The sequence below is a fragment of the Glycine max genome, chromosome 8 (assembly GCF_000004515.6).
Source record: "Glycine max cultivar Williams 82 chromosome 8, Glycine_max_v4.0, whole genome shotgun sequence".
Taxonomy (NCBI): Eukaryota; Viridiplantae; Streptophyta; class Magnoliopsida; order Fabales; family Fabaceae; genus Glycine; species Glycine max.
In genome coordinates, this window is record NC_038244.2 from 8274776 (window position 1) to 8345781 (window position 71006).

The 71006-nt window shown below is 33.0% G+C and overlaps 10 protein-coding genes and 1 pseudogene across 14 annotated transcripts; 7 read left to right on the top strand and 4 right to left on the bottom strand.

The window, feature by feature from the left end:
* The first annotated feature begins 1989 nt into the window (after positions 1-1989).
* LOC100775910 (phloretin 4'-O-glucosyltransferase) lies at positions 1990-3706 on the top strand. Its single transcript, XM_014778869.3, has one exon. It carries the CDS (start codon positions 1990-1992, stop codon positions 3424-3426), a length of 1437 nt encoding a protein of 478 aa, XP_014634355.1. The 3' UTR covers positions 3427-3706.
* A 6374-nt stretch (positions 3707-10080) lies between these two features.
* RHG4 (receptor-like kinase RHG4) lies at positions 10081-14002 on the top strand. Its single transcript, NM_001249781.3, has 2 exons — positions 10081-12359; positions 13075-14002. The coding sequence occupies exons 1-2, from the start codon at positions 10118-10120 to the stop codon at positions 13593-13595; spliced, it is 2763 nt and encodes a 920-aa protein (NP_001236710.3). The 5' UTR covers positions 10081-10117; the 3' UTR covers positions 13596-14002.
* A 7436-nt stretch (positions 14003-21438) lies between these two features.
* Positions 21439-32464, bottom strand: AK-HSDH (aspartokinase-homoserine dehydrogenase). The gene is given in 18 exon segments (NM_001250544.1): positions 21439-22058; positions 22663-22755; positions 22844-22927; positions 23646-23781; positions 24001-24146; positions 25326-25551; positions 26066-26148; positions 27344-27538; positions 27639-27737; positions 28892-29005; positions 29091-29178; positions 29329-29543; positions 29626-29678; positions 29857-30160; positions 30248-30336; positions 31028-31402; positions 31630-31694; positions 32297-32464. Coding segments are annotated over 18 exon segments (2751 nt in total). The 5' UTR covers positions 32437-32464; the 3' UTR covers positions 21439-21812.
* An 847-nt stretch (positions 32465-33311) lies between these two features.
* LOC100776456 (histone H3.2) lies at positions 33312-33685 on the bottom strand. Its single transcript, XM_003532689.3, is given in 2 exon segments — positions 33312-33343; positions 33346-33685. Coding segments are annotated over 2 exon segments (372 nt in total).
* A 3039-nt stretch (positions 33686-36724) lies between these two features.
* LOC606297 (selenium-binding protein 1) lies at positions 36725-40085 on the top strand. The gene is made up of 7 exons (XM_003531165.5): positions 36725-36987; positions 37272-37467; positions 37626-37853; positions 38204-38435; positions 38618-38725; positions 39061-39333; positions 39581-40085. The coding sequence occupies exons 1-7, from the start codon at positions 36852-36854 to the stop codon at positions 39860-39862; spliced, it is 1455 nt and encodes a 484-aa protein (XP_003531213.1). The 5' UTR covers positions 36725-36851; the 3' UTR covers positions 39863-40085.
* A 2600-nt stretch (positions 40086-42685) lies between these two features.
* On the top strand, positions 42686-43045 carry LOC100784825 (protein RALF-like 32). Its single transcript, XM_003531166.3, has one exon. The coding sequence runs from the start codon at positions 42686-42688 to the stop codon at positions 43043-43045; it is 360 nt and encodes a 119-aa protein (XP_003531214.1).
* Positions 43046-46752: 3707 nt separating this feature from the next.
* LOC100785354 (microfibrillar-associated protein 1) lies at positions 46753-51123 on the bottom strand. The gene is made up of 3 exons (XM_003531167.5): positions 50983-51123; positions 49531-50756; positions 46753-47252 (listed from the first exon to the last, which is right to left on the bottom strand). Exons 2-3 carry the CDS (start codon positions 50727-50729, stop codon positions 47129-47131), a joined length of 1323 nt encoding a protein of 440 aa, XP_003531215.1. The 5' UTR covers positions 50730-50756; positions 50983-51123; the 3' UTR covers positions 46753-47128.
* A 393-nt stretch (positions 51124-51516) lies between these two features.
* LOC100777512 (putative pentatricopeptide repeat-containing protein At1g12700, mitochondrial) lies at positions 51517-55333 on the top strand. 2 transcript variants are annotated; one of them, XM_006585084.4, is made up of 3 exons: positions 51517-53881; positions 54757-54838; positions 54998-55333. In XM_006585084.4, the coding sequence occupies exon 1, from the start codon at positions 51635-51637 to the stop codon at positions 53468-53470; it is 1836 nt and encodes a 611-aa protein (XP_006585147.1). In that variant the 5' UTR covers positions 51517-51634; the 3' UTR covers positions 53471-53881; positions 54757-54838; positions 54998-55333. The 2 variants fall into 2 exon arrangements, with proteins under 2 accessions (XP_006585147.1, XP_040874028.1); XM_041018094.1 differs by having other exon boundaries at positions 51517-53667.
* A 1369-nt stretch (positions 55334-56702) lies between these two features.
* LOC100305597 (uncharacterized) lies at positions 56703-60008 on the bottom strand. 2 transcript variants are annotated; one of them, NM_001250747.2, is made up of 5 exons: positions 59914-59978; positions 59785-59820; positions 58557-58658; positions 58279-58466; positions 56703-57023 (listed from the first exon to the last, which is right to left on the bottom strand). In NM_001250747.2, exons 3-5 carry the CDS (start codon positions 58648-58650, stop codon positions 56868-56870), a joined length of 438 nt encoding a protein of 145 aa, NP_001237676.1. In that variant the 5' UTR covers positions 58651-58658; positions 59785-59820; positions 59914-59978; the 3' UTR covers positions 56703-56867. The 2 variants fall into 2 exon arrangements, with proteins under 2 accessions (NP_001237676.1, XP_014633798.1); XM_014778312.3 differs by lacking the exon at positions 59785-59820 and having other exon boundaries at positions 59914-60008.
* A 3183-nt stretch (positions 60009-63191) lies between these two features.
* Positions 63192-68086, top strand: HSF-15 (heat stress transcription factor 15). 3 transcript variants are annotated; one of them, NM_001353430.1, is made up of 2 exons: positions 63192-63568; positions 66534-68086. In NM_001353430.1, exons 1-2 carry the CDS (start codon positions 63353-63355, stop codon positions 67749-67751), a joined length of 1434 nt encoding a protein of 477 aa, NP_001340359.1. In that variant the 5' UTR covers positions 63192-63352; the 3' UTR covers positions 67752-68086. The 3 variants fall into 3 exon arrangements, with proteins under 3 accessions (NP_001340359.1, XP_006585149.1, XP_025985161.1); XM_006585086.4 differs by having other exon boundaries at positions 63272-64213; positions 66534-68007; XM_026129376.2 differs by having other exon boundaries at positions 63275-64054; positions 66534-68007.
* Positions 68087-69215: 1129 nt separating this feature from the next.
* On the top strand, positions 69216-69939 carry LOC100787479 (protein RALF-like 24; annotated as a pseudogene).
* Positions 69940-71006: the final 1067 nt, after the last annotated feature.

Below are 71006 nucleotides of genomic sequence, written 5' to 3' on the forward strand. Positions count from 1 at the left end.
TATTTATTAACAAGACATTTTTCTATTTTTAAGAAAAAAATACATAAAAAATAATTATTTTATTAAAAAATGATCCAAACCCTTCATCATTAATGTTAATGATTAATCTATTAATTCATGTTTAATTTATTATATTATAATTATAATAGATTATACAAAAAGCAATTATACGATTTAATGTTTTATATATTTAATTTTATATTTAAAATGTGGAAGATGCGTTAGCAAGTATTAAGATATTGACTAAAAAAGAAAATTAAAAAATATATAATTAAAACTAAAGCATTTTCTATAAATAAAAAATATAAGACTTTTTTTTTACATGACATATAAAACTTACTCTATTCAATATTAAAATTGTTAAAGATTTAACTGGTATATACTAATAGTGTAAATATATTTTACACAGCCCATCAATTACAAAATATCACATATTTAAAAAGTTCGGATTAAAAATTACATATACCATTAATTGTGATTTATTTTATCATAGTATTATTACAAAATAATCCAACAGGAACTAAGTAGTGATAAATTTTCGTATATTTTTCTCCTAATTTTGTTTTATTTCACGTGCCAACGTACTTGATTGTTCGTGTAAAAAATGTTACACTAATAATATGTGCTAGTATCAATTAACCTCGTTTTTAAATAGTTAGAAGAATTTGCTAATTTATTATTAAATATTCATTAAAAGTATTGTACCGGCCACTTTAATTTATTTTCAAATGCCATTAAAATAAAACAATGAGTTAATGAAATATTAATTAAGAAATGCATTTAAAAATTTATTAATATTAAGGATCTTATTAATTAATGTTTTTTTCCCCACAAGTCTGCGGGTAATCCTGAAGGTACACTAGGACGCTAAATGTCACCACTTCAAAAGAACATTCAAATATTGATTCATCATGTAGTGAAAAACTAATCTCTTTTACTCAACCTAACCTGTATCGATGTTAATCATTGCTCTTAGTACATTGATTATAAAAAAAATACTAGAAAGATAAAGTTTTTGTTAGAAATCATTTGCGAGTATATTTTAAAATAATTGAAGAATACATTTTTATGCATTATATAGTTAAAGTGTTTTTTTTTTCCTTTTTTCACTTCCTCTATTTTAACCACTATTTTCTTTCTACACACAAAAAAAAATCCATCATTTTTCTTTTATCCTTTTAACAAATTTTGGTTTTGGACAGTAAACACACACAAAATATATATTTTTCTTCTAATATGATTTGTTTTATTTTTGATGCCAATATGTTATGATTGTTTGATAATGTAAAAAATATTAGACTAATAATGCGTAGTACTAGCAATTAACCTCATTTTTAAAATAGTTAAAAGAACTTGCTCATTCATTATTAATTTTTCATTAAAAATATTGTACCGGCCACTTTAATTTATTTTCAAATGCTATTAAAATAAAGCAATGAGTTAATGACATTAATTAAGAAATGCATTTAAAATTTTATTAATATTAAGGATCTTGTTAATTAATGTTTTTCCCCCACAAGTCTTCTCTTTCAAAGGCCTAATGTACATTAGGACACTAAATGTCACCCCTTTAAATGAATATTCAAACATTGATTCATCACTTAGTGAAAAATTAATCTCTTCCACTTGACTCAACCGGTGCTGATGTTAACCATTGCTCTTAATATTGGTTATAAAAAATAATAAAAAGATAAAGTTTTTGTTAGAAATCATTTGAGAGTATATTTCAAAATAATTGAAGAACACATTTTTATGCATTATATAGTTAAAGGTTTTTTTTCCTCTTTTTCACCTTCCTTTATTTGAACCACTATTTTCTTTCCACACACACAAAAAAAATCCCACCATTTTTCTTTCATCCCTTTTAAACTCATATTTTCCTAATTAAATCAAATTATTTCTAAATCTCAATTACTTTAAAATTATTATAAGAAGCCAACCCCTACTAAAGAGTGAAGAGTGCATTTGAATCCATTGTTTAAGTAGCTCATGGTTCTCCAACGCTTCCTCCTCGTGACCTACCCTGCCCAGAGTCACATAAACCCTGCCCTCCAACTCGCCAAGCGTCTCATCGCCATGGGCGCGCACGTCACCATTCTCCTCACTCTCCACGTTTACCGCCGCATCTCCAACAAACCCACCATCCCCGGCCTCTCCTTCCTCCCCTTCTCCGACGGCTACGACGCCGGCTTCGACGCCCTCCACGCCACCGACTCGGACTTCTTTCTCTACGAGTCCCAACTCAAACACCGCACCTCCGACTTACTCTCCAATCTCATCCTCTCCAGCGCCAGCGAGGGCCGCCCTTTCACTTGCCTGCTCTACACCCTCCTCCTTCCCTGGGTTGCTGACGTGGCGCGCCAATTCTACCTCCCCACGGCGTTGCTCTGGATCGAACCCGCCACGGTTTTGGATATTCTTTATCACTTCTTTCACGGCTACGCCGATTTCATCAACGACGAAACCAAAGAGAACATTGTGCTTCCGGGATTGTCGTTTTCGCTTTCGCCACGCGACGTTCCGTCGTTTTTGTTGCTGTGGAAACCGAGTGTGTTTTCTTTTACTCTCCCGTCGTTTGAGAATCAGATTAAACAACTTGACCTAGAAACCAACCCAACGGTGCTTGTGAACACCTTTGAAGCTTTGGAAGAAGAAGCGTTGAGGGCCATTGATAAGATCAACATGATCCCCATCGGGCCGTTGATTCCTTCTGCGTTCTTGGACGGGAATGACCCAACTGATACTTCGTTTGGTGGGGACATTTTTCAAGTCTCAAATGATTACGTTGAATGGCTTGACTCAAAGGAAGAGGATTCGGTGGTTTACGTTTCATTTGGTAGCTACTTTGAGCTTTCTAAGAGACAAATGGAGGAAATTGCACGTGGGTTATTAGATTGTGGACGTCCATTTTTGTGGGTCGTTAGAGAAAAGGTAATTAATGGAAAAAAAGAAGAGGAGGAGGAGCTTTGTTGTTTCAGAGAGGAATTGGAGAAGTGGGGGAAGATAGTGACATGGTGTTCTCAGGTGGAGGTTCTTTCGCATTCTTCTGTGGGTTGTTTTTTAACACACTGTGGGTGGAATTCGACCATGGAAAGCCTTGTTTCTGGGGTTCCAATGGTGGCGTTTCCTCAGTGGACTGATCAGATGACCAATGCGAAGCTCATAGAAGATGTGTGGAAGATAGGGGTGAGAGTGGATCATCACGTGAACGCAAATGGGATAGTTGAAGGAAAGGAAATTGAGGCATGTTTGGATGTGGTGATGGGGAGTGGTGACAGAGCAAGTGAATTTAGAAAGAATGCTAAGAAATGGAAGGTTTTGGCTAGGGATGCTGCGAAAGAAGGTGGCTCTTCAGAGAAGAATCTGAGGGCATTTGTGGATGATGTTAGACAAAAATTTATGCATACACATGTGGGTGAATATTAATTAAGTTCGTCTCTAACTAGCTAGTAGTAAGCTGTAATGTGTTATTGTATGCTTATGATGCATGGCTTCAAACATTGAAAGATGAACTGAAAAAATTAAGAAATTATAAGTCAGTTAATAAAAATGTGCGAAAATGGAATATCTTCAATAATAACATGTGCGTGTTGCTAAAAAATGAGTTGTTGTCACGTTAGATGGTGGATGCCATATAACTGTCCAATATGTTGCCCAATTCGTCAGGAAAAGATAAATATTTTGATAAAGATTATTATTACATTGTTGCTTTATACTCCCTTCCTTTCTTTTTATTTGTATTTTAAAAAAATTTATATAAAAATCAAGAAATATAATCATTTTTTCTTGATCCTCAAAAGATAATTAATTATGAAATTTCTCATTTTACTCATTTTCATTTCTACACTTTCCATCACATGTAAATTAAATAAAAATTAGGTGAAATGTAAGCATGTATTTGACAAAAAAATAGTTAATGCCATTTGATAAATAACTAAAAATATTTTTTTAAAAAAAGTTCCACAATTAAAAAGGAAGGAAAAGAGTATATTTTTATATAGTATTTAATCTATTTTTTTTTCGGTTTCTGAATTTTTCTTCTTCTTAGAAATGGGAACTTAGATGAAACATATTTTGTAAAAAGAAATCTCTTAATTGAAAACCTACTAATTACCTTAATTTTAATAACAAAAAATGATAATTTAAAACAAAAAATCGAGTAATTTTTTTTAAAAATGATTTTCTTTTCTCTCTTCCCCATTTATCTCCTCGCTCTCTATTGAGTAATCTTTTTTAAGATACAAGAAACAAAAGTTGTCAAACAATTTATATTTCTTGTTTAAAAAAATCTTAGCTTGATGAACTAAATACAACTTAATTCATTTTATAATCGTAGATTTGCATTAAAATTACTAAAATTATTTAAGAATTATACAGGTCGGATTAGTTGGAGTTTTAAAAACCAAAAATATGAACCAATCATTTGATGCATGACTCAACAGTTGAAAGATGCGCAGGAAAGAAGATCGATATATCAATCAATGAATCCCTACCCTTAATGGCCTATTGGAGTAAAGCGTACGTGTGAGTGCGCGGCGCCTAACAATTACGTTGGAGCTTTGTGGTACATATATGTACGAGTTTTTCTCGCATGTTTTTTTTTTTTTTCCAAGGAATTCTCGCATGTTTTTTATGCCTATGATTGGTCCGCAATTTTTAAGGCAAGGCAATATATGTGTTGTTCACACCGCCCGTACATTATCACAATTATGATCAATCACAAATCACAAATTCATAAATTATGATCTATGAACATATATAAACATTAATAAATTAAGTTTGAGACACGTGAATTCAAAGTATTCTTAAAGATTTATTTACGTAATAAATAAGCAAGTCCTCAATAGTATATTAATAAACCCATCCTAATAAATTTTTAGTGAGACTAATTCAGAAACTCACACAAAGAAAAATGAGAGGATCTGGAGAGATTAATATTTAAAAACCTTTTGAAAAGTTATATTTATAATGAAAGTCACTTGAGACTAAGTTAAGAATTAGATGAGACTCCGTCTAAAAGTCAACAAGATTAAGTCTAAGATAATTATTTCTTTTTATGAGCAATAAATTATTTTTAAAAAATATTTTCTAAATTATTTAATCACAGGTATTAAACCTGTTGAAATGTCAATCAAAATATACAACAGTATGTGCATGGATTCTTGATGACAATAATTCCAAAACCACAAATATGTATTTATAATCATCTTAAAAGCTCTAGTGAGACACTTAGCGGTACAAATTAAATTTTTTAAATCGTTGGGCAAAGAATCATCAGCAAATGTAGTTTTTTTTTTTTTTTGAGAAATCACCCAATGTATTCAATTGCGGAAGCAGGAGCTTGTCATTCCAGTAGTCCAATTTTTCAGTTATACTTTTGATTTTTATAGGGTAAGTACTAAGTAACCTAGCTAGTTTCTTAATCTCATGATCTCTTGGCTTATCTTTTTTTTTTTTTAATTTGTGCTTGAGTCACTATACATATTTACTTGGTTGTCGAACAAAATTAAAATTTCTTCGTACCTAAACAAAACCTAACTTAAAGTCCCAGACTAATTCAACAATAATCAACTCAATTTTTTTTTTTTTGCATGTTACATTTCATACATTAACTGTTGAGCTACTTTATGGGTTCCCTCCCGTGTAGGGTTTGTTTAATGATATTAGCTTGAAGTTTTCACTCTTTTGATCTTCAAGAAGAGTTAAAGGTGGACATGTCTGTAGGATTGTCAGCAATCTTTTCAAAAAGTATCCATTCTCTATGTCAAGCAATTTTTTCAGAAAGTTTCCCTACTTGATTGAGGGTAGTTTTTTCTTAATACTAGCTGAGTGAAAGAAGGATATATATATAATCCACCGGCAGATTTGGGTTCTGTTAAGTGATCAGTTATTTCTAAATCAAACCAGAAATTGATCGAAGGACATGGAAGCTTTAGTGGAAACAAGAGGAGAAAATGAGAGAATTTGCTAGCTAGGTGGAAAGCTCAACATCGCATTAATCCTTGTAATGAAGGAAGCACAAAACTGCTTTCATTGAGCTGGTGTCAAACTAAAGGCAACTTGAGGCTGAACTCGGTCGTGCGGTCAAGCAAGACATTTCTGTGTACGTAGCTGTACAATAATATACAATGAATTAGAATAATAACAGATTATGTGGCATTAATTATTACAGCAGCAACTCATTCCTTGATTCTGGGAATTAGCAATTTCTTCCAGCTTATATATATACCAGCATCTCAATCCTTGATTGTACGATATAATTTTGCAATTTGATCCAAATTTATTACAGCTAGTTAGGATACTACTCGTCTTACAATTTTTGACAAGGTTTTGTCAGCAATGTTGAGGATGTTTAAGCTGAACACCGTCCGAGAAGTAAAATACTATTAAAGGAGGCTAAAGGAATATATTGGATTAGAATTTTAAAAGATTATTTTAATATAAAAGGTTATATGAATTTTAAAAATTATGTAGAAGTATTATGACTTATTATATTTTTTTACAAAATTTTTATAATAGTTTTAATTTTAATAAATTTATATGATAAGAATTTAAAAGACTTAAATTTTTTTAAAAAAATTTATAAAATTTAAAAGAATTATATGAATTTTTAAAATCACATTCAAAATTACAATAATTAATGAAGAAAATAACAAAAAATAATGAGATTTGGATAAAAAAAGTAAAATCAAAACAATTTTTTTAATCTTTCAATAACATATTGATTCTAACTTTATATTCTCCTATATTAACCTTTCATGCAATAATATCTTCTCATTCTTACTTTTGAATTTGAACAATAAATTTAAAATTATACATTGATTTTCTGATTTTTTTAATTAGTCTAATTATTTCATAATAAATATAATGACATGTTATGGAATGCAATAATAAATATATACTAAAAAAGAGTAATAAGAGTGTGAAATTGGTACGACAGTTATTAAGTCATGTGGATAATGAAATTAAGAGTAACATTTATGAAAATATTATATTGAGCAAGTTATAAACATAATCACTAAAACTCATCATAAGAAAAAAAACATGATTAGTCTTGACACATAAGATAAACATTAATTTAATTTAAAAAACAAAGAAAAAAGTGTAGAGGGGAGACATATATTTGACATTTTTTATTTCAAAAGAATAAGAGAAATATATATGGTGCTTGCATCTTGATGAACATTAAATAGATAAAAAGATATGTGTGATAAAAGAAAAAAAAAAGTGTGGTAATCAATAGAAAAAAAAAAGAGAAAAATCATTCAAATCATTCAATAGAAAAGTGTGGGGTTGTTTAATTGATGTTTTATATTAAAAAATTAGATGAAATTCATCCAAATCATTCTTAAAAAATAATGCATCAAAATTTGTATATTTTTAAATATTAAAAGACTTTTTTATAAGTTATAAAAAATTATAATTGAATACCACCAAATTTTATTATTTTTCTTAAAAAATCTTAAATGTTTTAATTGAATACCATAAGACTTTTTTATATAAAAATTATTTTAAAATCTTTTCAAATCTTAATCCAATATATCCACTAAGTTATTAAAGGCTAGGAGGAAACAAGTGGACCATGAGACAATACATATATAGGGGGGAATATATGGAAATTGAAAAAAAAAAGATGTGAAAAATAATAAATCTCAATAGAAAATGAAGGAAGCATAAATGAAATAAAAGTGAAATCAGGTGATGAGATAAAAAACAATTGTCTAAAAAAATTGACGATAAGTCTATAATAAATAAAAAGTGAGGTCATATACATATTCCCGATTTCTATAAAAAAAAATGAATATTTGAAAATCAATTCATTTTCAATCTTTAAAAAATAAATAAAAAAGAATTGAAGTTGTATATCAATCTATGGAGAATTAATTCAAAAAATGATTTATAGAAGTTAGCAATAGAAAAATACGTACTAACATTATAAGAAAGAGAAAATATTTTAAGAGATAAATAGCAAAATAATATTTATTTAACTGAATGAGTATCTTAAACCATATATCAAAATTTACAACACATTAAAATGAAAAATCTTAAAAAGAAGGAACAACAAAACTTTTTATGAAAATTATAACCAAAAAAAAATAAAAATTAATATAAAGCTTAACATTTCTTTTGTTGAAGTACTAATATAAAGCTTAACATGATAGCTAGGATAAGCACTATCCTATGGCCACAATAAATAATAAATTATATCAAAATATGATAATTATCATATTCTATCAATGCATGATTCTCATCTGGTCCATTTCTTACCACCAAACAAACTTTAAGAGTTTTGTTTGATTCGCAAAAAACTATAATACATATGGAACATATTAGGATATGGTAAAATTTTTTTTTATTATTCAAAAAATCACGGATAACTTTTTGTTTCAAATATAAAATATTAAAATAGTATATATATCAATATTGATATTTCTTTAATAACCAAAAATATTAACTTAACAATGTAATTCTTTTAAAAAGGAAACATCAAATTTTTAATTCTAATTTCTCTCGTTTTATTTTGGTAAACAGATTTAATTTGATGTAAATCATATTAACATAATTAATATTAGGTATTTTAATAATTTTTTATTATTTTATTTGTATTGTTCATTATTTGTTGAATAATATATAAGATAAAAAACATTTTGTCATTTATCTTTATCCTATCTTATTTTTTATCTTGTCTAATATCATATTTTTAACAAATCAAATAGGGTGTAAGTGTTTGATAAATTTTTTCAAACAAATTACAAATGTTAATATATTTTATTTTTTCAACAATTAATATGTTAATCTTAATAAACAAATTCACATTTTATTTTTCATTTACCAAAATAGATATATTATTTTTAAATATTGTTTGAAATAAATAATTTATAATTAATTAAAAAAAATAATAATTTCATTTCGTAACATATTTTTCACATTGAAATAAACATGTACGACACACATATATACATACATATATATATATATATATATATATATATATATATATATATATATATATATATATATATATATATATATTTTGGCAGCACACATAAATATTATATCCAGCGAAAAACCAAAGAAAGACTCTTTCTTGTATCAAAAGATCAATTTTCTTTTTTGTCCATAGCTCACCTATTTTTCACCCAATCAGTTTTTTTTTTATCACTACAAAGGGGAGACTCTTTCTTGCATTAAAAGTTCACTTTTTTTTAAAAATAATTCATATTAATATACCAACTTAAGAAAGCTGTTAAATATATTAAAAAAAGGAAATATGTTATTATTAAATCAAATTTTCATCAGTTAACAACCAACATTTTAATCTAATTTAGTTGTTTAAACAAAATTTGTATGTATTATAAATTTTTAATATTATTTTTATTTTTAAAAATAAAAAACAGTGAAAACAATAAACCTTGCATTATCATATATAGTCAATTAAAAAAAAGGAATGAGTGAAGGGGAAAAAGTGGAGGAAAAGGTAATGGATTCAATTCCTTCCATTAATATTTTAAACAAAAATTAATAAATTAACATATTGGTAAAAAATATAATATTAATTTCTTGAAAATTTGTATCCAGTAGTACAACATTATAAATTATTTTTTAGGTTTAAATATGTTTTTGATTTCTTTAAATCAGTATTTTTTATTTTTATCTTTGTAATTTTTTTATTGTTTAAATTATTATTTATCCTGTCTTATGAATGAAGAATAAAATAATTATATTTTATATTTTTTTTAAAAACAAAATAAAAAAACAAAATTGTAGAAAAAAATATATTTGAGTTTTTATTTTATCATACGCCACTGTAAACCAATCTAATAAAGTCAGTAACCAAAACTTGGCTAGCACGCAGGCTGTTTTGTGTTTAGCCCATGTAATTATTTGATTTTTTATAGGTTAAAGTAGATTTCAAAGTATGACACGACAGCGTCTTCTCAGCAAAAACAAAAAACACTGCCTCATCCATCTCTTCGTGTTCCGTTCTTTTACTACAGCTTTGCTACTACTGTCTTCTACAAACCTTCTTCCCTCTCTTCTCCATAACACTTCCCACCAACCCAAGTTCAACACCTCTCTCTCTCTCTCTCTCACACAAACACTTCTCCCAACCCTAATGTCTCTCCCCAAAACCCTACTTTCTCTCTTCCTTCTCCTCACGATCCCCCTAGTAACCGCCGATGACGCCGCGGTGATGTCGAATTTTCTCAAATCCCTCACTCCACCGCCCTCGGGCTGGTCTGAAACAACCCCATTCTGCCAATGGAAGGGTATCCAATGCGATTCATCCAGCCACGTGACCAGCATAAGCCTCGCTTCGCATTCCCTCACCGGAACACTCCCCTCGGATCTCAATTCCCTCTCTCAACTCCGCACTCTCTCCCTCCAAGACAATTCCCTCACCGGCACCCTCCCTTCTCTCTCCAACCTTTCTTTCCTCCAAACCGTCTACTTAAACCGCAACAACTTCTCCTCCGTGTCCCCCACCGCTTTCGCCTCCCTAACCTCCCTCCAAACCCTCAGCCTCGGCTCCAACCCTGCTCTCCAACCCTGGTCCTTCCCCACCGACCTCACTTCCTCCTCTAACCTAATCGACCTCGACCTCGCCACCGTATCCCTCACCGGTCCCTTGCCGGACATTTTCGACAAATTCCCTTCCCTTCAACACCTTCGCCTCTCTTACAACAACCTCACCGGCAATTTACCCTCCTCTTTCTCCGCCGCCAACAATCTCGAAACGCTCTGGCTCAACAACCAGGCCGCCGGCTTGTCCGGTACCCTCCTCGTCCTCTCCAACATGTCTGCATTAAACCAGTCCTGGCTCAATAAGAACCAGTTCACCGGTTCCATACCGGATTTATCGCAATGCACGGCTTTGTCTGACTTGCAGCTCAGGGATAACCAGTTAACTGGTGTGGTTCCCGCTTCATTGACAAGTCTTCCTAGTTTGAAGAAAGTTTCTCTGGATAATAATGAGCTTCAGGGGCCTGTGCCCGTGTTTGGGAAAGGTGTGAATGTTACTCTCGATGGGATTAATAGTTTTTGTCTTGATACTCCTGGGAATTGTGATCCCAGGGTGATGGTTTTGCTGCAGATTGCCGAGGCATTCGGGTATCCAATTCGGTTGGCAGAGTCGTGGAAGGGGAATGATCCGTGTGATGGTTGGAACTATGTTGTGTGTGCTGCCGGAAAGATTATTACTGTCAATTTCGAGAAACAGGGTTTGCAGGGTACCATCTCCCCTGCATTTGCCAATTTGACTGACTTGAGGACTTTGTTTCTCAATGGCAATAATTTGATCGGTTCTATACCTGATAGTTTGATCACTTTGCCTCAGCTTCAGACTCTTGATGTGTCTGACAACAACCTCTCTGGATTGGTTCCTAAGTTCCCACCAAAGGTGAAGTTGGTGACTGCGGGAAATGCTTTGCTTGGGAAACCCCTTAGTCCTGGAGGTGGACCAAGTGGAACTACTCCTTCTGGGTCTTCGACCGGTGGAAGTGGTGGTGAATCCTCAAAGGGTAATTCTTCGGTGTCGCCAGGTTGGATTGCTGGTATAGTTGTTATTGTGTTGTTTTTTATTGCAGTGGTGTTGTTTGTGTCTTGGAAGTGTTTTGTCAACAAGCTGCAGGGGAAGTTCAGTAGGGTTAAAGGTCATGAAAATGGGAAAGGAGGCTTTAAACTTGATGCTGTCCATGTTTCTAATGGATATGGTGGTGTTCCAGTTGAGTTGCAAAGCCAGAGCAGTGGTGATCGCAGTGACCTTCATGCTTTAGATGGTCCAACATTTTCTATCCAAGTTCTTCGACAAGTGACGAATAATTTCAGCGAGGAGAACATTTTAGGCAGGGGAGGGTTTGGAGTAGTTTATAAGGGGGTGTTGCATGATGGAACAAAAATTGCTGTTAAGAGGATGGAATCTGTTGCAATGGGGAACAAAGGTCAGAAAGAGTTCGAAGCAGAGATTGCACTTCTTAGTAAAGTTAGGCATAGACATTTGGTTGCTCTTCTAGGGTATTGCATCAATGGCAATGAAAGGCTTTTGGTGTATGAGTATATGCCTCAAGGTACATTAACACAGCACCTGTTTGAGTGGCAGGAGCATGGGTATGCTCCTTTGACTTGGAAGCAAAGGGTAGTAATAGCTTTGGATGTAGCGCGGGGGGTGGAATACTTGCACAGTTTAGCTCAGCAAAGCTTCATTCATAGAGACTTAAAACCCTCAAACATACTACTAGGCGATGACATGAGAGCAAAGGTTGCTGATTTTGGGTTGGTTAAAAATGCACCAGATGGGAAGTATTCTGTTGAGACACGGTTGGCTGGAACATTTGGATATCTTGCACCTGAGTATGCAGGTACAGAAAGCCTTTGATTTTAGTTTTGTACAATTGTGCCTTAATTTTGAAGTTCATATTTTATATGCTCGTATTTGGTGGTTATAGCTGTTGGTTATTACTTCAATATCATGCTTCGGTGTTCAGCAAATTTAAGTAGTTCACCAGAGTAATCGCTCACATACAAAAAAAAAGTAGAAAGAGTTGAAGGGAAAATAATTGATACTCAATTCCTAGATACATGGCTACTTCAAAATTCTTTGTGGCTATTTCTTTGCAATGTTATATTTTGCTCTTTTCACGTGTTTTGTTGAGTTGGGTGGGGGTTTTGCTGCATAGTTCTTGGTGGTTGATGCCTCAAAAGATATGTCGAGCCATTTTTAGACAGTTTACCAGAGTCTGACTCTCAATTATCCTTTACGATGTGATGAATACTCTGGTTGCATTAAATCTTTGATTGCTGTATATTGTCATGGGCTTAGGTGGTAGTTCTCTGTCGCAACTAATCACTGTTGTGGAATTTATCATTCTATCCCATTTCCTTGTTGGATCGGTGCATTGAAACATCTTTTGTTAAAACTGTTATTTTGATCGGTGTTGTTTTTATCCATTTAGCATCAAGACTTTTGCAAGCATAAAACTTCCTAAAATGTTGCATTGAATGTGATTAGATGGCATTTGATTAGTGCTAGTCTATTTGTTTGATTATATTTAATGTTACTCTGTTTCTTACCAGCTACTGGAAGAGTGACAACCAAAGTGGATGTTTATGCATTTGGAGTAGTTCTGATGGAACTTATCACCGGTAGAAAGGCATTGGATGATACTGTGCCAGATGAAAGGTCTCACTTGGTGACATGGTTCCGTAGGGTACTAATTAACAAGGAAAACATTCCAAAGGCAATTGATCAAATTCTCAATCCAGATGAGGAAACCATGGGAAGCATATATACAGTGGCCGAGCTGGCAGGCCATTGCACTGCTCGCGAACCATACCAAAGGCCGGATATGGGTCATGCAGTGAACGTCTTGGTTCCTCTTGTGGAGCAATGGAAACCTACTAGCCATGATGAAGAAGAGGAAGACGGCTCTGGCGGTGACCTTCATATGAGCCTTCCTCAAGCTCTACGAAGGTGGCAAGCCAACGAAGGCACTTCCTCAATATTTAATGACATTTCCATCTCACAAACCCAATCAAGCATCTCCTCTAAACCTGCAGGGTTTGCAGACTCCTTTGATTCAATGGATTGCCGTTAACCGAATTGATAAACGAGACAACTATCCAAGGGCATCTTAGTCCATATGATAGTGGAAGGTTTAGTTGAGAATACCCAAGAAAACCAGAGGTTGTAAAGCTGTTTTGATCTATTAGCATCGCCAATTTCTTTGTAATTATTTATTATTGTTCAAAATGTCATTTTTATGGTGTTCTTAAAATCTCCTCATCTGAACTAAACCTGGATCTTTTAGTTTGGCGTTCTTTATTGATTCTTTAAGACGATGGATGGGTTTTAAAGGATGGTTATTGGTCGGTGTACCTGATCGTGAGGATGATTATTTTATTTTATTTTTGGGAAGGGAAGGACTATACATTTATTAATTGTATTATATTCTTTTTTATCCCTTTTTGAATCAGAAGTATATTTATCGCATGTGCCATAAACTTTCTTCTGTGCCCGTTATGCATCTGTGTCAACTCTCCATCCACCTATAAGGTCTAGTGTGTGTATAAATCATTTCCACTCGACACCTTACAAATAAATGGAGCAATATGTTCGCTGTTCAAATGAATAATGAGACCACCTGCCCGGAATTTATGATGTGTAGTTAGGAAACTTTGAAACACACTTTGTTGGATATACGAAACGAAATCTACAAATTTTTTTAAGCAATTGAGTTGGATGAGGTGGTTAGATAGTCTTTATGTAAATACTAGTAGTTCCAATATTTAAATCCTTAACATGGTTGGTAAAGTCTAGATAAGGTTTTATACCTCCATTTTGGAACTAAAATCAAGCCTTTTATCCTTACCTTACCTTTCGGGGAGGAAGCACCACTTGAACAATCATCTAATTGGTGGCGATAGAAAGAGATATGGAAATATACTGAATAAAAAGAATTTTTTTAAAAATACATAAATACATTGTGGTGATTCAAAGTTCTGAATAAATTTAATTTTTTGAAAATGGATACATAATCTTAAAATTTGGGTTGGTGATGGGATGGTTTTAATTTCACACGATGAGCCTATACAATACGTGACCGCACATATGGGGATTCAAAGCTCAGCAGATGGATATATAACTTTCGCAACAAAGCACATGCTAATGGTTATGGGTACTGATTCATGTTTTCTTTATTGTGGTTACGTATGCCGTATCCATGTTAAGTTGCCCACCACATTCTAGATGCGTTTTATACCTATTGCCAAAAATATAGGGCAGATTGAGCAGTTGAAAATAATTGAATTGGCAATGATAATAGAGATTCAATTATATGAAAGAGAATTCGTAAGTAGGAAAATTCCAATTGTTAGATTAGTTGGTTACCTTTTAATTTATTGTGCCTGCTGGTTTTTTATAAGAACGTGAACATCAGGTTACACAACAAGTGTGGAATGTCATGTGCTTAGGGTCAGTGGAGGATCGATGGATCCTCCAAATTTCAATTGCAATTAGTACTTAGTAGGCAACAAGATGGCTCACTCAGGAAGATATTATTGGATGGACTATGCTCCCTGTTTCACCATATAAAATAGAGTTTGACTCTTTTAATATCACCGCTTAGTGTATTGTTATCATAGCATAAGTTAATTGGTATACTATTAACGACCGCTAATGATATCAATCAAGGAATAATACGATGGTGGGTAAAAATTTCAGCTGCTTCATCTCTGCCAGACACAAGCAAGAGCCATACAATAACTACATCTAGAGAGTGAATAGAACAAAGCTCTTAAACGTGAACGACACGTTGTTGCTGGCTAGAGCTTATATTGCAGATGCCATATTCATTTTCCCGGCAATAATTTTTAGAGTTGTTCAAATTTTGATTTAGAAGTCATTAATTTTTTTACTAATGACCATAAATTATATATTTTCAATGATTCACTTGTTTTTTCCTTCTTTTTTCTTTTTAGAAGCAATAATTCCATTATTTGATCGAGAGCATTTTCGATGCGAATGCTCATATGAGTTATTTAATTTTAAATAAAGTCATGTGTTTTGATGGGAGAATTTAAAATTCTGAGAAATTTTAAATTCTAAAAATTTTAAATACTTCAATTGAAATTCTTTTATTTTCAAAATTTTGTGTTTAGATAAAAAATAAATAAATTATGAGGGTGAAAAAAATGAATGAAAAAAAAGAAGATATGATTGGTGTGTTAGTTATACGTACTTTCCTCGATTAAAATTCTCTATCCAAACACACTTTAAGTTTTTTTTTTTCCATATGAATATGAAGTGAAGTTATTTATATAAACATTGTTGCTTATACAAACAATTGTTTAATAATATTATACCATAAATAACATTTTTATGTATAATAAAATTTATAAAATTAATTTAAATGCGCGCTTTAACAATATTATTATTTAAATAAATTTTTGTTTAAAATGCTTAAATCTATACGAAATTATAAGATCCACAAAATTATAATAAACAACTATACATCATACACACTCTAATGAGCTTAGTTTATTTTTCGTTTGAGAGGCCTTATTATTGATTTCAAACTAAAGCTATCAACGCAAGTTATTGTATTGGAAGTAGGAAAAAAAATGACAAAAAGGAATTGACAAAACAAATTCAACATACCAAGAATCGATGTTTCATTCTGCATTTATAATGCCTACAAATCAAGCTATGGTAAATGGCATCAAGATTTGTAAGAGAAAACTTCTTGGCTCTATATTTAAGAACAAAAAATCTAAGAGAAAATGGGATTGAATGGAAATGATCGGTCGCAAGCATATCTAAATTTGACAGGAAATCCATAAATGACTTGACCACCATTAACAAGATAAATATTGTGTGAGATCTTTAAAAGTGAAGATTTTACGGGTTTAACAGATTAAAAACTTTTACAATTTAATATCACATTCTTTTGAACACATGAACACTTATTGATGATAGTTACATTCCATGCTTGCTTTCCTTGCACTTTATTTTTTGTTGGAAATTGATCTACGGAGAGATCTTTCAAGGAACATTGGCTATAGCTGACATGATGATAGAAGGAAAAATTACAAACAATAATTTATACAAATTTTATGTTTCATACAATAGAAGAAACCAGTATCTTGACTTCTTGAGAAATGAGGACAAGGAGCAAAACTATGCTAAGAATCTTGATGGCTGAACCAGCCATTTCAGAAAATGTAAATACAAGCTTCGATTCTCGAATTGCATAGCTCTTATATGTCGCGTTATTTATAAATGAATTGTTGTAATTTGTAAAACAATATGTTTTACGTTTCGTGTGAAGAATATCACATTTATGAATGACTGAATTTTTAAGACAATGAAACTGAAGTTAAAGAAACATAAATTACTCTAAAAAAAATTAAATACAGTGAAATTGTATAGATTTGATAAATATTTTTTTAATAGTTGATATGATTTTGTTTTGTTAGGAGAAAGCTATCATTTTGTTCTCCTATAGTTATGTTTAGTAAGTTATTTTAATTAAATTTTTTTATTAATTAAAAGATTTATTTGACTATTTGATAAATAATTTTTTTAAGTAATTTTTAATGTTTCTCTAGTATCTTTTAGTATTTTTTTAAAATATTATTTAAAATAACATTTTTTAAACACTAATTTTTAATTTTTAACCTTTTAATTTTATTCTCTTTATATCTTAAAATATTTATTCAATTTATTTATTACATTTTTTAAATGTTACTTATATCATTTTATCTTTTCTAATTAATTCAACAAATATTTTCAATGAACACTTATAATTTAATAAAACTCAAAAGTTTTTAAATATTCACTTTCAACTTTTGATTATAATTACTAACTAATTTTTTAACTATTTGAGCCAACTTTTTAACTTTTCAGTTTACTTTTGCAAATAACATATTTCTTTCCTGGCATATGACAAAGCTAAACAATATTTCTTGAGTGTTTAATTGTTTTAAATTGAAATAGGAAGTGAGCATTTACTAATATCTTAGCTCGAAACATCTCTTTCATCTTTGTTGAAGTAAACCTCTGTATGGTAAAATTAAGAGGAGAAAGAAAAATGAAGTGGAGTAAGGTCTTGTTTGAAATTATTTTTTAATTTCAAAACTTGTTTTCAATATAATTTTTAGCTTTGTTATATTTTAAAAATAAAATAAAAAGAAAAAATATTTGTTAAAATTCAAAAATAGATTTTTTTTAAAAAAATGTTCATAAAATATCAGCATCTGTCAATTGCATGTTTATGAGGTAAAAAATTGCTTTATTTATGAAAATATTTAGGATCCAAAACAAGAGTAGGAAAGTAATTTTTAAAAGACATTTTTTTCCAGCACTGCAATTGTAGGAACAAGTTTTAAAATACAAATGCCTTGAAAATCTTTCTAATACTTAATGGAAAATATTAAATAAAAATAAAAATAAAAATAAAAATATTTAATGTTTTAAAAACTTTAAAAACATTCAAATACTTTCTTTATTTAATAAGAGGAGGATGAAGGGATTAGAATTATTCAATTTTTTTATATTAAAATATAACGAATCCATAACAAATTTACAGTAGTACTTTGTTTCATAAAAAAATACTGATTGGATGAAGCAGAGAGGAGAGAGGAAGATGTCAGTAAGTCATAAATGTGCCATTAATACATTTAATAACTTTTTTTTTTTACAAAAGGGAGAAAGGCTTACATTTAAATTGCTATTACTTTTTTTAAACGAAAAAGGGGTGAAACGCCCAAAATAAATCATCATAAATAAGATAATAAGATAAGGAAGGAGAAAATAAATTTAAATATTGATCACAAATAAATTTTGCATAAATACAAATAAAATATAAGATAATAAATATCGATCAATTCGTGAAACAATTTGCGGAAGAGCAAAATTTGAGAAAAAAAATCGAAGAAACAAAATTCGCGATATTATAAAACTTTAGAGATAAAAAAAAATTCATGATAAATAATACAGTATATTATAATTTTAATCTTTAGTTTTTAATACAACTGTAAAAAAAATTCATGATAAATAATATATTATAATTATAATCTTTAGTTTTAATTGAACCAAATGACATCATATAAGCTAGTGATATTTGATCAAACTAGTTTATAAACTCTCCTAGTCTTTCCAAAAAACACTTTGTTGAAGTTGTACTTTCCATGAAGAGCATCCTTACCAAGTTATTATACATTACTAACATTAGAGAATTTGTTGCAAGAACTTTTTGTTAGTAACAGAAAGTGTAAACTGGTTTGGAGAAAATGTGAGAGATGGCAGGATACTATGAGTAACTAGTTGGATTGGAAAATGTTGTATCCAGCTGTAAATTACCCATTCCATTATTGGAAGGAAATATTCCGCATGAGCCAAACTATGCGAAAATGACATGGTGAAAATTGATAAAGGTAAAGAAAAAGTGGAGCTCAGAAAGGTGTTATTCTTCATCAAGAAGAGCTATTTCCAAAGCAACTATATTACTTGTGCAACTCTTTATTTTTTGTACATATACTACTATTATTATTACTTGTGCTACTCTGATAAATAGAAAGTAGAAAACAAAGAAGTGGTATTGATTGATGTTACGTAAGTTACATAAAAGTTTGATGCGTATTGATTGATGCATTAATAAAATAAAAAAAAGTTTGATGCATATTGTAATTTACTACCATAGTCATAAACTGTGATAGGCAAGCATGGCTTATATGATTGCAGCCTCTGCATTCATTCCAATGGCTCAAATTTTATAAGCTTATAGTATTTTATTAACTTTTTAACGTGGGAAAAAAACGGCATAGATTCTCCTTTTTGCATTCGCTATGTGATTCTAAGGAATCCAATTTCAAGGAAAATGTAGTGCATGAAAATAACAAAGAATTATGTTATTCATGTGCCATTTTGAGATGTACAAGATGAAAAGAGAAAGAGAATGAAATATTTATCCTCTGAATTTTTTGGTTGAAAATGAAAACAATTCATTTGGAGTGTAGGTTGTGGCCGATCCATTTACAGATCATGCAAAACTGTAACCGTAAATTTCAAAATTGTCATACTCATGTACTTTTTTTTTTCTCTTTTGAGGGCGGTCCAAATAGGGACCAGATTCTCTGCAGCACCCTGCAATCCTTATCCAACTGTTCAAAATTTTTTAAGCTGTATTTCTATTTATTATTAAATATAAATTATTTTACATGGACAGGATCCAAATCAGACAACTTTCTTGAGATTACACAACCTCTCATTTTCTTATTTTCTATGCTTAGAATTTTCTCACCGGCAATTTTCTCACTCGGTGCCTTGGGCTATTAGACAGTAATTATTTGTGATTGTGGGTGATTTTAAAAGTAGTTGAAGGTTAAATTAGGAATAATAAATGTGTACACGAAATTAAATGGGATAATTGTCTTTATTAATAGTTATAAATAATAATCAGTATCCATAGTAACTAATTGTTGCAATTAAAAATGTAGCATCTCAAACCGGAACTGATGGAAGCCTTGTATCTGAAGAGGGTTCCACACACAAAGCATCAGACCCTTTTGATATTGGAGGTGGACACGTGGACCCCAACAAAGCAATGGATCCAGGACTCATATATGATATCACCACTGAGGATTATGTCCAATTCCTATGTTCCATGGATCACAGTAGTGCATCCATTAGCAAAGTGACTAAGACCACCACAAGTTGTAAGAAAGGAAATCACCAAGCACTGAACCTCAACCTTCCTTCCATATCAGTGCCAAACCTGAAGAGGGCTGCAACAGTAATGAGAACAGTGACAAACGTGGGAAATATTACTGCAGTCTACAAAGCTCTAGTGAAAGTTCCACATGGCATAAAAGTTAGAGTTGAACCTCAAACTTTGAGTTTCAATTCAGATGTACGAATCCTTAACTTTAGTGTCAGTTTTCTGTCAACTCAAAAATTTCATGGAGATTACAAATTTGGGAGCCTAACATGGACAGATGGCAAGTATTTTGTGAGGACCCCAATAGCTGTGAGGACCATACTGTTTGAATGAATAATAAGCGGATTTTATATGAAGAAATGAGCTTGATTGGTCAACAAACTATGTAAGTTCTTGTTTGGAGTCATACTAAACATAGCATATTCTTTGGTGAGAACATGCAGCGTATATTCTTTGAGGAAAGAAAACTTTTTCTTTTTCTTTTTTTTACTGAGGAAAGAAAACTTTTTTTTTTCTTTTTTACTGCTTGAGGAAAGAAAATTAATTACTAATGAAATATACTGTTCATTTTTAAGATTAAAAACGTTTCTTGATTGCAACTAACAATAACTTAATCTATTATTTTCAAAGGAGAAAGTATTGTACTGCATTTTTCAATATTCTTTTCAACTTTGTTTAGTTGAAATTTATATGAATTATACTAATTTTGGAACGAATCTCATTAAATGAAGAAAGAAACCCACATATTTAACAAGACTTAAATCAATTATGCTCGATAAAAAAAGAATATATGAAACAAGAATATCAAAGACTGTTGTGTTAATATTTTTTCTTTTTAAAATACAGATGGAAGTACAAGAATAAAAAGTGGTTCAACTTCCATGAATAAAAATGGTCTTTACATGATTTGCACTTAATCTAAATAACCAAGCACAAAATATATCAAACTTGTGTATATTTTCAGTTTAGTATTAATTATTAATGACTAGCAATAGAATTTAGATTTATAGAGACAATACAGTTAGTAAATTTTATTTTAGAAATTATTTTAAAATATTCTAATAATTAAATTACTCTTTTGTTTTTACATTGCAAGTGCAAGCATCTACGTGCAAAAGGAGGGTACGATACTCAACAATAGATAAATTTGCACAACATCATCAGTCTTTGTTCTTCTTTTTCTTTTTTACTTTAGATACGTAAGGCAGTAACAACATACGAATTATTAAAAAGACAGTTAGCGAAGTTAAAAATTATAATAAATTCTGTTTACTTCCGTTCCTTTACAATGTAACTCACAATCAAGGTTAATGGAGTTCTGTTCCATTCCCTTATTATTCTTCCAGACAAAAGATAAGAGAAACAAGCTTACATTACTACAACGTTATAAGAAGCAAATAACCTACGAAGAAAATCAAGATAAATAAATAGATGGTACAAATTTGCATGTGTTCGGATATCCATCGACATCATTCATTTCGATCAAAATTCACGTTTTGGACATAAAAGCAATTCTTCGTCGCTTCAGATAATGCGTGTCGTGGAGCAGAGGATGCAAAACCATACATGCAGAAAATTATGCTTGCAGAATGACACTTACGATGGAGCACCAAGATATGAGGCAAGTCGTAAAATATCACTAAATATTCCACCAGCGGTGACTTGAGCACCAGCTCCTGGCCCACGAACTATCAGAGGCTGATCCTTATACCTTCGTGTTGTAAATGCAATAATGTTATCTGACCCAGACAATTGCGCAAAGGGATGATCCTTCTTGTATCTTCGCAGCTCTACCACTCCTTTTTTATTAGTCACGTCCACCACTCCAACGTATCTCAAGACCTTCAGAGTGCAAATATAACAATCTCAGAGTTGTGTGGAAGACATGAAAAATATACGTATTTAATGGACATGATAATATACATATATGAGACGTCATCATGAAAAATATACGTTTATATAGTCCAGGACACAAACAGGAGACCACAAGGCAAACCCAACATAAATCAATTGTCATACTTTTACTTGAAATCAAGGTTTATATGGAAATTTAGGTAACTTGAAATATATAATAACCAACTGAAGATTTGATATGCAAAACTTTGATGTTTTGGTATGTCATCAGTCTAATCAGAAAATTCCTAGCCCACCTGCTGCGTCTCAAAATAAGTACGCTATATGTTTGTGTCATGCACTATGCAGAATTAAAATAAATATATAACAAACTAAGGGTGCCTAATTTGTAAGGAATTTTTTTATTTTCCTTTTCTGTTTTCACTAAAAATTATAAAATGCCCCCTTTTCAACATTACATGTACATATGAAAATAAAGTAGCAGTTTTTTTAATTTGTATGGAAACAAAACAAACCCTAAGATATTCTATGCATGAATTATGCATGTATGAAGCAGTTGGTAGAACTATTTTATTAGATAGAGTTCACTCACTTCCCCAGCATTCTCAGCATCTTCTTGTTTCTTTGTGAACTCCTGATCAAATTTTGGTAGCTCTTGCATAAACTCCTGAGCTGATGCACAAGCCTGCACAGAATCATCAAAACATCTATGTCAATCAAAATACTGCATACTAAAACTAAAAACTGCATAATCAATGGAAGTTGGTTCTTACTCGTAGTGGTTCTGGCACAAGGCTTTCAACTGGAATATTAGACAGTTCTAGCTTTAAACCCGACTCCCTAGCAAGAATTATAACCTGTAGAGGCAAAGCAGCTTCAGGATGTCAAATATAAACCAGATTACATGAAGCATGAATATGATAACATGAACGAAGATTGACATTGTGATTAGCCTACACGTTCCAATTAGTTGCAGAAACAAGCAAGCCTTCCAATTAGTTACAACAACAACCAAACATTTTCCTACTAAGTGGGGTCAACTGCATATGTATTTCACAATAAATAAATAAAAAATACTTACCAATATATTTATTTATTTCTACATTTTAAATTTAAAATTAGGACATTTGCTCAACACAAATTGTGTATTGGCACCAAAGAGGACTATTGATAATATTAATAATATTTCAATTGTGTATAGGCACAAAAGAGAAATATTAATAATATTATCAACTTTTGATTTGTGTTTTTAAATAATTAAAATGCTTTCAGCATCCCAACCATTAAAAATATCAAATTTGAGCATGAATCAAAATACTCGATAACCGGATAGGTAGATGTAGATCAAATTTAAATTCTAGCCAGAAACCAAATTCAAGCTTCAAAATGTTTGATCAAATCAATCTCAAACATCTAAATATTTAATTTGGATATAGTCTTTTAGATCATTTAAATTACAGCCTACTCATAAATCCTAAACGAAATTGAAATTCAAAATATGTATGCAGCATAAAGGAACTTTATTAACATTTGACAATAAAATTTGGTAAACATATACCATATTATAAATTCTACCTTTCTGGCAACATCTGTTCCAGACAGATCATCTCTTGGATCTGGCTCAGTATAACCTGCTTCCTTTGCTTCAGAAACTACCTCACTAAAAGCCCGGCCATCTTTAAAGTTATTAAATATGTAACTCAAAGTCCCACTGCAGAGTCAGAGGCAATGCTCATGGTGAATGGTTGAGATTAATGAATAATCCCTATATAATCATTAATAATCCTCAAAATAACATTCTAATTATTTTGTCTTTAGAATGGGAAAATTGCTAGAGGGTGGACAAATGAGACTGAACGCAAGATCTGAGAATTGACAGTGTCAAAACACAAATTAAGACAAAAAAGAGAAATAACACATCAAAGCAAACCTAAAGATGCCTTCGATTTGTAATATTTTGTCTCCAGTTTCAAGGAGGCCACGTAAAGTGCTAACAATTGGAAGACCAGCTCCGACAGTTGCTTCATAGAAGTAATGTGTATAGGATTGCCTTTGAAGAGCTCTTAACTTCAAATACTGGATATAGAGAGCATAGATGGGAAAAAGCTCCAACATTAGTAGTAAGTAGACTAGAGAGTAACCAACATAGCATGAGTACTAGCAAGCAACAACTGCTGAAGCTTAAATAAAACAGTTTCAAAATTATGAAAAATATTATTAAAACATGTCTTCAAAGTACTTGTTCTATCAGAAAGCATGAACCCAAAGCCAACACCTACTGTTGTTCAGCGTTCCAGTTTATGCTAACCATAAAGTTTGATCGTAGATGTTAATAACTAAACTATGAAACATCACTTGGTGTAAAAGCAATAAATTTCCAAATTGCTAAATATAATGGAAGATGACAAGAGAACAAGTAGCAGACTGGTTGACATCAAGTGACAAGCTTATACTTATAAATCATTCCTTTTTATTCTCAGATTAATTATTTGAATTCCTCATTCCTCAGCATGAGATCCTGTTAGAACAATTGTGCCACTAGTCAACAGAGTTCAGTGAACCTCGGTTTAGAGAGAGAGTAACAGAGAAAAGAGTGAGAAAATTGTTTAAAACTGAAATGATGCATTGAGTCATTAATTTTATTGGTTCCATAGTCTTGTATAGTGAACTTTAGCTTGCGCTTCAATAACCAGCCGATCACTTTGAAATTTAGCCTAACTGAATACCACGCTGAGTCTGACTCAGCTAACTACAGGTTAGTGACAGCTGTATAACTGCTGGACGATAAAATTACAGTTACAGTTACTCTTGCTGATAAAAAAAAAATTACAGTTACTCTAGTACTAGCAAATATGATAGCTGCAAAACAGACAAAGAAATTCAAAAGATGATATTTTGATTTTAAAAAAGAAAAGAGAAAAAAAAATAGACAGCTGCCAGTGGATGGTGGTATGAAGTAAATGATAGAAATAAGAGTAAAAGCTGACTATCCAAACTCCCTAATATTGATAATGTGATGATGTGTATTCTCCTTTCCTTTAAATGAATTATTCTTTAATTTATAAAAAAACAAAACAAATAAAAAATTAGAAAATAAATCAATCCAAATTAATGTCTTGGAATTTCCATTTTCAACCGAGTACTTGCAGAAAAAAACAGGTTTGTAGTATCAAAATCCTACAGCATTGATAATACGAGATAAGTCAACAAACACGAACATGTTATCCATCAAAAGAACAGTATGGATTACTTTACCTGATCAAGTGGTCCTGAATTTGCCTTCTTGTTAGGAGTAACTACATGTATTCCTTTGCGCAACCAATCATAGTAATAGCCAGCAATGACAGAGTCAGCTGTGCAGTCCACTAATGCCGTGTTTGGTATAAAATGATTTCCATGTACATGTTGAACAAATTTTTCCATATTAGCCACTTCTCCTCTTTCCTCTCGAAGTTCTCTCCATCTAGCTAAGTCAATGCCCCTGCAAGGAGAAATAATATTATATAATGATTGAACAAAAACCAACTTCAATAATGCACATATAACCAAGCTCATAAAACCAACAAATCATAGGATGAATTTTGTTGATGTATCTTCATGACCACTGTATTAACCAATGAATTCCTCTTGCCAACAGATGAACTTCAAAATTGTAAGCAAGAGAGAGTTGTCAAACCAAAGTAGGAAGTCCAAAAATCACCCATATCAAGAAACACGGCTCCCAAAAGCAATCAGGTATTGCCTACATTTTGAGTCCATTCTATCTAGGAGACCCAATCACGTTACTATGGCTTACTTAAAAATATAATCTTCTTTCATCCAAATAACAATACATAAATGATATATAATAAACAATAAAGCTTTCCAAAAAGGTAAAAAGACTGAAGTGTAAAATGAAGTCTGCTTTCTCACATAAAAGGGCTCTAATAGTTATACAAGCAAGAAAGCCTAATTATCATTCGAAGAGATATTTCAGTCAGAGTGATTCAACTTACACATCACTAAGAAGCATTGACTTTGAACCAAGTATGCCCATTACACGCAAATCGATGTTGAATTCTTCTTTTAGGGTTGAGGCCTGCATTAAAAGAATTGTCATGTGAATTTGCCACATATTTCAATTCCAGTATGTTAACATGATAAAATGAAGTTACCCTACTATAGCATAACAGGAACATATTTAAACACGGAAATGTAAAATGCTTGCCAGGGATCAAATCATAAAGAAATATTTACCAGTCAAAAAAGTCAGAAATGGAGATGCATAACAATGTTAAAGTTAGACAAGTAAATACCCCATATAAAATATTTACTAGAATTCTAGAGAGAGAGAGGCTGAATCTGTTTTCTGTTATTGATTGATGAATCACTTATTACTATCTGATGGAAGATGAGTTTTATATAATAGAGTTACCTTGTCCTGCAAGCTTACAATAGAAACTTCAGCTGCCTACAGCTATTAAGACTAACTAAACTTCAGTTAAGCCAATATTAATTGTGTTTTACTATTTAAGTCCTAGTTTACAATTTCTCCTATATTTTTATTTCCATTACTTGTTTCGAAAGCAATCATCTGAATTTTCTCTATCTTCTTGTATAATGATAAGAACCTTGGGAGATCTACACCACAAAAACTAGTCATTGTAGTTTGGAGAGCCAAGGACCTTATACATCCTAAACTTCAAATGTGAGACTCAAGTCTCATACCTTGCAATTGGATCCTAACATTCCATCTTGCTTTGCAGCCACGGGCCCACACGAGCAGGCTGTGCACTAACCCTTTAACTAGTCCCAAGCAAAAACTACAATGCCAGCATCACCACCCATGCCGCTCATTTGTAGTTGAGAAACACAGTGGAAATATCTGATATCAATTAGATAAGAACCTTGGAAGAACCACACAACAAAAAGTAGTCATGGTAGTTGGAGACCCCAAAGTCGTATATATAAACACTACACTAGAATGTCACACTTCCAATGTGGTGGCACCTTTTTTACTTACATTGACAAACAAATAAATTCTTTTGAAAATGTATTTTAATCAGTAAAACAGTTACAAATGGTGCAGCTTCAACATAAAGAAAATTATCTGTTATTAAAATAAACTTTATTCTTCAATTATAGGCATTATTTCCTTGAAGAGGAATTTTAAATTAGAAAAATAGTTAATTTCACACCAAGGATGATGACAGGCAAAATACACACCAAAACATAAAAAAGGTAAAACCAAAATAATTATTCAGGCATACAAAAAGTGTCTACAGAAACTGCACCTGATCCCTTAGCTGCTCAAGTAGTGTGCTCCCAATTAATCCAGGTCCAATAATGCCCATTGCTATGGTGGTTCTTGAGAGATAAAATCTGGAATGGACAGCTCGTAAAGCCTTTATACAATCCTCTCGCTTAACAACAACAGTAATATTGTACTCAGAACAACCTTGGGCTATAGCACGGACATTTATATTGGCCTGTTTATGAAAACAAGTTTGAACATAAAACAAGCAAAAGAATATACAAAATACGCAAAAATCTCTAACCTAAGCAATATCTTAAACATAATTTCCTAACCTTAGCCAATGCATTGAAAAGGGAGGCACTAACACCAGGAGTGCTTGCCATTTTCTGGCCAACTGCAGCCAGAATGCTACAATTTGGAATGACTGCAACCTGAGAGATGATTCATAACTTAGAATCCAAAAAAGGTAATAAAATAACAAGCTTTAAATTTTAACATCATTCAGTCACATACTAATTTAAACAGAAGAAATGAAATTATTCGGCTCTCAAGTTTCTACTTCATGATAATAAACAAACAAAAGAAATAAGCACATAAACTGATGGGAAAAAAAGAAGAGGAAGAAGCACTCCATTTAACACAACTTTCACGTCCAACTATCTTATGAGGAAGAGACTATGCATTTCCTTTTGATTATCAAATACATTATTGCCACATTCACAGAACAAAAAAGTGGCATATCCCTAGTTAATATTTTATTGAATTATATCATGAACATCCTTACATTCAAGAATCAAATACAACAATTGGTGAACAAATTCAAAGGTAACACCCAAATTTTTGTGATAAGCGAGCAAACATAACTCAATACAATTCAACCATGACTTCTACAGGCATAATGCACTATTGTTCCAGGAAGACTCAAGGCTCGAGCCTTAATGTTATTGGATGACTTCATCTTTGGAACTTTAAAGAAGTTCCCAATGGATCCTTGTGCTTGACATTTTATAGTAATCCTTGATTTTTATATTAATCTAGTGCAAGAAATAATAGTCTTAGTCCCAACTGTTGATATCTGCATCACTGATGTTTGCTTCCACTGTTCTAGATCATAATAATTATTAAGTGGACTGTAGCTTGCATATTTCTTTTAACCCTAATATGCACTTATTATTAATTAAAATTAAGAGGAAAATTAAAACACTTTCACAATGAAGACAAATTGTATAGAAAAGATAATACAACACTTCAGTCTTTATACTCTTAAAAAAATTAAGAGCATGGAACCATGGTTTTGAATTGAGGTCTGCAACCACAATTGCAGCCGCAACATAAAAGTTTTTTGACTCATGACAGCCACATCGTGACCACAATTGCAGCAGCCACATCAGCCCGCAACATAAAAAATCACAACGAAACTGCAACTGCAATTTACAACCATGCATGGCACTCAAATATTTCATCCAGTTTTCAAATCCACAAAATGTAGAATGATAAATCTTCAGTCTGATATCACTAAAGAGAGTCAAGTCTTAACAATTGAACAGAAACATGCATTTGGTTTTAGAAGAATTGGATTTAGCACCTGAGAAAGACGCCCATTATCCAAAGCTTGACGAAATCTAGATTGCAATGCCTCAGCAACAGCTTTTACTTCTTTCTCGGGCACAGCAAAGCATACAGAATGCTCACTACTAGCCTACATAAATACTGTTAATGATTAATGCCATTTCTTATATATCAGCGTGGACAACTAGAAAAATTGAAAAAAGTTATAAGTGCACCTGAGATATCATGATAACATTAGCTCCAACATCTTTTACTGCACCAAAAATAGCACTGGCAGTACCTGGAACACCAGCCATTCCAGTTCTGCAAAAAAGCATCAAAGAAAAATTTATTGGAATCTACAACTTGGACAATTAATATTGGTTAAAGAAAACCTTAAATTAAATAGAAATCCTCGTGCAGCAAAAAATGCCAACTATTCATCATGTAACACAACTGCAATTCATGACTCACCCCTCGACGTTTACAAGTGCCAAGTTGTCTATGGTTGCAAATCCTTTGACAAAATTTTGCAGGTTCTGGCTATCTTCATGATCATTAACAGAAGGATGGCAGATCTTTGTTCCAGGAGCAGAAAGGTTGAAAATGTTCCTTATCATAATGGGTATGCCATATCGCATCACAGGAATAATTGTGCGGGGATGCAAGACATTGGCACCAAAATAAGACTGTACAACAGACAATTTGCAAGTTAATCTCCTTAATTTTACAAGCAGAAGGAGCATTGAGGCTTTCCAGCATCTAACTCACCATTTCCCAAGCCTCTTGATAAGACAGTGTCTTCAAAATCACAGCCTCACTAACTGCATAAGATATTATTGTTTATATTTAATCAAAACATCATGTTATGGCAGTCAAACACAACACAAAAGAATCATCAATATGTCAGAGCTAGAACTCCCTCTGGTTACTAAAAACCAATTCTCATGATCCAGTCCACTCATTGTTTAACTCAGAGACAGAGTACGAAGCATAACAAACCTTTTCTAGGATCTGCACTATACACACCATCAACATCTGTCCAAATTGTGACCTGACGAGCCTTAAATAGAGCACCCATAATTGCTGCCGAGAAGTCACTTCCATCTCTCTTCAGTGTGGTAGGAATGTTTTGAGGTGTGCTTGCAATGAATCCAGTGGCAATGATTACCTTACATGGATTCAAAGAGTACCATTTTTCAAGTCTTTGCTCAGATTCCAAATAGTCAGGATCAACTTGATTAGAACCAGTAGGATTTACGATAAGGACATCCCTTGTATCCATCCATTTGCAATCAGTCCCATTCTGTAGAACCGGAACAGAAGCATGATGCAATGAGCTAAATTCAGATAAAGGGGGAAAAAGCATATCTTTCTAAATAAAACAGCATACCTTCCTAATAACTAGAGACAACATCTGAGCAGACCATAATTCTCCATGTCCCACAACAAAATCTGTAAAGGACTCTGTTGCATGACCAGCTGCAAGATATTAAGAGTGTTAGTTAGGCTTAAAATGCAATTCCTTAACTCATTCATTTTAAGCAACAACATTTACGGAAAACTAAATATCATTCATTGTGGAAAAGGTGTTTACAGAGATCATACTATGAAATTATGGGAAAAGGTGATTAAGCATAGATTAAGAGAAGTGACTGGAATTGTTTGATTTTTGAGACATGAAGAAACATGCATAATACAGGTCATGTGACCAATTTCATGTGTGCTACAGGTCATCTAACCAATTGCATGTATACTACGGTTATGCGATCAGTTACATGTATACTACAGATCATGTGACATTAATGACCAAAAAGTACCATATATTATTATTATTATTATTATTGTCATACAATGGTGTCCAAGACATAAGCAACGATCAATATTACAAAATAGCAACCAAGAAATAGATAATGCAATATACATCAACATCAATACTATTACAATGTGAAAACAACACCAGAAAGTGAAAGCCATAAATGCCAACTTATGTCTAAACAAGGACGACGTGAAAATAACATCCTAGGTTCAAATGAGGATTTATAAAAGAAATAGATATAACTGAACAAGAGAAAACAAAATAATAAATTAATACATAAATTAAATAGGTTTTTAGTACCAAAAAAAAGGAACAGAGTATCAAAGAGAAAGCGAGGGTTGACGAGCTTATAACCTATGTATATTGCACGAAGCATCGCCTTAAGGTTACTAATATCATGATGCAATTTAGACAAGAAAGTAGCAAGATTATCTCCATCAAGTATGTCATGTGCAGTTGCACTGTGCTTCTCCAAAACAGCATTTAATGCAGCTGTATAAGACTCATCGCGTGATTGAGCCTTGTGGATAAGGTCATACATCATATCTGTCACCTTTGACATTGCAGAAACAACCACCAATTTCCTCTCCGAATCATCCTTAAGAATTATGTCCGCAACATTTTTTATTCTCTGAGAGGTTCCCACACAGGTTCCACCAAATTTGTGAACAGACCAAGTTTCTCCTTTGGGTAGTTGTTTTTCCTCCAAGGACACATTCGGTGAAACATCTGCTAGCAAATATAGAAAGGACAAAAAAACATAAGTTACTGTATTTGTCTATTAGAGTTCTAAGGTTGACTTGATGGTAAAAGGAGAAGGGAGAGAGGGAAAGGTCGTGGGTGGGTTCAATTTTCTCCGCTAACAAAAAACTAACAATTAACAACTAATATTTGCTGATAATAAAAAAAACTGTATTCGTCTATTTCAAAACATAACCATAAGAGTAAGTCGTAACCTGTAAATGAAGCACGTACAGATGTACTCGGTGCCTCTCTTCCCCGTGGTAAAGTAAGACCCTTCCTGAGACAGAAACCATTGTATCGTCGTGAATCAGTATATAGCAAAACACAAAAATCCAATTAATCTCATGGGGAGAATATCATTTAAACTGCCAAAATTCCGAAAACACTCTAATCTCTGCAAAGGATAAATATACAAAAAGGAAAAAAAAAAGTACAGAATATACTGCTTGTAGAACAACCAATCATCTAAGAGATTATTTAGCACATATCTGCCAAATATACGATGTTTACAACTTTCGTTAATTTGCAATTATAGTCTTAATATTCAAACTGAGGGAATATACTCTCAAATTCTCCATTCAACTGATAAGCATATTAATCAAACATCAGGTTTCATATCAGATACTTGCTCTCTCTTCTCTGCTTATTCCTTTCTTTTAAGAGCAAAAAAAAGAATCAAAAACAGTAAAGTCGCATCTCGTCCAAGTGTTCAAGCAAAACACAATAGCAAGCAACTAGCTGTTGTATGTGTGGTCAAAGATAGAAAATCAGAGACATGGAGCTACACAAGCATTGGTGTAATTTGATCCAAAACCAAATGCGAAAAGGATCGAGGAAACAACAGTGATTCGCGAAACCTAGTTGTGGAAAGGAACGTACCGGAGTGAATGGGAAGTGCGCGAGAGGAAGAAAGGGCGGCATTGAGATTGGAAGAGCGTGCCGTGAGAGTGAGAGTGGAGCGAAGTGTGAGAAGGTGAAACGCGGGAGAACTGAGCGACGGCGGCGGAAAACGACGCCATGGGTGGTGGCTGCTGCTGCAGAGTAAAATGCTCCACGGAAACGAAGTGAAACGACGAGTGAGTGTAACTTTATAAACTACAATCGATTATTACTATTGTCGTGCTCCTAGGGATGCAAATGCGGCTGCCGATACAGTACTTTCCTGGTGGCATTTCTAATAGGTTAAAGTAAAAATTCATTACATTTGCTATTTAGTCCCTCACATATTACACTATGGGTCCGTTCGGTTATAACTTTTTAATTCTTATATTAAATATATTATCTTTAAAAGACTACTGATGAGGATAAATACATAAAAAAAAATAGTTATTTTACCATCTAAAAACATTGTTCCATTGAGTACACTTCAAATTTAGAGAAAGGAAAATTGAGTTGAAATAATGAAATGAAATGGATCATAATCCATCATCATCTTCCATTATGTTTCATTTCAACTTTTACAAATCAAACAATCCAACACCTTTTCCTTCCACTCCATCCTTCTTCATTCCATACTCTACAACCAATCAAAACATATTCGAAGGTTTCCATGTATGTAGAATTATAAATAGGTTGAACAAAATTTTATTGGGTAGGTTGAAAAGAATTATTTGGTACTATTATTCGTACGCCCCTAACCATGTGTTTGGATGAAGAATTTAAAAATTTCTAAGAAATTTAAATTCATAACATTTTAATTGCCTTGATTTTAATTCCTTTCCTTTTGTAAATATTTTGTTTGGATGAGGTAATTCAAATTCTTGTATTTTAATTTTCTTCTTTGGACAAAGTGATTCAATTTCAATAAAATTCAAATTTTCATTTTTAAATATTTATTTAAAAATTAAAATTTCAATATTCAATGAAAATAAACAAGAGCCCAACAAGGTAGGCCTCAGTCCTTGGGCATAATGGCAACTCTCTTGGGTGAATGGTGCAGAGGTTGGTGTCCTCGAAGAGCACAACGAGGTAGGCCTCTGCGGCTTCTTGGAGAGTGGAGACGGCGCTGCTGTGGAAGTAGAGATTGGTCTTGAAGTCCTGAGCGATTTCCCTTACGAGTCTTTGGAAAGGAAGCTTCCTTATGAGAAGCTCGGTGTTCTTCTGGTACTTTTGGATCTCCCTTAGCGCCACCGTACTTGGCCTGAAATGGTGCGGCTTCTTCACGCCGCCGGTCGGCGGAGCGGACTTGTGTGTTGCTTTCGTGGCAAGTTGCTTTCTCAAAGCTTTTCCTCTAGTGGACTTCCTTGCGGTTTGCTTCATACGAGCCATTTCGAACACAGAGATTGCTTGACTTTGGAAGAAGACTAATGAGTACAGCACGGTGTGAGTACGAACACGTTTTGAGAAATTCAAATTCCTAGATTTTTAGGAGAATTTCATATGACTCAGTTTTGGTTAATTAAAATTCTCTATTAAAATTCCAGGTATTTAATTTCTTCTTAAATTATTATCCAAACACTAAATTTAAAATGACAGTAATTTAATATCTCATTTAAAATGAATTGCTCAGATGAAAGTATTCATCCAAACACACTCTAAATGTTTACAATTATGGCTATGAGAAATTCTAGTAACATTATTTAACAAATTCTGTTTAATTAAAAATTATTAATTTTGATGTATCCTATTTTTTATTTATAATTTTTTTCTGATTTAATAGTGAAATCTAAAATTGATCATTTCTAATAAATTTTCACAATCATGAAAGTTTGATTATAATATTATGAAGAAAAAGTTGAAGAAGATATTATGTTTGTAGTTGTATTAATATCTTTAATTCTTAATAGTATTGTACTTTTTTGGTGTTTAATAATTTTGGGGTGGGGGGAGATGACCCTTAATCAAAGGCATGAAAAAGCTTTTGAGATGATTGTACTTGAAGAAGCAATTTATCTCATTCAAAAGAGACAAATAAAAATGTTAATTACATTAGTTTTTGTTGTTAACTTTATTATGAACTACTTTTTTATGATTGGGAAATAAAGACACCAACAATGAAGATTGAAATTTGAAACCAAAAGCAAAAACTACATCCTAGTATGAGAAACACCATTGGCATCAGCTGACAGCATGTGCTTCATTTGACTAGGACAAGACTCCAAAACATAAAGAAGTCGACAAGGACTCTATTATATAAACTAATAATGACAATAAATCATAAGCTTTAGGAATTATAATGATAACAAATTGTACATATTATAGACTAAAATGACAATAATTTTAATCTAAACAATTTATTTATATTTTTTTAATTTTATGATGTGTTAAATTGTGACAGTGCCCTACAATTTTAAAGAACGTACAAAATAATTATTTATTCAAAATTTTAAACATAACATTACCTTTCCCTACAACGTCCCCCCGATAGTGTCATCAGTAGGACTCTTGCTTCAGAACAAAACGCGAGTCCATATAAGGCAACTGCAATTTTTTTAATTAGTCTTCCGTTTGTTTCGGGGGCTAATGGGGAATTATAGCAAGTGTGAGAATTTTCTATGCTTTTAAACTAAAATCTACATATTTATAAAAATATAAAAGTAAAAAAAAAATGCCACGGATAGTTCAGTCAAAGATAATTCGAAATCATAGTAAATATTAAATGATTGGATTTTACAACATCTATTTGAAAGAGTCATCATAAAACTTAATACCACACTTTAACCAAAAACTTTAAAAGTCAACTTTATGATTTTTTTTCTCACTCAACTTTTATATTTTTCTTGATACGAAATCTTACCTTACACTTCTATTCCAATATGAATGGGCAAAACACACTTATAGTTTTGATTTCCAAGTTCTAGAATTTGCTTCAGATTGTATTCTCAATACTTTAAGGTTGGATTCCAATCCTATTATGTTACCCAAGATGTCGTAAGTTCTCTAGGTGGTTTTTTCGAAACAAAAAAAATTTATTTGTAATAAAATAAATAATATTACTTCATTCTCATGTCTTTTTATATTTAAGGTTATTATTAAGAAATATTTGATGAAAATAAACATTGTTCACCCTCGTAGCCTCCGTTATGGCGAGAGTGCCTCTCATTTGCGTTCCAAACAGCCCTAGCTTACACCATAATGGGTTGTGTCACCCTCGTAGCCTTCCTTGCATTCTCATTATCATAAACGACGCCGCTTTGGGAGACGCCTTCCATGTCTATGCCACCCTTCAGAGCATAGGCCCCACCATCTTGAGCTTGTGGGTTGTCGGACTAGGGCCGCTCTCTAAAGTCACCACCGCTGTAGCGGTGGCGCTCGCCGCGTTTGTGGTGGTTCTTTCCTGGCCTCAGAGCACAAATTTGATAGCTAAACGCATATCATTGGGTCAGATAGTACCACCATGTTGAAATTAAGAGGAAAGAAGTTTTAAAAACCCTAATTTGAGGAAGAAGAAGCAAGTGAAGAAGAAAATATTTGACAACTTTTTAAAATTTGCATCAAAGTCCAGCTTACATGTCATAATCTAGGACAATTTGTCACGTTAGATAATCTATGTGACATTAAAATTATTAAAAATATATCTCATTAATGGTGTTATTTTTAAATTTAACGGCAAAGACTATTTTGTAAAATTTATGCAAAAATAGAGACTATTTTTTACATTTAAAAAAAGATAAAGACTAATTTGCAAAAAGAATCAAAAGTTAGAAATCAAAATACCTATTTATTTAATAAAAAAAACATCATGCGTTAGTTATAACCTTAACTTCTAATTTTTTGCTAACGCCCAAAAAAACTAAGAATTCGAATCAGAAGTAGGCAGAATAGGCAATTTGGTTCTTAAAAGTGTATGGAAGGAAAAATTTTCCTTTGACTTTTTAAATTGGAACACGTCTTGATTTTTTTCCCTTGTTGCCCAAAAGCAGTCTTATTATTCATCCGTTGGGAATTTTTGTTTTAATTTCGCTGATAAAAAAATTGAGAATTTTATGTCTGCTTTGTGAATTACCATTTTATCGGAACCTGCATACTAATCCTGATTACCAGTTCAGCACTAAAAAACATGTTATATGCATTATATAAATAATAGTAATTATTTTGAAGAAAGGAATCTTATAAGATATTTTTCTACAGAACTAGGAAACAAAAAATCTTTTAATGTTCCTGAAAGGTTAGAAGGAATAATTTTGTTTTGGCTTGTTGAATTGGAAAATGTTACAGTCCCGGTCATTCTTTTTATTTTTATATGTTTATTTATTTTTGTCCAAATAGCAGGGTCATATTCAAAACTTGGGTTTTACTTTCAAGCTTTGGAACAATGTTAGTGTAATTTGTGACTTTTGATAAAGCCAAAGAAGTAACTTTCGTTCTTATTTTCATGTGACTTGTAACAAGTTACAAGTCAGTAATATAACCTATAACTTACTCTTCATCATCTGCTTCTTCTTTTGATCATAATATCTGTTAAGTGATCTTTCATAGAGAGAGAGAGAGAGAGATGGAGAGGTGTGACAAGGTGATGAACCAACGCAACATGCATGATTGTCCTAAAACAGGTCCTGGCTATCCTTCACCCCTGGCAGCCATGTCTGGTCCCAAAGAGACTCTCCTTTATGTCACTGCTATCTACTCAGGTACCAAAAACAACTTGTTGTGTCTCTATATGTCTGAAAAGGCCAATTCAGCTTCATTGGAGGAATAGATAGGCATTAGGCAGAGAGATCAAGATAGGTTTCTCAAGTTGTTGTTACAAACATTTTATATGACATGATACTGGGAACAAGTGACATGTAGAAATATCTATCTCTTTCTAGTGCTATGCATGAAGACTTGGTGCAGCTTAAACAATTTCTGTCAAAACGTGTAGTTTGGTGATTTTATATATATATATTGGTGATGAATATTCAATTCAATGCAGGAACAGGAAGGGATAAGCCTGACTTTCTGGCCACAGTGGATGTGGATCCAAGCTCTCCAACGTATTCAAAAGTTATCCATAGGTTACCTGTACCTTATTTAGGTGATGAACTGCACCATTTTGGGTGGAATTCATGCAGCTCTTGCTATGGAGATCCATCAGCAGTTCGGCGATATCTGATTCTACCTTCACTGGTGTAAGATACTAAACAGCCACTTTGGATTTTACTTGCACGCATATGCGCATGCACACACACACATAACAAACACTGACAAGGTTCAAGAACTTCACTGGTGTAAGACATCGGTTTTCTTGAAACGAAATCCTTATTAAGTCAGATTTACCATATTTCAGATCAGGCCGCATTTATGTGGTTGACACAAGATCAAATCCAAGGTCTCCATCTTTGCACAAAGTTGTTGAGCCAGAAGACATCATAAGTAAGACTGGATTAGCTTATGCACACACATCTCATTGTCTTGCTTCTGGTGACGTCATGATCTCTTTTCTTGGAGATAAAGATGGAAATGCAGCAGGAAGTGGATTTCTTCTCCTTGATCATGAATTTAATTTGAAAGGAAGGTACCCTTTTATAGATTAGATTGAGAAATGCAAGAATGCATATTGGGATGTCAAAATGCTCTTAAATTACCAATTCTATTCATTTTCGCATGCATTTAGTGAGACGTGGTTTTAATTGCTCTTTCAACATCAATTAACAGTCTACATGGAAAATGGTGCAATCATAGATTGACATTTTACCACTATGCTTAGAAATGACTAAAGTTTTGCAAAATGTTTAGTGTAGAATCATTAAATAATTGTTTTATAGCAGCATATTCAACAAAAGTTCTACGAAACTAATGAAGTAGTTACCATTTCAGTGGATTATTTTCTAGTTACTAGTTTGTATCTTGGCACACATTTGTTAGGTGGGAGAAACCTGGGCACAGTCCATCATTTGGGTATGACTTCTGGTACCAACCACAGCATAAGACTATGATTAGCTCATCATGGGGTGCTCCTGCTGCTTTCACCAAAGGTTTTAACTTACAGCATGTCTCTGATGGTCTTTATGGGAGGCATCTACATGTATACAGCTGGCCTGGGGGTGAACTGAGACAAACATTGGACCTTGGTGAGTCAGGGGTTCTACCCTTGGAGGTACATTGCTTAATAAATAATTCTGGAGTTATTTCCACCAATTATAAGCACTTTATGTTAATGTACTTGTGATTTAATCATAAATATGTTTGTCCTTTGCTACATTTTTTCTCTCTAGCCTGTACTTGTGAAGTAATATGTTAAAGGTGGCATAATTTGTAAGCAACTTGTCCTAAATGCAGGTAAGGTTTCTGCATGATCCTTCTAAAGATACAGGTTTCGTGGGGTGTGCATTGTCAAGTAACATGGTACGGTTTTTCAAGACCGAGGATGAATCATGGAGTCATGAGGTACACAAAAAGGATATAGTAAAAAATCAATGCCTAAATTTTAGGAGAATCATGACATCTCATTAATCAGAAGGTTTACATTCAGCTATTCTATTTTTATTTCATTCCTATAATTTTGGGATTCCTGGTTCTTGGAATTTCCTTTTTAATTTTCTTCACCTTTTCTATATATTGTATCTGTGCTCATATGAAATAATAGAGATGATATAATTTTCATACTCTACTCTACTCATAGATATCCATACTCATTTTGTATTGTCATCTGGTATGCGTTTGTGCAGCTTCAACCAAGGTATAATGATCAATAATACTTACACACTAGACTGACTTTGCAGGTTGCAATATCAGTGAAACCATTGAAAGTGCAAAACTGGATTCTTCCAGAAATGCCTGGGCTTATAACTGATTTTCTGATATCTCTTGATGATCGGTTTCTGTACTTTGTGAATTGGCTTCATGGTGATATTAGACAATATAACATTGAGGACCCTAAAAATCCTGTACTGACTGGCCAAGTATGGGTTGGGGGACTACTTCAGAAAGGAAGCCCTATAGTAGCAATAACCGAAGATGGTAATACTTGGCAATCTGATGTTCCAGACATCCAGGTTTGTGCAGTTTAACTTTTGAAATTAGTGATTCTAGTGTCATGCTTGTTGATTTCTCACATGTTTGGAGTTGATTGGTTCTTAGATGTACTAGATATAATAGACTTGTGCATTACATTGGTGCCTTCAAACTTTTTGTCACTTTTGTATTTTATCTTGTGTTATGCTTAAACGTGGTAAATAATTGCACTTTAAATTTTGACCCTTTAGTGGTTGAAGGTGAAGAGATCAAAATTTTTAATTTCAGGGAAATAAGTTGAGAGCTGGCCCTCAGATGATTCAGTTGAGTCTGGATGGTAAGCGGGTATATGTTACAAACTCACTCTTCAGTGCATGGGATAAACAATTTTATCCAGAGCTTGTAGAGAAAGGATCCCACATGTTACAGATTGATGTTGATACTGAAAATGGTGGTCTGAAAATTAACCCTAATTTCTTTGTTGACTTTGGAGCTGAGCCTGGGGGTCCCTGCCTTGCCCATGAGATGAGATATCCTGGTGGTGACTGCACTTCAGATATATGGATTTAATAGCTATGCTACTTGAGGCCAGGCTACAAGCAATATCCATGTGAATAAAATCCTTAGTCCTAGAATGAATCGAGGAGGGCTAATGTTATAAATAAATAATAGTTGCATATGTATGATGGTTGCATTGTAATAAAGTTATATTGTCATGTAGTTTTCAGTACTTTCTCATTTACATCATCCTAAACAGTGTTCTCTATGAAATAAATCTTGCTCACCTACAAAATTTGGGTCTTCTGATTGAGTAAATCTCTATTGGAGTAACATTCTAGATTAATGGCCTTACTTGGGATTCTATGATTTTCATTCACATCATGAATGTGCTGCACCTTCTACGTTGCTTGTTCCCATTTGAATGTATTTGAAATCACAACCCAACCAAATCATTTCAATATGATGTACTTCTTAACAAATCAATGCACAAATAATTTTAATCATAAATTCAGAACTTATGCAGTGAATATTCTCGTTGTTAAGTTATAAGGGGCGGGGGGAATCTTATATATGTGATTTTTGGTATATGAACGTTTGGTTTGTGAATTGTGATTGTCAGATGGTAACTTGTAGGGCACCTTGGTCATTCATGTGGTGTTGAAGACTAATAATTCATTCTAATTAGGACTCCAACTATTTTGAAAATGACTGTGGCTCATTTGGATGGACTTTTGTAAATAACCTCTGTTTGGTAATTAGTGGAATTATCTATGAGATTATAACAGTTATTTCAACAATACCATTACTTAAAACTAAAGAAAAAATAAATGAGATTGAACAACATTATGATAGAATCAACTTTCTAGTTTCTAGAGAAAAGTTGTGTGCAAAATTAAGTAGTTGGAGGTGAACCTATTCCTTATGCCTTATTCCGTGGCCACCTCCAATGGTTCTCATTTCTCATTTTTCAAGTATTAGCACTATAAATGGACAGACTTAACCCCAAAACCAGTACCAGAAAATGCAATGATTTGTAAGGAATGAAGCAGTAAGCTTTTGTGAAGGGTGGAAATGGAGTCTCAAAAATCTCAAAATCATGCTAAAAAGGCAAACAAGTACATTATTATGGAAGTTACCAAGCGCAACATAGCACCATGTAGCAAAAACTGCCTACCGCCAGCATCAAATCCTTACAACAGAGGATGCTCCAGGATATGCAAATGCAGAAAATGAAGTCTTCAGTTCGTTCAATGGGAAGAATAAGGAAATCATATACCTATTTTTCATCTTTTATATTTATGCAGTCGTCTATGATGAATTGATGAGTGTTTTCCTGGCCATGTGTGTTGTTTTGGCTTCTGCTTTGTAAACACAAGATAATAATACAGGCACAATAATAAACTGTATAATGACATGAAGATCAATATCTTTCTTTGAAGCTAAGAAAAATTGTTATAGCATGTAGCTACTTTTGTTGTCCCACAAATGTGTGGCATGGAGCAATTTTTTAATATATTCAAAATATTTATTTTGTGGACTCGACAGTCTACATCTATTTTATGAAGTGTAGTGAATCCAACATCAAACCCCTTTGTCCCACTTTACAAAAACCCTCTGATCATTTGAACCTCCTAAATGAATACAAACTGTGTCCATAAAAAAAAATTATTGTGTCCTACGTGCAAAAAAAAAAAAAAAACTTCACTACCCTATTTTGTTTTTATCATGTTAAATATATGAAAATAAATTATTGCCAAGTCCAAATTGTTTGCTACTATTGAAGCCTGCATTTGTCTCGATGTAAAATAGTAGTACTTATCCAAACACAGTATCAGGTTGAAGCAAACTAGTTCATATTATTGATGAGAAATGCTTCCAAGAATGCTATGCAAGGTGTGAAAATTCAAACCTTTGCAGTGTGTGCCACTTTGTGTAATTAAACTAAAATAATGGAGGAAGAAATTAAGTAAATGCTTGGAACCATCCTTGGCTTTACAATTTCCATGAGTGCAATAATTTGATATTGGTGTGAAAGGAACTCAAAGTCATGTCTTCGTTTTATTAGAGTCAAAGTAAATCCCGAAATCCATAGGGATCCCACCACAACTGTATGTTGAGGTCCATTGTCTGATAGAAGACTGAGAGTTTAGGTGGGGCAACTTCGAGGAATATGTACCAAATATTTTAGATGTATGATTATATCAACACACACACCTTTGCCTCTGTTCTCTCCTTTTTCTTTTGCCATGATAATACCCTTCCTATAATCCTATTCACCCAACGCCACATTTGTTTTCTTGTATACTTAAATGTGTGTTAAGGGTAAGGGCTTCAAATAAGAAACTTAGCTAAAACAGTTAAGTAACTATTTACTCCCATCATTTTGCACAAATTTTTATGAACTTAGATTTTACCAAAGGAGGGACAAAACTAAGAACCAAAAAATTATCATCATATTCAGAAGCCACAACCAACCACATGTTTTCTATACATATTTTTTCAATATGGGGTACTAACAAAAAAGTCTTATTTGGTATGGAATTTTTAATTACTCTATATTTATAGTATACAATATACTTGGGACATATTAGAATTTTATCTTCCAAGAGCAACCTAATCTCAGTTATCTCATACATATGCAATCGCTTATTAGCAGAGTAAATCAGTAGTCTTCACAGAAAAGAGAAAAAAAATCATCTGTAGCACATGGAAAATAACATAATTTCCTTGTTGTCCAAAAGGTTTGGTGAAGTGCGCTCTATCAGCTTATCACTAATGCAACTTGCACCTTTTCAAAAAGGTGGTGTCATATATTATAATATTCTCTATATAGTGCTTCTTAGTGGAGAGTGGAAGGAAGGGTACATCCAATCCAAGACACAGAACAGAAGAATGGCCTCAAAATCATCCACCATTAGACTTGTTTGTTTCTGCTACTTCATGCTCTTCAGCTCTATGCATTTCACCAGCTGCACCGTGCTCTCATTGAAAAGTCATGCAAGCACATGCAATGGTTCCATAGCTGAATGCAATCAAGAAGATGAGCTGTTGATGGAGTCTGAAATAAGCCGAAGGTTTCTGGAGCAGAAGAGATCATACATTTCCAATGGAGCTTTACAGAGAGACAAACCAGTTTGTAATGGTGGTGGCTCTGGTGAAGCTTATAGTAAAACTGGAGGGTGTCTTCCTCCCCCCTCAAATCCTCAAAGTAGAGGCTGCTCTAAGTATTATCGTTGTAGGTCTGACTCTTGATTACATCTTCATGCAAACATCTTTAAGGTTGTTCATGAATCACGCCTTTTCACATAATCCTTATGTTGTCCATTAAACTTGATGGGAACTTTTGAATTTGAAATTATATGAAAATTTCCAAAAGGCCCTCTAATAACTAATACTCTGAAGGAAGATTTATTATCCTGTGGCAGTGAGTAATTAACACTGAATAGTGAATATCACACTACTGCTTGCAGATTAAGTGCACTAAAGGAAAGATCTATGATTGTATTAATTATCCGTTTCTTGTCATCTCCAATCTTTCTTTGTTCCATTATGCTAGATGGAATTTGATTTTTTCTTCTTTTTTTTTTGGGTGAAATGTTTTGGTAATGCACATAATGCAACCATAAGGTATAAATCCTCTTACACATTCTACCTCGATATACATATTTAAATAATAAAATATATAAAAATATAGAATTATATAAAATGAGATTTTATTTTAAACATATAAGAGTTCACGTGGGTAAAGTATTCACATTCACTTTACTATTATCAAATAAAATTTGTCAGAAACATTTTCGGCTCAACATCATGCAATTAAACCAGAAACTTATGTCTCAATGTCATATTCTATCAGATCATTTTATTCCGACATCCTCCAACATAAGATTTCTTAAAGCAATCCATCTAGTCATTTGCTTCCACAAACACAAGGTTCGAGATCATCACAAGATCCAAACACAAACAGCATACAAGGAATGAGTTATCACATTCCCAACTAATAGAGAGAAACGAGACAATATGTAGATATACATATTATATAAATGAAATATAACTCACTTAAACATAGCTCACATCATTCCATCACTTATCGTGTAACATCACATCTCAACACTACACATCTCACACATTTTCACATTATTTACGTGCTCAAGGATCGAAACACAATATCACTCAACCAATCAATATCGACCAATACACAAGCGTTATGCAACAAATATACTAAGACTTAATCCTATATGTAATGTGGTATCATGTCAGTGAAAAATCTCATCAGGCGCCTAGAAGTATATGACAAGATAAACCACACACTGGTAAGTCAGGTCACTCTCATTAGATAAAATCATAAGGAGATTAGTTAGGGTCACTCTATTTTGCGAGAACACTTCAATCATACGAAATCAACATAGGTTTCAAGGAACATTCAAACCGAGTATATTTACCCCTAAGGCCTACACTCTAAAGAGTCCGTTAGGACCTCTCCCTCTTGATTCAGGTTCAACCTAGAAAATATTTTAGCACCCAGACTCTATTTATGAACTGTACAAAACACTCGACTCCTCAATTGTTCTCAAAATAATTTTATCTCATCGCGCCTCAAAGTGATTAAACTCGTCGAGTTTCCACAATGGTTCTCATCACAATACTCGTCGCACATTAACTCATCGTTCTGAAAGGGTCTTATAGTCGTGTGGTGGTACGGTACATAACTCAAAACTCCATGCACACAATATTTCAATACACATGTATTTTATAATTCAACACGCACTCAATTTATCACATACGCTCAATCTCGTTATAATCTCAATATAACAATTTATCACACTAATATAATAAATTTTGTCCAAAACACAAACGAATTATACAAAAATGTTTCTCACATGGGGAGTAAAACCCTTCAAACAATTTCACATAATCATAACAAAATCAAAGGCAAAAAACACAAAAACAAATAGCACTCAATTTTATCAATCAATTCACTTCAGGACATCAATTGGCCCGTCAAACACAACAATATCATAATTATAATCATAAAGGATGAATTGTAATTCAATAAACATCCAAAAATAAACTCAAATTTAATCTTCTAAAGATCCCTACACATGTTTATTCTAACCTCAATTGCGATAAACTCATCTCTTACCTCTAAGTAGGCTCACATGTGTAGTCTGACAACGATAGTGACGTTTCTAGCGATTTCCTAAGATTCTTCAAAATTTTCCTAAGATTTTCTAACATTAGAGAAAAAGAGAAAGGATTATAACCTATATTTCACTGTCTCCGTCTCCGTGCGAGGGACATTTCACTAACTGAAGACATTGTTTCACAAATCCTAATAGTGGGATTGTGAGAAAATGAGTTTCAAACCTGATTTTTAAATTTCACAATGATTCAATGGTTAATGAGTCCGAGATCATAGTTTTAATGGAACAAGTTTGGATGTATGCAGGAAGAGCATCTTGTGAGGGACATTGTTCTCACCACAGACATTATTTAAAAATTCCAACGATGGGAATGTGAGAAAATGAGTTTGGAACTTGGTGTTCAAATTTCATGATAATTCAATGATTAACGAGTATAGGATCGTAGTTTTACCTGATAGGTTTGAGTATATGTGGAAAAAAAGAAAAGATTTTGGAAGAGAAAAAAGAACGAATTTGAAAGGAAGAGACAGTAGAAATATATTATGTGTAAAATCTGATCTAATATGTCTATTTATAGATATGGTACTCTTAATTTATTATTTACTCTAGCTTTTCTTTATTTTATTATTTTATTAAAAAAATTCTATTTTTACTCCCTATCAAATGAATAAATAAAATATTCTTTTTTATTTTCCTTCAAACTATTATTTTAATTAATAAAATTATTTTTTCTAATTTATTTAATTATAAAAATCTTATTATTTTTCAAAAACTCTATTTATTTTTAAATAAAATGCTTTTAAATTTATTTAAAAAAAGACGAGATGTTACAAATGTTTGAAGCACACTTTGCAATGTTATAAATGTTGACCTCAGACATCAATTGCAATATACACACCATAAAACAACATATGAAGTACACGTATGAGATAAGTGAATATAGAATGAAGCTATTGAATGGTTCGGTAATTGTCAAGAATCTAACAACGAACATAGAACATTAAGGCATGTTACAGCAGCCATATGCAATATTAATTATCAGACGAAATGCAAATATGCTATATGTGTAAGAAAGGCAATTATGAAATACGTATATTACAAGTGGTGCTCGAATATAATGAATCTAAACATATATGAAAAATCAGTAACTGACCTTTTCGACACAGTCACATGAACAAACTCGCAGCAACAACGCATACACTAGTAACAGCAGTCAGCGCACTCTCTTGAGAAAATTTGATGTAAATGTATTTATAACTTTGTGACAAATATTTTTTTTCCCTCATTCCACACAGGAATAAAAAGTGTCCAAGTGAGTGAAAGAGATGAGGAATAGATAGACTTCTTTCTCCTTATTTTAAAATCCCAAGAAACTAATTACCTAGAACATTTGTAACAAAAACTAGTGTTAATTTATTTCCATTTATCCCTTTTCTCTCTGCTTTATTTGTGGGAAGCTATAAAGAACGCTCTTCTCTCCTGAAAATTGCTCATTTAAGAAATTATTTTCGAAGGACCACATTTTAATCTGTTAGAAATAGCCCAAAAAAAATAGACAGAAAAATTACTCTAATTTTTTTTTTTTTTTGAATGATTGACTAGTCAAATTAACTCCAGTAAACAAACAAGCAGCGGCGGGTTGAACATGAATAACTTTCAATATGCCCCTTTGTTAAGCTAAAAGATTACCCTAACATGGAAGTTTATGCTACATATACTAGTACACCGTCACCAATTGAAGTGTCACTCTTGGGAGTTCCAGTCAGTATCGAAGTTGCACGTATAAATGATCTTAAATTGTAAAACAGTGGCTCCTGAAGCATCAATGGGCAGCAAACTCAATAAAATCCTAATAGCCAGCTAGTAATAAAGTCAAAATGGTGACAAAATACAAAGAAAGTCAGTCATAAGCGCTTGAAGACATTAGGCTAGGCTGGCAGGACTTCAAATCAGCTAGGATTCATTAACTGGGGAAGAATATCCGAATAAACTAGTGATGAACTCCTATCACAATCTGCACGAACTGCCTTCCAAGATCCATAACATGCTTGAGCCGTGATGAACTACTTTACATTCTGTATTAAGACAGAACACAAGCATACATAGGATAAGGTGATATCTAATCTGGTATTAATCCGTGAGCTATAACTGAAAGGACTATATCTTCATGCATAGTTTTGTAACTTCAAGTTCATCCAGATTCCCTAGATTCCCAATCTTTCAACTTCTTGCTTCCTTTAGGTTTTACTATAGGTGCATTCATTGCTGCCATTTTGTCATTATACTTTGCACGAAGTGGGTCATTGTAAGTCCACCTGTATTACAATTCAACAATAACAAGAATGTCGAATAATTTTAGTATTTTACAGCAGTTAATATGTAAGTATAAAATGCTACTTGCAGTAGAAGAAACCCTTTTTTCAGGGGAAGGGGAGGTCTGGACTCTGGAGGTTAGTTGCACGTTAAGCAAAATGAATCCCTATCATCAATGTGTTAACAAATCCAAAATTCTTGGTAAGGGAGAAATATCGGACAGAAAAAAAATTAAGATGTCAGAAAGCCAATGCAGAATTTTCTCAGCAAATACATTGAATGCTGCCTTAACATACTAAAACCCCATTATTCGAAAGATGATTATCAATATTTAATAACATGACTGCAAGCCTATCAACCAACAATACATGAAAAAATTCTGGTGTGATAAAAAAAATTGTGTAGACTCCTTTTAATGTCATAAAATCAGAAGTGTGGCAGAATCAGTCTAACATGTTACATCAACATTGAAAACATAAACAGATTCAGGACTCTGTAGATAATAAATGTAGCATTTCAGATATTCTCAGAACAGAGAATAAACCTTAATCTAGAAATTAGTATAGAATCATAATTTTTAAATGTTATGTAATACTCTCTTTTAATGTCATAAAAAAGAGTAGACTCCTTAATCTAGAAATTAGTATAGAATTCTGGTGTGATAAAAAAAATTGTGTAGACTCCTTTTAATGTCATAAAATCAGAAGTGTGGCAGAATCAGTCTAACATGTTACATCAACATTGAAAACATAAACAGATTCAGGACTCTGTAGATAATAAATGTAGCATTTCAGATATTCTCAGAACAGAGAATAAACCTTAATCTAGAAATTAGTATAGAATCATAATTTTTAAATGTTATGTAATACTCTCTTTTAATGTCATAAAAAAGAGTAGACTCCTTAATCTAGAAATTAGTATAGAATTCTGGTGTGATAAAAAAAATTGTGTAGACTCCTTTTAATGTCATAAAATCAGAAGTGTGGCAGAATCAGTCTAACATGTTACATCAACATTGAAAACATAAACAGATTCAGGACTCTGTAGATAATAAATGTAGCATTTCAGATATTCTCAGAACAGAGAATAAACCTTAATCTAGAAATTAGTATAGAATCATAATTTTTAAATGTTATGTAATACTCTCTTTTAACTTCACAAAATTACAAGCAAGCAAATGATAAAACGTGAAACCCAAAAGTACTATGAAAACAGATGAGCATAACTCATGAGCATGCACTTTTGTCAAGATCTCAAACCATATCAAGGGCTGCTAATAAACAACTCATTTAAATTGTGAGTTGTGACATGCAATATGATCCCTTCTTACTGTCCAGCTAAATTCACATAGAAGTCAAGGGAGTCAGGGTAAAGTTGACAAACTAAGAACGCTGTAAACAATAAACTTCAAGCCAAGTACATATTTCTACAAAATGAATGCCAAAAAAATAAAATAAGATTTGTGAGATGGCATAATTATGCTTACTCTAAATGAAATATGTCTTTTAACTATATTCCTTCCAATCAACTCTCCCTCTTGAACCTCAATCTCACCCACAATCAAATTCCTAAATAAGCAAAATGATAGGTACCAGCAAGCTAGAAAGACTAAAATGAAGAAATTAAGCATAGAAATATTTGTATTCCAGTAACAGGTCTTCATCAAGGGAGTTCAGATCCTGGTATCTTCTGTGTATAATGGTACAAAATGAAAAAGATTCCTAGACAGTTATGAGAGTGTCTGGTTTCTCCCAGCCCAAGCCTAATTCCACCCTACCTTGTACACACCCTTCTCGGGCTAATGTTCTCTGTCTTCTTACAACAAGCCCACATGCACTCCTCCCATGCTCTGCTACAGGGTTGACAGTTGGTTATATCTCTCTCCTAAAATTGATCAAGTGAACCTTTTGCCTATCCTTACATACACCTTATTTTGTGATCTTGGGCCTTGGGGCCTCCATCAGAAAACCATTCTTCATAAAAACTCTCATTTCACTCTTCTGATGACTAATAGCAGAAAATTTTTTAGATAACAAGAGAAAAAGAAATCTTAAATGAACATTTCACTATTGGCATGAGCATCTCAATATCATCACATGAATCCGAGATCATTTTGGACCAGTGCCATAGCAGATGAACTTCATAAGTAAATGTGAACAGATATGCCATATTTTTTTCTCAGGATAAAACAACAAAAAACTAATACCAAAGAATAGAATAAACAATCTACCACTATTCTTGAAACCGAAAGATATAGAACATAGGAGAAATTGAACTTACGGGTTATTCCAATCAGTAGTATCCTCATTGACAAGATGGGTCCACTTGGTTCTTCCACTACGACCAAAGTGCTTAACTTGCATAACCTTTGGCAATATTGTCTTGTCCATTTTATCCTCCCCAGTTGGGGCAGAGAAATCACGAGCGAAAATACCATCAGATCCAACGGTGGCAGCTCGGTCATCAGATTCATTCTGGAAGAAAGCACCTTTGTGATAGTATTTCTGCATAAATCTCCATTTCTGCTTTGGTGGTGGAGCAGGTTTGGGATTCCTCCTTTCCCACTCCCTCCTCTCTTCCTCTGTCATGTTTCTCACCTTCTCAATCTCTTCCTTTTCCTTCAACATTGCCTCCCGATCCTCCCTATCCCTCTTGATCCTACCAATCTCTCTCACTTTCCAAGCTTCATATTCATCTGCCTCATTAACTTCATCATCTGTATCGACATCAGCAATGTTGGCCTCCATTTCCAAGTTTTTCTGGATTTCTTCATCCTTCCGGATCTCCTCAACAACAATCTGCTTCGTCTCAATCCTCCTTTCCTCCAATCTCCTTTTCCTTTTCTCCTCAAAAGCCAGCTCCTCAGCCTCAAGACGCTCACGCTCCGCAATGGTATCTCTCTCAGACTTGGGAACAAACACAGGCTTCACCATAGCCACTCCCGTATATTCCTCATCAGAGTCAGTCTCATACTCAGATTCCTCCTCCTCCTCCTCTTCTTCTTCCTCCTCTTCCTCTTCCTGAGGAAGTGCCTCTTCCTGCTCTCTCTGAAGCAACTTCTCTTTAATCAGCCTCCTTCTTTCTGCCAAAGCATTCTCATCTTCTTCTTCGAACTCCAACCATTCCTGCCTCCTGGCCTCCTCTTCAATGGTGGAAACAATCTCAGCCTGGCGAATGCGGCGATGATCAGCCCGGACCTCCTCACGGTTATCTATCCGGCTCTCGGCCAAACGGCGGAGCCTACGATCGTCTTTTCTGACAATAGCAGCGTCTTCTTCGTGACGAGGAAAGGCTTTCTCCAAGGCAGCTTCCCTGGAGGGTCTAATATCGGCAGGGGCAGCATCTTCTTCGTTCTCATCATCAGCCCATTCAGGAACTTTACCGGGCCAATAACGCTTAACTTTAGTTTGGCCAATTTTACCTCTGAGCTTATCCCTAATGGCTATTACAGTATCACTAACACCCGCTGTCACCGACATTGTTCTTCCTCAATTGAACGCCAAACCCTATATTGCACAGATGCATAGTAAATCGGTAAAATGTTTGTTTACACAGCACAGAAACAGAAGATTCCAGATTAAATAGCAAGAAAATAAATAAATGAATCAAGAAACACAGAAAGATCAATAGTGAATGATAAATTTTGATATGCGAAACATTGGAAGGGTTTGTGTTCCAAACACTAACACTTGAATTGTTAGAGAGAATAGAAGAAAAGTTTGAAGGACTTACAATTACAGCGACCGGAAGGAACCCTCTCTGTCTCTGTCCCGTTCCAGGCAGCGCGTCGCCCCACCCCAGCTTGTTCTGTGAACTTTTATTTGATTTACTTTCTATAGTATTTATTTTTGTTTTTATGAGTATGTAAATGACATCTTTATACGAATATTATGTTTTCATTAAATAATAATAATAATAAATTTCTTAAAATTAAATATATATACACTAATGCTCATAAAAAAATTGAACGAATATCATATTTATTAAAACTAATTTTTTTATACTAAACTAAAAATAATTTAAAATTTATTATTATTATTATTATAAAGATATTTAAATTTTATATTTTGGAATTGTATATATAAGATAAAATACATTTAAGTTTCCTAAGTTACAACTTTCGCATCGGTTACATTTTAAAGGTTATATATATATATATATATATATATATATATATATATATATATAATAATAATAATTTATGAATAAAAAAATTATACAGCAACTAGTTGTCATTATTAATAAATATAGATGATAATAATAATATTGTAGCTTGTTCCTAAACCCTCTCCTGACAAAAAAAATCCTGAACCCTCGCCAGATTCTGCAACCATAAGCAGTTTCCGACACTGATGTTGTTCGGAAGCAAAAGATTTAGTTTTTAATGCTTCGAAGAATACCCTCTTTCTCTCGTTTTCGTCGTCTTCATCACATGATGGGTACTTTCTCTCGTTCCCTTTCCATCCGCTCTCCTTCGTTTTCTCTGTTTTTTTCAAAGCACTGTCATTGCTCCACAAACACTTATGACACCGATAGCCATAGCAACGGAACCCAGTTCTTGATTTCCATGAGAAACCTATGCAAGTCAGGTAAAGTGAAGAACATTGATGAAGCTTTGGACTTGTTCCAAGGCATGGCTAGCATGAAGCCTTTGCCTTCTGTGAAGGACTTTACTTTGTTGTTGGGTGTTATTGTGAGGTTGAAGCACTACACCACTGCCATATCTTTAGTTAAGCACATCTTTTCTTCTCTAGGCATAGAAGCTGATACCATTACTCTTAATATTGTGATCAATTGTCTCTGCCGTTTGAAGTTGGTTGCTTTTGGGTTCTCTGTGTTGGGGACTATGTTCAAACTTGGTTTGGAGCCCACTGTGATGACTCTCACCGCTCTCATTAACGGGCTTTGCGTGCAGGGCAATGTGGCTCAGGCAGTCGGGCTGGTTGATCATATGGAGAAAATGAGGTATCCATTGGATGTTTACACGTACGGGGTGTTGATTAATGGGTTGTGTAAGACGGGAGACACTTTGGCGGCGGTTGAGTGGCTAAGAAAGATGGAGGAAAGGAATTGGAAACCTAATGTGGTAGTTTACAGCACAATTATGGATGGTTTGTGCAAGGATGGATTGGTATCTGAAGCGTTGAATTTGTGCTCGGAAATGAGTGGCAAAGGTGTTCGACCTAATCTTGTCACTTACGCTTGCTTGATTCAAGGTCTTTGCAATTTTGGAAGGTGGAAAGAGACTGGTTCTCTGCTGGATGAGATGATAAAAATGGGAATGAGGCTGGATTTGCAGACTCTCAATATTTTAGTGGATGCTTTCTGCAAAGAAGGAAAAGTGATGCAGGCTAAAAGTGTGATTGGGTTTATGATTCTGACGGGGGAAGGGCCGGATGTCTTCACCTATAATTCGTTGATTCATATATATTGTTTGCAAAATAAAATGAATGAGGCCATGAGAGTGTTTCATTTAATGGTTAGCAGGGGCTGTTTACCGGACATTGTGGTTTTTACTTCACTTATCCACGGATGGTGTAAGGACAAAAACATTAATAAGGTTATGCATCTGTTGGAGGAAATGGCTAAGATGGGATTTGTTCCTGATGTTGTCACTTGGACCACTCTTATAGGTGGGTTTTGTCAAGCAGGTAGACCATTAGCTGCAAAAGAACTGTTTCTCAATATGCACAAATATGGTCAAGTTCCCAATCTCCAGACTTGTGCTGTTATATTGGATGGCCTATGTAAAGGAAATCTTCTTTCTGAGGCAGTGTCGTTGGCTGAGGCAATGGAGAAGAGTAATTTGGATCTTAATATTGTAATTTATAGTATTTTGCTTGACGGAATGTGCAGTGCTGGAAAACTGAATGCTGCATGGGAACTCTTTTCTAGTTTGCCTGGTAAAGGTTTGCAAATTAACGTTTATACTTATACCATTATGATTAAGGGTCTCTGTAAACAAGGCTCATTGGATAAAGCTGAAGACTTACTGATAAATATGGAAGAGAATGGCTGCCTGCCAGATAACTGCACTTACAATGTCTTTGTCCAAGGCTTGCTAACAAAAAAGGAGATTGCAAGATCAATAAAATACCTTACAATAATGAGAGACAAAGGGTTTTCAGTAGATGCTGCTACCACAGAAATTACTATCAACTACTTATCTACTAATGAAGGAGACACCAGAATTCGAGAATTTTTTTTTCCAAAAAGATAGCAAATGCCAAGAGTTTCACTTGGACATTTATTCAAATCCTGACTCTCAATTCATCCATGTTCCACAATCCTATAGGACCCCATAGAGAGAACTGGCATAGGCTTCAGAACTTACAATTTGTTAAATATATAAAATCATTACCATTCAAGTGCATCCACCTGACAATTTATGTGATTAGGAGAGTTGGTCCTTAACAGGTATCACAACCTTTAAGAAATTATGAGATTGATCCTTGTTGCTTCTCTTCTTCATAATTAACTTATATTTGAGCCCAAGGTAAAGTGGGTTTGTGCATTGTCCGCACTTCAAGCTCAAAAAGCTCTGTTTTAAGGGGGTCTTAGATATAAATCTTTCTTAGCTCCACCAATCAGCTTAAGCTGTGAATAGAATTGTTCCTTGACATTTTTAGTGGTAAGTATTTTCACCTCTGCTTGCACATTTATTTTGATATAACCTCAAGTTATTAAAATAGCTTAAAAAAATAGACCTATATACAATTTAGAAATTGTGCTGTATCCTTGCATTTTTATGGAACTGAGTAATTTTTTACTTATGTATATTTGCCTTCAAGTAAGTTTAATAATGAAGCAAGTTGCATTAGGGATAAGCCAATCAATATTGCTAGTAAATGATAATTGACAGCTTAAATTCTGCCAGGGTAAATTCAATATACACAAGAAATCATGTAATTGCTTATTGCTTAGTTTTATACATTTGTCAAATGGATTCCATTTATGTAAAAGCATTTAATAAGACCATAAGCTGCTTTTAGAACTTAATCCTTTTTCCAGCTACAGGTATTAAAATTAATAAATTTCAACTATGAACGTGTACCTCATTAGGTTAAATGGAAAAGATCTCATCTTCTGGTCTATGATATACCGTGTAGAAGGGGAACTTTTGTGGAACACCCAAGAATTTTGTTTCATGGAAACTCCTCACTCAAAAATACTGTAGCATGAGCTAGCGTTCAGTAGCTTCCTTTTATCATGGATAGCTCTTTGGAGCTAATGTTATTTTATATTTTGTTTCCTTTCTTGTGTATTTTACTTTTCTGTTTTAGGAGGATTCCTGATCCTTCTGCACTGTACTCCTTTTCTCTCCTAGTTCATTGTTTGTGATGGGAAATTTTTTTCCATATTTATTACCTGTTAGGAGACGAAAATCTAAGATCTAATTTATGGATGCTTGCTGTCCTTTCTGCAAACGTTTTTTTTTTTTTTTACTTTTGACAGTTTTCCCCCCATTTAAAATAACAGTTTGACTTCATGGTTCTTGGTTTGCAGATTGAAATCACTTTATGCACTCATTTTGTTATAACTTATGTGCGAGGAAGACCGCAAATAGTTCAGCGATGGATCATAGAAGGTTAGTCAAACATTTTTTCTTTGCAATATCTGCTCAGCTTGTTTTTTGTAATTCAAATTTTTTAGCATCATAAGTTGTTCGTTTGAAATTTTGAATGAATATTTATCTGTTAAGTTATATTTCACTTTTCTTTTCTTGTCATTTCTTTCTATGTTTCAGACTAGGTTATCATTAAACGGGTAAGACACAGACTCTCAGCTGAATGTTTTATGGGAGCGACTAGATGGCTTCCACATCAAGCAATGATGTTCATTAGATCGGTTACTGGGTTTTGAGATGTAAATGCTGATTCTGTCGAATGGTATGGTTTAGTGATAGAGTGAAGTTGTGATTTTGTCTTCTTGAAAGTTCTGTCATCTAGTTCTTTTGTCCATAATTTAAAATATTCAATATGTTGGGCACTTGTCATATTAAGTGAGGGTAATTTGTAAATTTTATTGGGTTGCAGCCTTATGCTTAATGCTTCATATTCTTGCTTTAATGTAAAGCTAAAAATGGTTTGCATGTGCCAAGGAGCAGTATCCTTGACCATGACACTGGTTTAGCATTTGAATGGACTGCCTTATATATTGATTCTTAGTGAACAGTACAAGATGTGAGAGGTAATGATTTTTGTAAAACAATCAAGTCTTACTCTACTAGGTGGGATGATTGTCTATATGGATCAATCACACTATAGGGCACTAGCAATATCCTGATTTTCAGTAAAACAATCTAGAGCGTAGCTTCTCTTAATTGGTTCCCCTAATATTTTCTTTTGTCCCCCTACTCTTATAAATTTAAATTGAACAATCCTCTATTTGATGGCTTCGGCTCTTTTCTAGCACTTGAGAGCAAATTTTCCCCCATTTGATCCACATTTAGTTTACTCGGTAATCACATTTTTCATCAGAATGTTTTCAAGAATATTCTTCAAAATATAATTAATTACTATATGAAACAGATATCTCCTTCTAATCACATTTTGAAAGATTATATTTTAAAAAATTGTTTTCAAGAACTGCTCTAAATAAATTGACTCCAAAACAAGCAAATTCTTAATCTTAAGTTGAAACAACACTCCAAACTTGTTTAACAAAACAAAGGTTCAACAATTATCCCACTATTAAAATTATTCAAGGAAACACTTCACCGTCTATATCATCAGTTATTTTCATTTGTTGTATTTAAAGAATTACTCCTCAAATGATTTGACTGGGAGAATGACATAAAAATATATTTATCTCAGAATAATGCTTTGACTTTTACAATGTTCCCCTCACAAAATTGATCTCTTTAAAAAATAAAAAATAAAAACTTTGGAGTTTGTCCAGCTTGGCTCCAATCTTAACCAAAGCAGCATTAAAGCTTTGAAGTATAGAGCAAAAGTACACCATATTAGGCTAATCAATGAAAAGGTACAAAGCTCCCGTCAGATTTTGAACTAGGCAGATAACTAAGGGAGTGTTTAGTTTGGTTGTTTTTTGATTTTATTTTCACTGAAAATAAAAAACGGTGATGAAAATGTGTTTGGTTTGATTTCTGAAAACATTTTCGGTAAAAATGAAAACAGTAAACAACTAGAAAATGAAAACAAAAAATTTTCGTTTTCAGTATTTTCAGTTGAGAACAGAAACCTCATTTTGGTTAAAATGAAATTGCGGTGACAATAAATGTAGTTTTAAGCAAATCTAAAAATACAAAAAGACAATAAGTCAATATATCATAAATTTTCAGTATTTTTATTTCATAAAAACAGAAAACAAGAAATCAAACCAAACATATTTTCAGAATTTAAATCTTTTGAAAATAAAAACAATTTTCAAAAAATAAAAACAGGAAATGAAAACAGAAAATGAAAATGCAAACCAAACACACCCTAATATGTAACCAATGTTCCCAATATATAGCACTCATTTAGTAGACAGTAATACAACCTGGAGAAGTGGTGTCCCATGGTGAGGGTTTCAGACAACATTAAGCTAAAAGCACAAAGAAAGTAATTCTAAGAAACCTTCCATTGGCAACTAAAACTAGAATCGATATTCAATTAGTCCCCGCTTGCACAACCCTTGCATCCACAGTGAACACACTCTATGACCTTCTCCTCCCTAAGTTGCTTGGGTACTCTGCAAACACAAGTGGTGGCAAAATTGTGATCACGTGGCTGCATGCACCTCAGGCAGCAAAGACGTTCATAACCAGGCTGCAATTCAGACCAAAAACATAATGATTTAAGTACTCAAAATCCAAGAAAACTACACATAGAATGCACAAATGAAATAAAATCTTGGTGAAAGTAAAACGACACTATTTTTTTAACATTTTTTGCTACCAAGTAACAATAACCTTACAACAATTAACATCTCGGAGAAGGCACAAATATGAGTATAGAAATAACATACTTCCTAATTTCAACAGTACTGAATATCACACAATGTGAGTTCAGAGTGACCCAATGATACAAACATGGATCGGCTGTGGGAAAACAGAGAAGAGAACATTTTATTAGTTGGGACTTGAGAGGTTCTTCATAGGCCTAAAATGAAGGGGGATTAGGGGTTGGTAATTTGGCATCTTAACACACAAACATTCCTTTCAGAGGTTAAATGACTTTGGCACTTTCCTTTGGAGACTAATGCCAAGAGGCACCAACTCACCAAGTATATAAGACTAAGAGCAAGTACAACCCATCAGAACAGGTGGCATGCTAACCAAGTGAGCAACACTGCTCATATTAGATTTTGGGATTGGAAGGTTTTTTTGCAGGAATACATGTCTATTGTTTGGGTGATGGAATCCTTGTCAACTTTGGAGAGGAAGCTTAGATAGGGAGTGCTCCTTTTTCAGAGACTTTTCCTGCATGTTTCAACTATCTACTTTGTGAAGTTTGCTCATTAGCCATTTCTAATCTAAGGCTAAGAATCTAAGATCATTATTTACAAAGGGACTGTAATTTACTTGGATATTTTAATATGGGTAATATAGTGAACTACAATCCCTTTTGCTTTTACACTTTTACTTGAGTCTCTTTCTCCCCCAACTAAGTTAGTTAGAAGAGTTTGGATCATGGACTCTTCCAGTATTTTCTCCTGTAAAGCTTTCTATCAATTTCATACACACGCCTAACCTAGGTTTCTACTTGATTAATCCATTTTAAAATTCAAACATCTCTTCAAAAGCCAAGTCCTTGGTTAGGACAGTGGTACTTAACATGGTTAATGCAAATGGTTTGTTGCAAATTCATAATAGACCTTTCAACCAGCTTTTGGCTCATTTTATTGCATTAGTCTTATTTGTTTTGGAGAATTTCTTTTATTTTTTTGGTAACTAGCAGATTTCTTATCCTCCTCCTAGTTGTGCTTCTCTTTTCTCTTTAATGAATTTCCTCCTATGTAAAAAGCAATAGAAAAAGAAAACCAGTTTTAAAAAAATAAAATAAAAGAACTAATTTCAGGTACCTTCTTCCATTTTGCAATTAGATTGCGGTCAGCATATCCTTGATCTAAACAGAATTCATACAGTTCTTTAGAAATTTCCTTCCTCCGATGGTATAGATCAAATATGTAGCGGCTCTTCTGGTGTGCAATCTTAAATATAGGCCATAAGGTCTCACATTTTCTTTTGCCATCATGCGGATCATTCTCAGCTGCCACATAAAGGATATAAAACTATTCATTTCATTGATTTCAGAAAGAACATAATAAAACCTACTAAGAACATGATGTAAATTTCCAACCTTCCCTCATCTTTGCTTGAAGTTCACGGAGTGTAGGCTCAATTAATTCCCAGCCCTCTGGGTATTTAACACGATTTGTCTTTACTTTTGGCATTTTTGTATCTGTTCAAGGAAAACATGGCATCAAAGAGTCAATTTCCATACATTCTCCCAAGCAATATAAATGGTACATATTATTTGGTACAAGTTATGAAGTAAGCATAGTTATCAATCTCAGGCAGCAATCCATAGTGGCCTACCCCAAAAATGCTATGGCAGTATAGTTCATAGCGAGATTGGCACTATGATAAATACTCAACATTCATGACATGTTCATCAATAATAAAAGGTCATAGATTTTAAGCAAAACATAAAATACAAGTAAATAACAATACAAGTCAAGAAAACAAACAAAATTCAAAGGCACGTTCATATTTCAAATTTCAGATACAAAGCATCTTAAACATTCAATAAACAGTGAGGGTGGGTGTTGCACAGAGAAAAGAACAGAGGTTCAGAGTTCAAAGGAGAAAAATATGGAAGGTGAGTGTTGCCAGAAATACTGCCGGATATGCACGGAAGTTAGTCAAATAGTGAGTGTCACACAGTAGACAAAAGCGAGAGAAACTAGATCCAATTAGGGATTTTCAAATTCTTAAAAAGGGGAGGAATATCTCAACTGTGCACTAAGACCACACACCCAACCCAAAAACCATGCTGTTTTGAGGGGGAAAATGGGTTTTCAAAGAAGCCTCAATCTAGCGCCACTTATCACCGATAGAGCCACTATTATGGCCGTGATTGCAGCCACTACACCGTTATTCAAAACTTTACAGTGGCCGCTTTGCGCTGCTAAAGTGCGCTATTGATGCAGATCTTTGATCACTGAGCAGAACAGAACACACTACGGCTTGACTTGGTTGAAATTTCACATAAAAAAATGTTAAACTAATTTTGAAGAAAACCCTAAGCCACAGCATTCAGCCATATAAATAACATTACGAGGCTAGGGCACGAAGCCATGAATGAGGGGAAGAGAAAGTCTTAGTCACAAACTATGAAAAACAAAACGAATGGCTTAATTCACTGGTCAGCATATAGTTGTTCATGAAAAAGTAGATAGGAACACTCCTAAACCAGACTTGATTGAATTTTACATGAAATATGTGACACTAATTTTGAATAAAACCCTAAGATAAAGCATTCAACCATATAAATAAAATTAGGGCAAAAAACCAATGACGCGTACCTCTATGCTGATTTAGCTCTAGTCTGTGACTCGATTCTGAAGATAGGTAGAGAGAAAACAAATACTAAGATAAAACGAAAATCAAAGTAGTAAACTTGAAATATTTAATCCCCACGTGAAAGAACGTACCTCAGAAAGATTTGCAGGAAGCGAAAGAGGGCAAGCAGAAGAGGAGTGACTTTGAGTTCTTCTGGAAGTTTCACGCCACTGAAATAATCCCCACGTGTGTAAGACGATCAATGAAATGTGAATTAAATTTAAGAGTACGTGGCAGAGAGAGTGTCCTCAGTTACAATAACATGAAGGAGTTTACTTCATTTTTCGTTTCAGTTGTATAAACATATGAATTTTCTTTTTTTTCTTTCTAAAATATTGTTATTGATTTCTTTTAACTTGTTATTATTCTCCATTCTTCATTCAAATGACTGTTTTAGAGTATATGTATGTAAAATTGTTTATATTAAATTTCAATAAACTAAATTAAAATTTAAAGTTTTATTAAGTAAATCTAGAAAATATATAACTTTTGACAAAAAAATTATATCACTATTTAAATATATCTTTTTTCCTTTGTTTCTTATTTCCTAAATAAATTTTTTTATTAAATTTATTAACAAAAATTTCTCATAATTAACGAATGAGGTTAAAAATAATAAAAAAATGACAAATATAATAAAAACAAATTAAATTTAAAGACTTGAAACATAATTTTTGTGTCTCATGAAAATATTTTTTTTATTCTAAACAAATTGTTTAAAGATAATGAAAATATCATTTTTTTAAATCCTATAAATATACCAGATAACTATAATTATTTAAATTAAATCACTCTAGCATATATTTTTAATAAATCAAATTAATATATACAAATATTTTAATTTACTTTAAATTTAAAGATAATACGATAATATAAATATAGTAAAATTTTATAGAATTTTTAAACAATATTTTCCATTTATCTTTTTTTTTTCTTTTATCTCTCTAGTTGCATGGAGCATGAGCCAACTTCCTAGTTTATTGTATATTTTCGTGATAATGTTGTGGCATTTGTTAGACATTTTAAAATATTAAATCTTATTAATTATTTTTAAATCATATTTATATGAAAAATATGATTTTTTATTTAATCTTTCTAGAAAAATCTTAATGTATCCACTTCCAACTTTTACATTTAAAATCCCATTATATATTTTTTTTCTAATTAACCTTCTCTAACAATTGTTCAACACTTTCTTCCTAAACCTCTATTTCAGTTTCTCTCCCTCTTCGGTCTTCCCATTGAATTCCAGGATTTTACATACAAAAAATTTGATAGTTTTGTTGTCTTGACAAGTTTTCGGAGGATTTGTTAAATTCTAAAGGACTTATGCACTACGTTGATAAGTCTTTGAAGACCACGTGATGTCACTCATCTCATATTATCTATTTTGTGACTAACTCATGAATTTATGATAGATTGATGATCGGTGATTTTGGCCTACTACAATAACAATTTTAACTTTTAAGGAATAATCCCGACCACTTTAAGGTATATTAATATATTAATTATTTTTTTCTCCAATCTTAATTTAATTTGTTTGATGGTAATGAATCAGATCAACGATTTTGGGACTGTTGTTGTTGTTCCATTTTCAGTTTTTTATTTTGTTTATGACTAGTTGAGTTTGCAATCGGTTCTTGCTCGGTGATTTTAGAGGTTTTGGACATGATTTTAGAGTATGTTGTATTGTGTAAAACTTTGTTGCAATCTCGTGTGGTTAAATGGGTGTTAGGATGTGAAAATTTTATGTCTAAAATTTGGGTGTTTATAGGATTTTATAAAAAAAGGATTCGCAAAATATCCATCAGAATGAGACTTTATTAAGTCATCTGAAATTGACAAATAACAATAACATAATCTTTATGATTGGAAGTCTCGTATAAAAAGTTTATGTGAATAAAATATGTTATTTATTAATTAAACTAACACTAAAATGTGTGAGAAAGTATTAAATACTACATTAACAATAACTTTTAAGACTTGTAATTTTTTAATAATTATTATCTCTTTTTTGAGAGTGTGTGATTTGCAAATCATGCATCCTAAGTTTTTTAAGTAAAATAATAATTAAATAATAATTTTTTCAGTATCTTAAAACATGAATCATTAACTTTATATATATATATATATAGATTATACAAATAAGACTTTTACAAATGATGTAAAAGATTTTACTCTGCAAATACACTTGTGCATTCAAATATCCATAATAGTTAATAACAACAACTTATTCAATATACTATATTATCTAGGGTCACTAGATTAAACCCACTTCTAAAAAAATCTTAAAACATCCAAATTTTATTAATACGTTATCTTGAACATACTTTCTTCTATAAATGTTAAAATTTATTTGAAAATTTGAAATCTTAGAAGGTCTCATACTTTAATTAATAAATATCTTTTATAATTTTTCATGAATAGTACAATCAAGTGTGTTAAAAAATATTTTCTTGAAACTCCTCTAAATTTAATGCTACAAAAATTACTTTTTCTTGCTTTCTCTTCAAACTTAGTGAGCATTTTTGCACTCTTAAATTATGTTTGTCAAAATATTTGAATTGATTTTTAGTTTTTTTATTAACAGAAAAGTTTATTTAGTTGTTTGATAAAGAAGTTTTTTAAATAATTTTTAACATTTTTTTAAACACTACTTCAAGTAATATTTTTTAAAATATTATTTATTTTTTCATATATTCTTTTTTTATTTATTTTTAATATATTTATCAAATTTATTATTTATCCTTTTTAAGCAAATCATTATTTTATTATTTTAAAGTTATTTTATATTTTTTAACTATTTCAAAAACTAATTTTATCACACACTTAATTTTAATAAATTAATTTTTTAACTTCCAACTAATTTATTAGTTTTCAGCTAATTTTATACAACATAATCCTAATCTCCCATGCTTAAATTTACCCCTATATTCTTATAAGAAAAAAATCACCCGCATATTTTTTTCCCAGGTCATAGATCAATGTATAACTATGGTTGGTGTAAAAAAGTTTTATAACTGATGAAAATATCAAATATTTCTCCCGCTACATATTTTTATTTACCTGAACTCAACAAAACAAAACCTTACGTATGAGTTTAAATGTACTAATCGACTAGAGAGAGAGAGGAAAAAAAAAGATAAAAATAGAAATAAATAGACATTTTTATTCCCGGAGGACCATATGTCATGTAGGTTATTTCGTGAATGGTGATAATTTTGTTGTATTTTTTCCTGTGAGAAATAAAGTTTAAATTTTTATTTTTAGGAATAAATTTTTTAAACGTTCATATATTTAAAAATGAAAATAATTATTTATTTTAAAATATATATTCCATTTTTCAAGGTGGGTAGGAATCCCCAACAACCTGCAGCAGGCTACGGTATAGACCACGTTGAAGTCAAACAAAACCGCTTTTTCTCTCTCTAAAGTGCATAGCGTCAGCGTAGTTGCAAATTCCAGGTTTTCTTCTTTTACTCAATTCTCTCTCTCTCTCTGAGGTTCTGGAAAGATCAATTCCATTCCGAAATGGACGGTGCGCCACAATCCGCCGGTGGTCCGGCGCCGTTCCTTCTCAAGACCTACGAGATGGTGGACGATGCCTCCACCAACGACATCGTTTCTTGGAGCTCCACCAACAACAGCTTCGTCGTGTGGAACCCTCCCGAGTTCGCTCGCCTCCTTCTCCCGACCTATTTCAAGCACAACAACTTTTCCAGCTTCATCCGCCAGCTCAATACCTACGTAAGTTTTTCGATTCCTTTGTTTCGCCTTCGGATTCATGGCGCGCTTCCTTCGTTTTAATTGGATTCTAATTCGTTCTTCTGATTTATGTCTTCCGTTTAATTGTTTGCATGTATTGATTGTGCCTTTGCAATAAAATGTTGATCGCCGGATTTGACTAATTTTTTGTAATCGTTGTTGTTGGATATTGGCACTGAGCTGAATTGTAATGTTGCATGTGTATGATGAATGATGATGATGTGAGATGGAGAAAAATGTATAGGGAGATAGAGAGAGCTTCAATTTGAATCTCATAGAGTCTATTTGAAGATATATGTTACTTAGGGTTAAAGAGATCGACAAGGTTTAAAGATAGGTTTCTTTTTGGATTGTGAATTGGGGTAATTGGACTCGGACGTCATCGAGGAAGGTGATCAGAAAAATCGAATGCTGTGCCTTGGGGTATTCCTTGCTCAAGCGCCAGAAAATTATGACACTCAGCCGAAGGTAATAAGAATCTGGTAGTATAGGACTTGACCTGCATCAGAGAAGGTTTCTTAGTCTTCTGCAACTCCCTGATATATAGCACATACTTATGAATTTCCAAATCACCAAATGTGTTCAAAGGTTCTTAATCCTGGATTCTGCTATTCTATTATTGACAAGGTATGCATGATGAATAATTATTAGAATTAGAATATTAAGATACGATTCTTAAGTGTTTTATGAGTCTTACAATGTTAGCAATCATAGTAGGCTGCAAGCGATGGTTGTTGTACACTAATACTTGACCTATCTTAAAATAGTGGTTGGTATCTATAACAAACGTCAATATAGATCATTAGATCTCATAATAATTTTTCTTTCTCTATTTTTTGGATTCTTCTTATAAGTTTAATACCAGTCAACGGCTAATAGTAAAAAGTATAAAGCGGTTTCTAAAAACATATATATGCTTTTCCCTTGGTTCTCCAAAAGTGAATTTAATACCGCTTATGTTTCAGGTGTCACTAGCATGACAATTTGGCGGTTTTCTTATATTGTCGTTTCACAGAGTGGCACTTTTTAATGTTGTGTTTTTGAAACCGTTGGGAATTCCAGGAGCACTAGAGAATATTGTATGATAAATTACCAAACATGATGAAAAATTCATGCTAGAGCATTTTCGGTTGTTTTCATGAATAGGATTTGTTACTTTACCTTTAAACTTTCTTCCTCCACCATAATTGTTTTTCTTTATCCAGAAAAAGATGGCTGACAGAGGTGCATATCAGTTCATGTATGTCTATTAGTAGGTCTTAACAAAAAATAGATGCCTAATAATACTTAAATACTCTTCTTGGGCTGTGCTATTGAACTGTTGAGTGTTTATGCACTTGATGTTTTGCACTCAGTTCTTTATTTTCAGTCCTAAGCACATATTCCCTGGCACTTTATTTGATCAATTGGTGAAAATGCTCAATTTTATAATAGCATTTTCCTTAAGTTCTTGGTTGCAATAAGGGCTATAATGTTCTTTTTGTGTTAATCTGATATTAAAAATGAACTGAATTTGGAAGTAAAGACATAATTACTAGCAAAGGGAAGGAAAAGAGCTCCAGTAGACACTTTGTATTCTCATAACCAGTTTGTATCTCATCTCAAACTGGTACCTTAACATTTTGACCGACCAACAACACTACTGATCTGGGGTTGTTACTCACTACTGCAACAATTCTTTCTTCTTTGGTTATAATTACAATAGACCAAAAAATGACTCCCCAAAAGGTAAGGCTGCCAATGTTAGATAACTAAAGCCAAACCTATTAGTTCCTTCGTGTAAGCAGGTTTGGATGGGTTTTTGTCACTATTCACTAACCCTAGGCCCCTCCAAAAGGCATATTCAATCACAAATTCCTTTGAAAAATCCTGTCTCCTTAATACTGGAGTTGTTATTATCACATCTTTCAACTTCATGAAAGCCATGTTTCTTGGTCAAATCAGTTAAAGGTTTGGCCATCTTGCCATTATCCTATTACAAATTTTGGTAATTTCTTGTTAAACCCAAGAACCCTTGAATCCCCTTTAGAATTCTTGAAATAGGCCATTCTAACACTCTTGATCATTTTTGTGTCTGTAGCCAACTAGGAACCCTTTTCCTTAAGATAATATGCCCAAGATACTCAACAAATTTTCTCATAAATTGACATTTATTTTTATTTGCAACTAAATTATTTTCTTTTAAATCACCCAATACTTCCCTCATGTACCTTATTTGAGCTCCCCAACCCTTGCTATAAACCAATATTGTCACCAAAGCTCATGCTACCACAGAGGTACTGATTGCTTGTTCTTGAAAGCTGCTATTTTTGTGCTTGTAGTTGAATGCCTTAGTTTCTTTTATGGATATTTAGTCATAAAAGGATATTTGGGCTTTAATTTTCTGTCTTTGGAAATGTTGTTGGCTATGATTACTGTGTAAGCCCATTCAGGTTGCATTTTAACTTTAAGAGACCCATGCATATTCTATAGCTCTGTACTATTTATGGACAGAATTGAATTTCGACTTTGAGTGCAATCAAACTCTAGAAAGTGTGATGCTCTTGCTAGAGTTACTTCCTATTTCCTAGATCCCTATTTGTGTGAGGCTAATATTACTTTTGTGTTACTGGTTTATTTTTTTATCCATGGGTTGCCTTGGAACTTTAGTCCTCAAAATTTCTCCATTTACTATAAACTCTGACCATAATTTCAGTTCTTTAATATTACTTTCCCACAACTCAAACACTGCCTACTTTTGCTTTCCAGAGGGTTTCTTTCTTGTAAAGAGTATATACTTGTAAGGATTTAATGGTAAATTTTAGAAAATTATAGATCTTATTGCTTGAAAGATAAATTATTCTTTGTGGGCGTTTATTTTTTTTCTTTAATACATATTTTCAAGCATTTAATAAAACCATTATTTGGTTTTATTTGTTTTTGTCTATTGATATTGCTCTGTTATCAGGGATTTAGAAAAATACATCCAGAGCGATGGGAATTTGCTAATGATGAGTTTCTGAAAGATCAGAAGCATCTTCTCAAGAATATACATCGCAGGAAACCTATCCACAGTCATAGTCATCCTCCAGGTTCTCTTGTAGATCCAGAAAGGGCAGCATTTGAGGAAGAAATAGACAAACTTTCCCGTGAGAAAAATTCTCTTGAATCCAATATTCGTAACTTCAAACAACATCAGTCAACAGCAAAGCCTAAGCTAGAAGATTTTCTGCAGCGATTAGATGGTGTTGACAAGAGGCAGAAACAATTGCTGAACTTCTTTGAGAAGGCTCTTCAGAATCCTACTTTCGTTGAACATCTTTCACGCAAAATTGAGTCCATGGATTTATCTGCATATAAGAAAAGGAGATTGCCTCAGGTTGATCACGTGCAACCAGTTGCCGAAAGTAGCTTGGTGGACAATCATAGCAATTTTAGAATGGAATTTGGAAATGTTTTCCGGCAAGATTTTTCGAATAAACTCAGACTGGAGTTGTCACCTGCTGTTTCAGATATGAACTTGGTATCACGTAGCACACAGAGTTCAAATGAAGATGGGGAAAGCTCACAGAAAAAGCTGTCTGAAGTAGAACCAAGAGGAGTGCAGACAAGAACAGCTCTTACATTTGCACCTGAAACATTAGAGCTTGCAGATACTGGGGCTTCTTTTACTTTTAAGATGGATTCATGTTTATCACGAAGAGCAACAACTGCTGAGAGCTCAAAACTGATCTCTTTGGAGCCAAGTAGTGAAGAAGGCGATAGTTTATCCTGCCAACTAAACTTAACTCTGGCATCTTGTCCATTGCAAGTGAACAGAAATTCATACTCAGCCAGATCACCCCAAATTGACTGTCAAGAAATTGGAAAATTGGCAGAATCAAGATTTTTTGCCAATGGTAAAGAATCTGATAGTGGTGTTTCCTCAAACCTAAATGTAGCTGCTGAGGCTACCAATTTAGCTTCATCACAGGAGGCTCCAAGTAACAACCAAGTTAACCCAGCTCCTCCAGACAGGGTGAATGATGTTTTCTGGGAACAGTTTCTTACTGAAAGGCCAGGCTGTTCTGACAATGAAGAGGCAATATCCAACTACCGAGCAAACCCATATGATGAACAAGACGAAGGACGGTCAACTCATGGAATCTCTAGAAACATTAAGAACATGGATCAACTCACACTTTGAGTTGGGCATGCTGTCTTGGAGAACAGTTAAACTATTTTTATATGAATTTTTCATGACTAATACACAATATGATCTGAAACTTCACAGTTGACAGTTGACTACCTGATTTATCTTGTGAAAAATCCGAAATGTTTACCAGCTTTGGGGACTGATGGATACAATGTTAATTAACTGTTGTAAATATTCAATTTCTGATTGTCTTTCAAACGTATTCCTGTAAACATAAAAGTCTTGATTATGGATTTTTTTTTCTTCATGTTTGCGTAGAGAGATGTGCAGTAAGTATTTGCTGAATAGACCAGCTTTACTTTCCATTACACAATGGAATTCCAATTAACACAGCATGGAAACTTTTGTTCAGAACGCACATTGACGTCTATATTTTCTCTTGCTACATACTGTATACAACGCACGAACTACAACGGTTTATTTTCGCTTGCAGGAATTGTATGTTGTCTTCAAATCATGTTAGTTTCATAACTTTTGCGGGTTGAATATTTTAAGAAGCCAAGTCTCCCCTGGCTAAAATTTCACCGATAGTCAGTGATTCACTCGTGATTTTAAAACTAATTCCATTTTACCTACTTATTTGAATTTTAGAAATTACCAAATACACTCTAAACTAGAAATGCGTCTATTTTATGAGTAACCCAACTTTTAGTTTTTGAAACTGTATTTGTTAGTCAGTTTAGTCTCTAATGTTACAATTTTTTTCATTTTAGTTATAGATTTTATAAAATGATAATGAAAAATGAAACGAAAAAGATCTGAAATGAATGATATTACAAGTTTGGAAACTAAAGTAAAGAATTTGTAAAATCAAAGACTAACGTGATTGATACATATAAGAGGGCATACTTATTTCTTGTTTGTCAAAATAATTTGTATGACGAGATTAGCAGAAAAAAATAATTGCAAAATTAGCAGTAGCAACTTCACAAGAAGAGTTTGAAGCAAGATTAAAACTAGTTATGGAAAGCAACATGTAGACCAAGAAGAAAATACGTCTAGTAATGGAAAAAGTACCTACAAGACAACAAATATGACTACTACAAAATAGAATTCGAATAATAACAGATAAGAATCTCGACAAAATAAATAAAGTAAAATATGATAGCACAGATGTGTTAAATAGGTGTATACAGTATTTTCTCTCTCTTCTCTTTCTTTATCTTTCTAGGTGTTAAATAGTACATATGTGTTCATTGATCATTTTTCATATTAAGTTCACTGCATGATACCTTTAATATTATTAACTAGTTGTCTAGTTGTAACTTTGTGCAATATTTTTTATAAATGGATTAAGAAATAAATTCCTTAATATTTATTTAATTTGAAATACACCTATCATAGTCTTAACATATTTAAATTTAAAGAAAAATATAATTTTATGTATTCACTTTTAAAAACATTTTTCAATTTTTTTTGTTCTACCTTTTTGCACGAACACGGGAGAGAGTTGTACACTGTCCAATTTATGACTATCCACCCATTAAGCCTCTCACATTCACTTCCACAACTTAACAACAAACTGAAAACAGCACAGAACAATGTCCCAACCCAGATTCATTGTCATGACTTTCCCATGTTTGGCACTTGTTCTTCTGCTTCACACCCTTCTCCCAATCTGCAATGGCCTATCAGTTGTGGACCTCATCAATTTGAGTGAAACTGAAGTGATGACCAAAAGGGTTTGCACCAAAGCATTGGAGAGTGTTTGGCAGAGCCAGAAATGGACTCAGAGAGCAATAGGAGAGTTCTGGAAGGTGTGCAGCACATAAAGTACATTAGCTATGGGACACTGAAGAGGGACATGGTTCCATGTGATAGAGCAGGAGCTTCTTACTACAATTTTCATGCAAGACCAGCTAATCCTTATAATAGGGGCTGTGAGGTCATTACTGGATGTGCAAGAGGTGTTCAAGGCATCAAAACTTGACAGTTACTGTCCACTGAATGGATGAAGGAAGCTAGGAAAGCGTCTCAAGTGGCTGTATGTTATTCTTCTTAATTTCCTTTTTCCATCTAATCCTGTTTTGTTTCATTTATGAGCTTTCCTCTGTAGTTATGGTCATTGTTGTTACACTTTTAAAATGCTTTTTATTTACTTTCTTTGTAACATATGGTATGACTAGCTTGATAATGAAAATGTTTAACTTTTTTTGTTTTTGAGAACATACAACTGCAACTCGACATATTCTTTGGGATTTTGATGCCTATTTGTTACGAAGTCTATTTAATATAGAGTTTAGTTTAGTTATCAATTGCAGGGACTTCTTCAGTCCCACATTGGAAAGATAAAATTCTTGTGTGGGGTTTATAAAGTCTTGACTCTACTAATAATAAATGGTTTTTGTGGTGTGGTTGCCTCAAGCTTCTTTGGAAGTTGCAAATTTTAACTACTTCGAAAATCTTAGTAATTTTCTGAGGAATATTTTCCCAAAAGCTGTTTATTTTCTAATTCCTATTATATTTTCTGCAACAATTTTATCATATTCCAAGAAGTTGAAGGAAGTGGATCTCATAGCAAATAATATTACTGAAACTTTAGTCTTTATTTGAGCCGAATAATATTGTGTGATCTACCTAGCCAATCTCACCTAATAGGGTAAAGCTTTTGTATTCAACTACTTGAGGCTTTGAAACAAATTGATTATATTTTGTTGGCTTTCTCTTTTGATTTTAGTCGGATTTCACAGCAAATGGTTCATACAGAACACCCAACCTGAGCATTCGTATCTTATTTATTATGTAATGCGTTAAAATTTTATTTAAAATGAGGCTCCTCACATTGAGTCCAATCCCCTTCTGCACCTTCATGGCTAGGTTGAGTTTTTTGGGGAAAAAAGCTGATTTTTCACATCTGGTATGGAGAAAATAGGAAATAAGATTAAAAAAAGATACATAATGCAAACCAAATGTTTAAAATCAATCTCATCTTGGTTTTACTTTTAAACGCATGGTTTTCAAAAGTGAGAGCTATTTTCAGCATGTTCTAGGAATTATTCACTTTTTATGAACTCTCTCTTCCTTACGTTATGTTTGGTTATTCTCTTGATAAGTTTATGGAATCTTAATCAAACTCACTAGGATCGGCATTGTGTAGGGGATTTGAATAGTTTGCATGAGGTTTAAAATTTTTTTTTTTGCAGAAAGCAAGATATTTTTATAGTTGGAGGTCATGAGACGTTGAGACTAATCTCCATGAAAGTAGAGAATCAGTTAATAGTTAACGAGCAACTTTTTTGCCCTACA

Excerpts from the sequence above, each read along its gene's own strand:
- LOC100775910 (XM_014778869.3), top strand. The coding sequence starts at position 1,990 with ATGGTTCTCCAACGCTTCCTCCTCGTGACCTACCCTGCCCAGAGTCAC.
- RHG4 (NM_001249781.3), top strand. The coding sequence starts at position 10,118 with ATGTCTCTCCCCAAAACCCTACTTTCTCTCTTCCTTCTCCTCACGATC. Across the intron at positions 12,360-13,074 it reads TCTTGCACCTGAGTATGCAG|CTACTGGAAGAGTGACAACC; the intron begins GTACAGAAAGCC and ends GTTTCTTACCAG.
- LOC606297 (XM_003531165.5), top strand. The coding sequence starts at position 36,852 with ATGGAGAGGTGTGACAAGGTGATGAACCAACGCAACATGCATGATTGT. Across the intron at positions 37,468-37,625 it reads CTGATTCTACCTTCACTGGT|ATCAGGCCGCATTTATGTGG; the intron begins GTAAGATACTAA and ends ACCATATTTCAG. Across the intron at positions 37,854-38,203 it reads GAATTTAATTTGAAAGGAAG|GTGGGAGAAACCTGGGCACA; the intron begins GTACCCTTTTAT and ends CACATTTGTTAG.
- LOC100784825 (XM_003531166.3), top strand. The coding sequence starts at position 42,686 with ATGGCCTCAAAATCATCCACCATTAGACTTGTTTGTTTCTGCTACTTC.
- LOC100785354 (XM_003531167.5), bottom strand. The coding sequence starts at position 50,729 with ATGTCGGTGACAGCGGGTGTTAGTGATACTGTAATAGCCATTAGGGAT. Across the intron at positions 47,253-49,530 it reads ACTACTGATTGGAATAACCC|GTGGACTTACAATGACCCAC; the intron begins GTAAGTTCAATT and ends ATTGTAATACAG.
- LOC100777512 (XM_006585084.4), top strand. The coding sequence starts at position 51,635 with ATGCTTCGAAGAATACCCTCTTTCTCTCGTTTTCGTCGTCTTCATCAC.
- LOC100305597 (XM_014778312.3), bottom strand. The coding sequence starts at position 58,650 with ATGCCAAAAGTAAAGACAAATCGTGTTAAATACCCAGAGGGCTGGGAA. Across the intron at positions 58,467-58,556 it reads TCAAGCAAAGATGAGGGAAG|CTGAGAATGATCCGCATGAT; the intron begins GTTGGAAATTTA and ends TTTATGTGGCAG. Across the intron at positions 57,024-58,278 it reads TAATTGCAAAATGGAAGAAG|CCTGGTTATGAACGTCTTTG; the intron begins GTACCTGAAATT and ends TCTGAATTGCAG.
- HSF-15 (NM_001353430.1), top strand. The coding sequence starts at position 63,353 with ATGGACGGTGCGCCACAATCCGCCGGTGGTCCGGCGCCGTTCCTTCTC. Across the intron at positions 63,569-66,533 it reads TCCGCCAGCTCAATACCTAC|GGATTTAGAAAAATACATCC; the intron begins GTAAGTTTTTCG and ends CTCTGTTATCAG.